The 63,534-nt window shown below is 40.9% G+C and overlaps 1 protein-coding gene across 1 annotated transcript; it reads left to right on the top strand.

Annotated features, from left to right (window-relative positions):
- Window positions 1-6,101: 6,101 nt before the first annotated feature.
- Window positions 6,102-40,669, top strand: LOC128702905 (tuberin-like; the record flags this gene model as incomplete). Its single annotated transcript, XM_070081062.1, is given in 13 exon segments — window positions 6,102-6,138; window positions 6,141-6,191; window positions 10,340-10,531; window positions 11,549-11,712; window positions 12,111-12,324; window positions 15,237-15,444; window positions 20,944-21,037; window positions 24,510-24,730; window positions 26,829-27,060; window positions 33,159-33,278; window positions 34,631-34,771; window positions 35,805-35,978; window positions 39,943-40,669. Coding segments are annotated over 13 exon segments (2,067 nt in total), but the record flags the coding sequence as incomplete, so codon positions are not given.
- Between the last annotated feature and the right edge of the window lie 22,865 nt (window positions 40,670-63,534).

The following is a 63,534-nucleotide window of genomic DNA, read 5'->3' as shown; positions in this document are numbered from 1 at the left end:
GAATGATGATGAAAGCATTTTCTTTTTGGGGATTTTCTTTCTTTTTTGGGTCACCCTGCCTCGGGTGGGGAGACTGTTTAATGGGTTATTTCATAAGCTGTAGCGAGTTCAAATGATAAACTTCTTCTTCGGAGGCTTCTTTTGTTTATTGTTAAGTCATGGTGGGTACACAGGCTTGTGTGTTTGAGCCCATGGCCCGGGCAGGGCCATCCCACGAGAGCTAGTAGGCCTTCTGTCTTCCTGCTGCAGCCATTGTGAGAGTGAGAGTGAGGCAAGGGGCAGGCAGGCTGGCTTGCCCACCGAGAGGCCTGGCTGAGGGCAGCATCTGAGTGGACTTGAAATATGAACTAAGCTGGCAGACAGCATGGGCTGTCTGTGCAGACAGTACAGGCTGTCTACAAAAGCGGCCCGACTTGTTGAAAAAAAAAAAAAAAAAAAAAAAAAAAAAAAAAAATCGGGCCGATTCCTACAAAGGCAGGGGTGGCCCGAAAAGAAAAAAAAAAAAACTTTCATCATCATTCACTCCATCACTGTCTTGCCAGAGGGGTGCTTTACACTACAGTTAACCCTTTGAGGGTCTGTGCGTAGATCTCGACTTTACGTTGAGGGTCCAAACCGTAGATCTATGTCATGGAGCTCAAGCTCACTCTGATAAGCTGTGAGCAGTAAATTTTGGTCTAGATATGAGAGAATACATCTATGTGGTATGTGTGCACCACATAAAACAAATCCTGCAGCACATAGTGCATAATGAGAGAAAAAAAACTGAGACCGTAATTTTCTATTAAAACAGCGACTTTGCAGTGTTTTTTCGTATGTTTTTTATAGTTGTATTTGCGATTTCTTGGTCTCATTTGATAAAATGGAAGATATATTACAGAAATAGAGATGAAATGGCTTGTAACTGATCTCAAAATAGCAGAAGTGTTAAATTTTTGCCGATGTTCTAGAGTAAACAAATGGCCTCACACATCTGATACACGCCTGCTGGTAGGTCTAATATACATTTACAAATGTGGTGATATTATTTATACAATTATTACAGTATTGCATAACAGTAATAATATTTGTTTTGGTTTGAATAAAAATTCATTATGTGAATAATAAATCAAAATGGAATTCATTAGGAAAGCCTGGAAACATAACTGATGAACAGAGGGAATGTTAGTTTAGTGCCAGGAATGCCTGCATTGTTTATTCTGGACCCTATTTTGAAATTGGAGTATTTTGAACTCTGCATTAAATTGGCCAAATTACCAATTTCCGATCACTTTATTTTGTAGTTGAAACAATTGACTTGGCGAATTCTTGTGCTTGCTCAATAGAATAGAAGTAATACTAGTGAAAATAGCCAAAATTTGGTGCGACTGGAATATTGTAATTGGCCTAAAATGGGAGTCAGAAAGTTCGGCAAATCTCCGATGTGTAAATATCGCTGACACATCAAAATTGCGAGAGCATAATTTCGTCAATTTTCCATCAAATTTCGTACTTTTTGTTTATTACCTTCAGAAAAAGATTCCTTCCATTTCATAAGAAAAAAATAGCAAAATAATTTTTTGAAAATTCTTGGACACTGGTGTACACTTAGAAATTTGGCCTTTGGACCCTGAATGGGTTAATAATAATAATAATATTAATACACAACCTAACGCACATAAAGAAAGCTTACGACGGCGTTTCGGTCCGACTTGGACCATTGACAAAAGTCACACTGGTCCAAATCGGACCGAAATGTCATCGTAAGCTTCTCTTTCTTTTGTGCGATTATGTATCGTTCAATCGTGGTATTGTGCCTGTTTGTTGTTAATAATATTAATAATAATAATAATACATGTGCAACAGTTAGACAACTTTGATTCAAGCGTTTGCCTACACAGGTAGGCTTCTTCATCGAATACAGAAAGTGGCGGGAGGAACAGTAGAGATGTGAAGGCGATGTAATCAGTCCATCACCCTTGAGTCGTAGAATTGAGGTTGTCACCTCGGCCTGGACCTGGAAGTTCAGTTCCATAGTCAGGAACTATCTGAAGATCAGCGACAGTGCAGGAGACTTAAATACTGTCGGAAGGAGGAGGTGCAGAGTAGTAGTATTAGTAGTAGTGAGAATGCTAGCCACAGAGAGGTCATGTCCTCTCCAGTGGCTACATTCTCACACTACTACTACTGCTACTCCTGCACCTCCTTCTGACAGTATTTAAGTCTGACTGTCGCTTGATCTCATGGAGGTGTTCCTGAACTTGGAACTGAACTCAGGCCGAGGACTGACAACCTCAAATTCACGACTAAGTGATGTGGACTGATTCACTCCTCACATCTCACTGTTCCTGCCTACTCTGATTCGACTGAAGAACCTACTGTGTAGGCACGCATTTGGAATAAAGTTGTCTAACTGTTGCATATGTGAATCTTACCTAACAACCTGTCGGATTTATTGTATACCATTTTGATGTTCAATAATAATACTTTAATTTAATAATAATAATAATAATATATCTAGGTAGTAGGTTGTTGAACAGCAACCACTCAGGGAGGTTTTGCTGTCTTACCAAATGAGTGTAAAATAGAAACCTGTAATTGTTTTACATGAAGATAGGATTACTGATGTCTGTGTGTGTGTGTGTGTGTGTGTGTGTGTGTGTGTGTGTGTGTGTGTGTGTGTGTGTGTGTGTGTGTGTCATAAACGTGTAAGATTTCAGGTACGTCTTGCCACTTCTCCTTACACTTAGGTCACACTACACACACATGTACAGGCATATATATATATCATATACATATACACACCCCTCTGCATTTTCTTCTATTTTCTTACTAGGTCTTGTTTATTTCTTCTTATTTCCATGGGGGACGTGGAACAGAATTCTTCCTCCGTAAGTCATGCATGTCGTAAAAGGCGATCTAAAATGCTGGGAGGGAAAAGAGGGCTAGTAACCCCTGTTCCTGTATACATTACAGCCTCTCCTTACTTAACAACAGTTCCAGTCCTAAGACCACGTCAGTAAATGAATTAGTTGCTAAGTGAGGAGCATACTATAATGGTAGTGGGTTTGTGTCAGCTATCTTTGTGACATTTCTGACATATTTTTGAATGTTCATACAGTATTGTACTGTATATTGTATTAAACAGAATAAGAGGAAATCAGCTCTAATATACATTATTTAGGTATGAATACTGGTCAAAGAGCCTATCGTAAGTCCGAGTTGTCAGTAAAGCGAGAGGCTGTACTAAATTTAAAGAGAGAAGCTTTTGTTTTTCTTTTTTAGGCCACCCTACCTCAGTGGGATGTGGTTGGTTTGTTTAAAAAAAAATGATAATAGAATAATACTGATAGAGTGGGTGAGGTGCTTTCAGCAAATTTTGCTGAGAATAAGAAACCATTTTGGAATGAGATAAATAGGGTAGAAAAGCCTAGGGAACAAATGGACTTGACAGTTAAAAACAGAATAAGGGAGTTAGTAGATGGAGAGGTGGAGGTATTGGGAAGATGAAATATTTAGAGGAACTGTTAAATGTTCATGAAGAGAAGGAGGCAGTGATTTTATTCATTGGCCAGGGAGGTATAAAATCTTTTAGGAGTGAAGAACAGCCAGATATGAGTGTGAGGGAGTGTATGAGGCATTAGGTAGAATGAAAGGGGTGTAAAACAGCTGGAATTAACACGCTCACACAGCAATCATGTGTGAGCGTGTTAGATAGGAAGTGGAGACAAATGGTTTTTGGGACTTGACAAGCTGTTGGAGTGTGAGGACAGTAATATTTTGTGAAAGGATTCAGGAAACGTTAGCAGGACTTGAGTCCTGTAGGTGGGAAAGTACAATACCTACACTTTAACCCTTTGACTGTCAGGCGCTGTATATGCGCTTTGTGAGGTACCGTGTTTGGACGATATATACTCATAAATTCTAAGTGGACTTCAAATCAGGCAGGAGCTAGTAGGCCCACATGTGAGAGAATGGGTCTGTGTGGTCAGTGTGCACCACATAAAAAAAATCCTGGAGCACGTAGTGCATAATGAGAAAAAAAACTCCGACCGTTTTTTTAATTAAAATGCCGACTTTGTGGTCTATTTTCGTATAGTATTTGTGGTTGTATTCTCGTTTTCATGGTCTCATTTGATAGAATGGAAACTATATTATAGAAATGGAGGTGATTTTGATTAATTTTACTATAAAAAGAACCTGGAAATGGAACACAAAGTACAGGAATGTTTGATTTTTGCCGATGTTCAAAAAGTAAACAAATGATGTCATTGTCAATAAATGTCCAAATAGCCATTCTAATACTGCAGTCATGAATGGGAGTTGATGTAATTTTACAATTATTACAGTATTGCAGTAATCTGCATAACAGTAAATCTTCTATTTTTTGTTTGAATAAAATTTCAAAATAAAAAGCAAGAGTAATATCACAGGGACCTGGAGACATGACTGATGAACAAAGAAAATCCTATTTTAGAGCCAGGAATGTCTGCATTGTTCATTCTGGACCTTATTTTGAAATTGTCGTATTTTTTAATTTTCGTGAAATTGGCCAAATTGCAAATTTCTGACCATGTTATTGGGTAGTTGAAATCGGTAAATGGGCAGTTTCTTGTGCTCAATCGATAGAAAAAATAGAGTTCTGAAGAAATAGTTATGAGTTTGGTTGACTGGAATAACGGAATTAGCCGAAAATAGGGCTCAAAGTGGGCGAAATTGCCGATTTTTAAATATCGCGAAGTCGCTAACTTCGCGAGCGTAATTCCGTCAGTTTTCCATCAAATTTCGTTTTTAGTGTCTTTACAATCGGGGAAAGAAAGATTCTCTATCATTTCATAACAAAAAATAATTTTTTTTTTTTTTCGAATATTTTGCGACACCAGGAGCAACTTCAGGATTGGGCCCTTCGACAGTCAAAGGGTTAAAGGAAGGTTTTGGGACATTTGGTGTTTAGAGTGATATCTGAACTGTTGTATCTGCGTACCTCTACAAAGACAGTGATGATGTGTGAATGATGGTGAGAGTTTTTTTTTTTAGGGGGTCACCCTGCCTCGGTAGGAGATGGCCAGCGTGTTGAAGAAAAATAATAATAATAATAATAGTAATAATCTGACAAGTATACACTACAACTATGACAGACCTAGTGGACATCATTGGTACACTACTGTATATAGAAAGCCCCTGGTTATGCAGAGCATTTCTGGCAACTTAGGTTAATCTTATTCTTCAGGATGCAACACACACTAGTAATATCATCGTATTACATAATATGTCTTCAAATTTTTTGAGGTCTTATTTATAAACATAGAGAGAATTACCTCAAAAATACAAGTTGAAAGGCATTATAAATGTTTAGAAACCTGATGTACTGAGTCTGGCTTTAGGTAAACTGGAAAAAATACATTCTAAAACTGGTATCATTCATGGAAGAGACTAAGAGAAATAAGAATTTCATTGAGGCCTGGTCTGGGACTGGGCAGTTAGAGCATTGACCCTCAGAACACACACTGTGTCAGGTCACCCCCACCTGGTAGGGTGGCTGACAGTGAAGAAAACTCTCACTGTCACCCATTCAATCACTGTCTTGCAAGAAGAATGGCGACATCACAGTTCAGATGACCATCCAAATCTCAGCATCTCCACCACCCTCCTTCAGAGACTAAGCACTGTGCTTCCCACCTCCAGGACTTAAGTCCAGTTAACCAGCTTTCCTGAATCCTTCATAAATCATATATATGTATGTAGTGCAGTATCGTGGTTGTTTTTGAATGCTTCACATTTACGGCACATGTGCTTTGGGTCCTGGAATATTTTGTATTGGATACTGAAGACCTGGTATTTATTTTTAGAGACAAACATACAAGCTAAAAAAAAGAAGTAGAGATATGAAGAAATGTTCATAATTTCATTTCAAAATTTGTCTCCCAGGCTAGGTTATTATGTCCCTCTAGTAATCAGTTCATCTTCTAAATCATGTGTAGTATTGTTACAGTAATATACACTCATTTATTACCTTTGTATTGCTTTTCTACAGATCAATGAGAATTTTCATTTGGTGTAGTCTTAGAATGTTATCTATTTTTTTATTGTCATTGAATTAATAATTTAAATTTTTATTCCAGGCCAAATATAAACCCCAGAGTAAAGATGACTTGCACATGCTTCTGTAAAGAGAGACAGCGGTGATGGCTTGACACCATTAATTGACCAAGGCAAGTATTGTATCTGGGGACTCTTCATATTACACAGATAACCCACACATAGGAGAAAGAAACTTATGATGATGTTTTGGTCCAACTTGGATGATTAACTAGTCACACACTTAGTCACAAGTTTCTTTCTCCTATTTAATTATTTTATTAACACATCGGCCATTTCGCACCATGGCAGGGTGGCCAGAAAAAGAAAAGCTTTCATCATCATTCACTCCATCACTGTCTTGCATGTGTGGGTTATTTATTTATTGTTCCAGTTGTGGTATTGTGCTTTTTTTATTCTATATAGGCCCTTCTTATTGTTTCTTTACTTTCATGCAAGGAGGTGTAATGATGTAGAATCTTTTTCCAACCATTGATTATCAGTTGAATTCAGCATCTTCGAAAGCTTGGCACTCACCAGTAACATTCAAAGTTGTTATGGAAGAATTCTGCGGGTTGACTTGTGTGTCCTGTGCAGTATATTAAATGATAACTTATGACTTTTTTCTTTTTTCTTGTTATGAAGTTGATATACAGTGTTGCAGTTTAATGATAGTTTTGAACAGAATGTACTAATAAGGTCAGATATTTTGGAAAAAAAAAAGAATGTGTTTAGAATGAATGTAAAAAAAAAAAAAAAAAATGTGCATCTTAATTTTGATTTATTAAAATAACAGTACTGTATATTAGAATAACGTTAAGCAGATAAGAGGAGAGAGTGAATGGATTGAATGATGTGTCAATGGGAGGCAGCTGCTGTGTTAAAAAAACATTTAAGTTATTGTATTTTTTTTTTTCAACAAGTCAACTGTTTCCCACTGAGGCAGTGTGACCCATAAAGAAAGAAAATCCCCAAAAAGAAAATACTTTCATCATCGTTCAACACTTTCACCTCACTCATACATAATCACTGTCTTTGCAGAGGCACCAGATACAACAGTTTAGAAGCATATACAGTGGACCCCGACTTACGATATTAATTCATTCCAGAAGTCTGTTCGGGTGCCGTTATTGAACGAATTTGTTCCCATAAGGAATATTGTAAATTAGATTAGTCCGTTTCAGACCCCCAAAAATACACGTACAAAAGCACTTACAAAAATACACTTACATAATTGTTAGAGTTGGGAGCTGATCGTAAGGCGGGGGTCTACTGTATAAAGATATATAACATATCCCTCCAAACTGCCAATATCCCAAACCCCTCCTTTAAAGTGCAGGCATTGTACACTACTTTTCCAGTACTCAGGTCTGGCTATATAAAAATAACCGGTTCCCCTGAATCCCATTACTAAATATTACCCTGCTCACACTCCAACAGCTTGTCAGGTCCCAAAAACCATTCGTCTCCATTTACTTGCATCTAACATGCTCATGCATGCTTACTGGAAGTCCAAGCCCCTCGCCCACAAAGCCTCCTTTACCCCCTCCCTCCAACCTTTTCGAGGACGACCCCTACCCCGCTTTCCTTCCCCTACAGATTTATGTGCTCTCCATGCCATTCTACTTTGATCCATTCTCTCTGAATGACGAAACCACCTCATCAGCCCCTCTTCAGCCCTCTGACTAATACTTTTATTAACTCCACACCTTCTCCTAATTTCCACACTCCAAATTCTCTGCATAATATTTCCACCACACGTTGCCCTTAGACAGGACATCTCCACTGCCTCCAACCACCTCCTCACTGCAGCATTTACAACCCAAGGTTCACACCCATATTAGAGTGTTGGTACTGCTATACTTTCATACATTCCCTTCTTTGCCTCTATAGGTAATGTTTTTTGTCTCCACATATACCTCAATGCACCACTCACCTTTTTTCCTTCAATTCTGTGGTTAACCTCATCCTTCACAGACCCATCTGCTGACACGTCAACTCCCAAATATCTGAAAACATTCACTTCTTCCATACTCCCTCTCTCTATTGTGATAATTGATTTTTGTTTATTTAAATAGTTTAATACCCTCATCACCTTACTCTTATCTATGTTCACTTTCAACTTTCTAACTTTACACACCCTCCCAAACTTGTCCACTAACCTTTGCAACTTTTCTTTAGAATCTCCCGTAAGCACAGTATCATCAGCAAAAAGTAACTGTGTCAACTCCCATTTTGTACGTGATTCCCCATAATTTAATCATGAGTTATTCATTAATGTTATTAATGCATAAAAAGTTAAAAAGATGAGAATGTTAAAAGGAGCATATCTGCATGCCTCTGGTAAGCCAGTGATTGCGTGAATAATGATGAAAGTTTTCCTTTTTTTGGGTCACCCTACCTTGATGGTAGATGGCCAGTGTGTTAAAAAAAAGTTTGAATAAGAAAAGAGGGCTTGCTTGATTGGTTGAATTTAGGTGAATGTTGGGGTTAAATGAAGGTTTATGTCACTGGCTATAAATATTTATATCACCTTGGTAATTACTATGTAGATTTCTCTGATAGCATTTTCTGCATTTTTATATTGTTTCTAACAATGAATTGCATTTATACATTCCAAGACTAGTGTTGGAATTTATTGATATTGTACTGTTAAAATACTATCAGGGAATTATATCCAATCAGTGATTGTTTTTTCGTTAATCCAGTTGGAATAATAATTTACGTAGTTGAAAAATGCACTGGAAAATTGGTCTGTTTTATGCTTTTTTGTACCTTTTAGCTTTTAAATTTAATTCTGTGCCTGTCTATCCACATATAATTCTGAAAATTCTTAACAAGGAATCTCATAGGCACAGCTGGCCAACAGCTAGTAAGTCTCCAGTATTGAATGAATTGTGACAAGTAAGTTTTAATTAACCCATTGAGGGTCGGCCAAATTTAAAAAAAAAAAAAATTATTTTCTCTTATGAAAAGATAGAGAATCTTTTCCCGATCATAAGGACACCAAAAGTTTGAAATTTGATGGAAAACTTACGGAATTATGCTCTCGCAAAGTTAGCGATCTCGGCGATGTTTACGCATCGGCCCACTTTGAGCCCCATTTTCGGCCAATTCCACTGTACTAGTCGACAAAAAACATGAATATTTCGCTAGAACTCCATTTTTTCTATCGAATGGGTGCAAGAAACCACCCATTTATGAAATTCAACTATCCAGTACAGTGGTCAGAATTTAGCAATTTTGCCAAATTCACACAAATTTCAAAAGATGCCAATTTCCGAATAGGGTCCAGAATAAACAAGAAAGACATTCCTGGCACTAAAATGACATTTCCTCTGGTCATTAGTCATGTCTCAAGGCCCCTCTTATATTCTTTTGCTTTCCACTTTGAATTTTTATTCTCACAAAAAATATAAGATTTACTGTTATGCAGACTACTGCATTAGTGTAAAAAATGGTATATATATTATTGGTGCACTTGTGAAAGAATATTAGACTCACCAGTTGACGTGTATTGCACGCTTGGCACGATTTGTTTACTTTTGAAATTTGGTAAAAATCGAACATTTCTGCTACTTTGAGCTCAATTTCAAGGTACCTTTCATTGTAAAACCAGTCAAAATCATCTCAATTTCTGTAATATGTCTTCCATTCTATAAAATGAGACCAAGAAAACTAGAATACAACAATAAGTACCATACGAAAATACAATGCAAAGTCGCTGTTTTATTCCAAAAAAATGGTCAAAGTTTTTTTTTTCTCATGCACTGTGTGCTGCAGGATTTTTTTTAGACTGTGCACACTGACCACATAGACCCATTCTTTCATATGAAGGCCTACCAGCTTTCTCCCACTAGATTTGAGGGCGCTAGAATTTAGGCGTACTAGTACGTCAAAAACCCTGGGTCGTAAGCCGTACTAGTACGTCCGAAACCCTCAAAGGGTTAAAAGTGGAATATATGGAAAACTTTGCAAGTTTTTATCTTTGTAGTATTATGAGTAGCAGTAAAAAAATTTTTTGGAGCTCTTTTTATTCAGAATTCTTGTAAATTTGGACTTTAAAATTATTAATTGGTCTCTGAAAATGAGAGTTTTACATATAATGGACAAAGTCCTTTGGTTGCAGAATTGTCTTATTGATACAGTACACTGACAAAATAACCTCATCTCTAACTACCACACTCACCATTACCAATCACCTACTGCTCCCTACTACTCTGTTAAATTGAGGTTGTACTGTATTTTAATGGTTGATCATGAATTTTTGTGATACCAACAGATACTGATGTGGGATGGACAGGTGGAGGATTAAATGAACCGACTGATGGGGAAGCCTCTGTTGATCATCTGGTTTTTGGCAGTAGTGTTGGACCTGGTGCTACTCCGAGCAGTGACAACAAGAAAAAGGAGCCTCATTTGTGTGCCTGTTGGTGCCCAGGATGGGCAGAAATATATGTTAGGCAACCCACTGGTTAGTTATCTTCCTTGTTGAATGTTGGTTTAAAGCTATTATTTTTAAATGGTTTTATGTTGATTAAAAATCAAATAAATTACCCAAACTAGCTTCCTTGCAGGTGGCAAAGTAGTTCCTTGCCTGCCACATTGTGTATTTGCAAATGACAAAGGTATGCAGACATCTGAGTATTTTTTGAATACCTTATGGAACTAAAAGTAAAGGGAAGAATGGCAGGTGGAGAGTGTGAGAAGCCAGATTTTCAAAGAGGGAACTTTATAGGGATGAGGGATTTCCTGGTAGGAAAGCAATCTGGAAGGCAAGTGAGTGGATGAGATGGATTACCTAGTTGAAAATGGCTCGGAAACAAAGAACTTCTTACACATCACGGTGCTCCCAGTATATACCCATGTACTTTTTGCTCAGGTAGATCTGTTTTGCCACTGTGTGGGCAAAACTTAATCAATATAAGATTGCATTTATGTCCATTTTTCCATCTTGTTTTTATTTTATACCATTTATCTCCAAGGGGAAATAGCATCTCTGGTTCAACCAGAGATGCAGAGAGGCAAACAAAGAAGCAAAAGTGCATGAAAACACTGTAGAAAGTAAAGGACAGATGAGAAGTGAAATGAATATGCAGGGGTGAGGAGAGAGAGGCTAAGTGACAATTTGAGAATGATACCAAATGTGAATCAAAGCTGCTTCACAGCCACATCAGAAAAAAGATGATACAAGAAAGTCTGCAAAGTACTGAACAAATGTTTTAAAGAGGTTTGAAAGAAAGAAGGGTACACTGGCAGAAATTGGAGACCTGACCTTACACACAACAGGAAAAAGAGGCAAGATATGGTATAAAATGTCAACAGATGTACATTAATACACATGCACAGTACCTGGCTATTTTATTAATATCCTAATACTGAATATTGACTAATTGCAGTTTTTATTTGCATTATCTCCTGTTAAATTTTTGTCTTGTTATTTTTTTTTATAATTTGCCTTGATGTTATTCAGCATCATTTCTTTTTTTAGGGAATGTGACCTGGATGATGAGACTTATGAACAATGTGACAGTAGAAACAGGAGAGGAGCTTCCTTTAAATATCTTGAGTAATCTTATTGTACCTCTAACTTCAATTGAGTCTAGCGAGCTTGCCATGTCAGTCTTCTCTCACCAGGAAGATGAGAAAAATGAGGTAAAATATTGAAATTAATGTGAGAAAAATGAGGTAAAATATTGTAATTAATGTGGGAAAATGAGGTGAAATATTGTAATGTGAGAAAAATGAGGTAAAATATTGTAATTAATGTGGGAAAAATGAGATAAAATATTTTAATTAATGTGGGAATAATGAGGTAAAGTATTGTAATAATGTGAGAAAAATGAGGTAAAATATTGCCACCACTTGACCAGACCATCTCATCACCCCTTCTGCTGTTTGAATTATACACTTCATACCACACTGTTTTTTAATTTCCCAATTTTTCATTCTCTACATTTTAAATGCAAATTATGGCTATACATTTCATCCAGTTTTTTATCATGAACATTTGAAATGCTTTTTTGCTCTATTCAACATTAATATTTTCACAGGAACTCTTAGGCCAACACTTTGAAGACTCCAGACCACGGGCATTTTCTGGTGCCTCAGACAAGACACAAGACTCGGATCTTGGCTCTCAGAGAGATTCTAGTGGTTGTAGCAGCGGTGCGCCATCTCATGCATCATCTGACCTTCGGATCAATGCTGCTGATCCAGGGGATGACACCAGAGGCAGTTCACCTCTGACTAATACAAGCACATCTGGTGAGTTATAAGAATGTCATATATTGGTGTTAGAGGAATATATTAATATACAAAGCCTTTTTTTTTTTTCACTATTTTTAATTGTACTGATTTTGCCAAATGACATGCAAGTTGTATCATTTGGCAAACTTTAAAACATTCTTCAATAATCTACAGTATAACAGAAGCGCATAATGAGGCTATGTGAAAAGTACTCATTGAACCAACAGATAATTGATCTCACTAGAAATGAAAATACCCTGGATTTGATATTCACAAACAACAAGGAACTAATCAGAGACATAACAGTCACAAAAAAATATACTCTGATCACATCATCATAGAAGTTCAAACGAGTATTAACTCGGGGTTAGGGAACTGCATCACTAATGTTAGAGATGGGATGTTCAGCAAGTTTAATTTTAACAACCATAGAATTGACTGGGAAAAAATAAACCACTAGCTATCAAACATATCCTAGGAATCAGACATGAGCACCCTAAATCCCCACCAAACCTAGAGAAGCTGAATGTAGAAGCATACAAGGTATGTATGATGCACGTACCATTGAGAAAACCCAGAAGAAGATCAGATATAGAGAGAGAGAGTGTAGGAGATAGTACAGAAGACAAAAATGGGTTACTGAATTGCTTAAAAACACAGATCTGCTGCAACAGAGGAAAGATAGTCTTAGCCGAGAGATCACCAAATTAGAGCAAAAACTTAGGATGTCGTACCTAACAGGAGTACAAAGGGAACAAAGGGCCATACAGGATATTGCAGGAAACCCAAAATATTTCTATTGCTATGCAAAATCCAAGCTAAGGCCTACCTGTAGAATTGGACCATTATTGAGAGGAGATTTGTATACTGACGATGAACAGGAAATGAATGAAATTCTAAAAGAACAGTATGAGTTGGTGTTCAGCAACCCACTAAATGACAGTAAGGTAGCAAATGCAGAAACATTTTTTGCTCCAGCAGAAGGCCACACAGACCAACTGACTGACATTAGTACAAATCTCATAGATTTAAAAAAAGAAATGGATAACATGCCCACTCATCAGCACCTGGACCAGATTCATGAAATGCCCTATTTATAAAGAAGTGCAAAGTACCACTAGCACGAGCCCTCAGTATTCTTTGGAGAAAGAGCTTAGATTTAGGTGAAGTACCTGAGGCCTTAAAGAGTACAGACATAGAACCTTTGCATAAGGGAGGTAGTAGAGCATTAGCTAAAAATTACAGACCAGTAGCCCTAACTTATTACATCATAAAAATCTTTGAAAGAGTGATGAGACAACAGATTACAAATTTCCTGGACCAGCATGATTTTAGAGCAGGACAATCATGCCTGTCACAGATGCTGAATCATTAGGACAGAATTACGGAGACATTGGAAGACGACTAAAACCCAGATGTGATATACACAGGTTTTGCAAAGGTGTTTGAGATGTGAGATCATGGAGTGATAGAGTACAAAGTGAGGGCCCGGGCATTACGGGAAAGGTAGGCAGATGGATTTTTGGGTTCCTAACACACAGAACACAAAAAGTAGTTGTAAACATAACAAGATCCAGCATCAGCAAGGTAAAAAGCTCAGTGCCCCAAGGCACTGTCCTGGCACCTCTGCTGTTTCTCATCCTCATAGCAGACATAGATAAAAACACTCGTCACACTTTTGTAACATCATTTGCAGATGACACTAAAATAAGCATCAAAGTCACTATGGTAGAAGACACTGAAAAATTGCAGGAAGACAAGCAGGGTTTTTCAGTGGGAAGTGGAGAACAACATGATGTTCACTGGTGATAAGTTCCAGCTGCTTTGGTATGGAAAGAATAAAGAACTCAAAAGGAACACTATATCCAAAATTGAAGAGAGTCACCAAATAGAATGAATGGAACAAGTAAAAGACCTGGGAATAATTATGTCAGCTGACCATTCTTTTAAAGAAAAGAACAAGGCAAAGATCATGACAGCCAGGAAGATGACGGGGTGGGTGTTGAGATCTTTCAAAACAAGGGAAATAATGCCAGTGGTGACACTCTTCAAATCTCTAGTGCTCCCTCATTTAGAATATTACTCAGTGCTGATGGCCTCATTTAAAGCAGGAGAAATATCAGAGCTGGAACAAATACAGAGATCATTTATGGCTCACATTGAGCTAGTAAAGCACCTAAATTACTGGGAACACCTTCGTCTTGAATATGTACTCATTCGAGCGGAGGAGAGAGAGATGCACGATAATATATACCTGGAAAGTACTCGAGGATCTGCTCCCAAATCTGCACACTGCCATAACAACATACTGGAGTGAGAGATATGGGAGGAAGTGCAAAATAAACCCAGTGAGGAGCAGGGGTGCAGTAGGGACAATAAGGGAACACTGTATCAACATCTCGGGTCCCAGACTATAAATCATCTTGCCAGAAGATATCAGAAACCTGGCTAGAAGAAGTGTAGAAGCCTTCAAGAGGAAACTGAACAAGTATCTTCACCAGATGCCAGATCAACCAGGCTGTGATAGATATGTTGGGCAGTGGGCCTCCAGCAGCAACAGCCTGGTTGACCAGGCAAGCACCAGACGAGTCTGGTCTATGGCTGGGATCCAAAGAGTAGTGAAACTCTCGAAACTTCAAAGGTATATCAAAGGTAGCAGTACCCCCCTCAATATATAAATTAATATTTATACACTTTATCTAATTTGTTTTTAACACTGGCTGTCTCCCACTTGGGCAGGGTGACCTGAAAAAGGAGAATTTATATAGGAGAAGGGGTTACTCGCCCCTTGCTCTGGCATTTTAGTCATCTCTTACAACACGAATGGGTTACTGAGGAAGAATGCTTCACTTCCCCATGGAGACTATCTAATTATACATTCTTCTTTTTGAGATATGTATCGTATATTACTTAGACAAATACACACACAGGTGAGACTCCTGATGACCCTCGTGTTCCTGTTCAGCGTTGCCATTCAAGTCCAGAAATGAGTGAGGGTGTAGTAGCTGGAGGAGAATCTAGTCAGCAACCTTTTCTTGACACAGTGACTAAAGTTCCTACTTCTCCAAGTATATCACCAGGACTCTCAGAAACTGCACCAGTTACATCTACAACAAGACAGGCAAAATCAAAGCCCAGGTTTGTTCCGAAGTCAAGTGTTCTTTTTTTTTACTAAGTTGTCTGTCATTTTTATTTGCAGTACCTAATTCACATTTTTATATTTATATATTTATATAAACTTTATAAAACTTTATAAAACTGGGTTGCTTAAATGTGCGTGGATGTAGTGCGGATGACAAGAAACAGATGATTGCTGATGTTATGAATGAAAAGAAGTTGGATGTCCTGGCCCTAAGCGAAACAAAGCTGAAGGGGGTAGGAGAGTTTCAGTGGGGGGAAATAAATGGGATTAAATCTGGAGTATCTGAGAGAGTTAGAGCAAAGGAAGGGGTAGCAGTAATGTTAAATGATCAGTTATGGAAGGAGAAAAGAGAATATGAATGTGTAAATTCAAGAATTATGTGGATTAAAGTAAAGGTTGGATGCGAGAAGTGGGTCATAATAAGCGTGTATGCACCTGGAGAAGAGAGGAATGCAGAGGAGAGAGAGAGATTTTGGGAGATGTTAAGTGAATGTATAGGAGCCTTTGAACCAAGTGAGAGAGTAATTGTGGTAGGGGACTTGAATGCTAAAGTAGGAGAAACCTTTAGAGAGGGTGTGGTAGGTAAGTTTGGGGTGCCAGGTGTAAATGATAATGGGAGCCCTTTGATTGAACTTTGTATAGAAAGGGGTTTAGTTATAGGTAATACATATTTTAAGAAAAAGAGGATAAATAAGTATACACGATATGATGTAGGGCGAAATGACAGTAGTTTGTTGGATTATGTATTGGTAGATAAAAGACTGTTGAGTAGACTTCAGGATGTACATGTTTATAGAGGGGCCACAGATATATCAGATCACTTTCTAGTTGTAGCTACACTGAGAGTAAAAGGTAGATGGGATACAAGGAGAATAGAAGCATCAGGGAAGAGAGAGGTGAAGGTTTATAAACTAAAAGAGGAGGCAGTTAGGGTAAGATATAAACAGCTATTGGAGGATAGATGGGCTAATGAGAGCATAGGCAATGGGGTCGAAGAGGTATGGGGTAGGTTTAAAAATGTAGTGTTAGAGTGTTCAGCAGAAGTTTGTGGTTACAGGAAAGTGGGTGCAGGAGGGAAGAGGAGCGATTGGTGGAATGATGATGTAAAGAGAGTAGTAAGGGAGAAAAAGTTAGCATATGAGAAGTTTTTACAAAGTAGAAGTGATGCAAGGAGGGAAGAGTATATGGAGAAAAAGAGAGAGGTTAAGAGAGTGGTGAAGCAATGTAAAAAGAGAGCAAATGAGAGAGTGGGTGAGATGTTATCAACAAATTTTGTTGAAAATAAGAAAAAGTTTTGGAGTGAGATTAACAAGTTAAGAAAGCCTAGAGAACAAATGGATTTGTCAGTTAAAAATAGGAGAGGAGAGTTATTAAATGGAGAGTTAGAGGTATTGGGAAGATGGAAGGAATATTGTTGAGGAATTGTTAAATGTTGATGAAGATAGGGAAGCTGTGATTTCGTGTATAGGGCAAGGAGGAATAACATCTTGTAGGAGTGAGGAAGAGCCAGTTGTGAGTGTGGGGGAAGTTCGTGAGGCAGTAGGTAAAATGAAAGGGGGTAAGGCAGCCGGGATTGATGGGATAAAGATAGAAATGTTAAAAGCAGGTGGGGATATAGTTTTGGAGTGGTTGGTGCAATTGTTTAATAAATGTATGGAAGAGGGTAAGGTACCTAGGGATTGGCAGAGAGCATGCATAGTTCCTTTGTATAAAGGCAAAGGGGATAAAAGAGAGTGCAAAAATTATAGGGGGATAAGTCTGTTGAGTGTACCTGGTAAAGTGTATGGTAGAGTTATAATTGAAAGAATTAAGAGTAAGACGGAGAATAGGATAGCAGATGAACAAGGAGGCTTTAGGAAAGGTAGGGGGTGTGTGGACCAGGTGTTTACAGTGAAACATATAAGTGAACAGTATTTAGATAAGGCTAAAGAGGTCTTTGTGGCATTTATGGATTTGGAAAAGGCGTATGACAGGGTGGATAGGGGGGCAATGTGGCAGATGTTGCAAGTGTATGGTGTAGGAGGTAGGTTACTGAAAGCAGTGAAGAGTTTTTACGAGGATAGTGAGGCTCAAGTTAGAGTATGTAGGAAAGAGGGAAATTTTTTTCCCAGTAAAAGTAGGCCTTAGACAAGGATGTGTGATGTCACCGTGGTTGTTTAATATATTTATAGATGGGGTTGTAAGAGAAGTAAATGCGAGGGTCTTGGCAAGAGGCGTGGAGTTAAAAGATAAAGAATCACACACAAAGTGGGAGTTGTCACAGCTGCTCTTTGCTGATGACACTGTGCTCTTGGGAGATTCTGAAGAGAAGTTGCAGAGATTGGTGGATGAATTTGGTAGGGTGTGCAAAAGAAGAAAATTAAAGGTGAATACAGGAAAGAGTAAGGTTATGAGGATAACAAAAAGATTAGGTGATGAAAGATTGAATATCAGATTGGAGGGAGAGAGTATGGAGGAGGTGAACGTATTCAGATATTTGGGAGTGGACGTGTCAGCGGATGGGTCTATGAAAGATGAGGTGAATCATAGAATTGATGAGGGAAAAAGAGTGAGTGGTGCACTTAGGAGTCTGTGGAGACAAAGAACTTTGTCCTTGGAGGCAAAGAGGGGAATGTATGAGAGTATAGTTTTACCAACGCTCTTATATGGGTGTGAAGCGTGGGTGATGAATGTTGCAGCGAGGAGAAGGCTGGAGGCAGTGGAGATGTCATGTCTGAGGGCAATGTGTGGTGTGAATATAATGCAGAGAATTCGTAGTTTGGAAGTTAGGAGGAGGTGCGGGATTACCAAAACTGTTGTCCAGAGGGCTGAGGAAGGGTTGTTGAGGTGGTTCGGACATGTAGAGAGAATGGAGCGAAACAGAATGACTTCAAGAGTGTATCAGTCTGTAGTGGAAGGAAGGCGGGGTAGGGGTCGGCCTAGGAAGGGTTGGAGGGAGGGGGTAAAGGAGGTTTTGTGTGCGAGGGGCTTGGACTTCCAGCAGGCATGCTTGAGCGTGTTTGATAGGAGTGAATGGAGACAAATGGTTTTTAATACTTGACGTGCTGTTGGAGTGTGAGCAAAGTAACATTTATGAAGGGATTCAGGGAAACCGGCAGGCCGGACTTGAGTCCTGGAGATGGGAAGTACAGTGCCTGCACTCTGAAGGAGGGGTGTTAATGTTGCAGTTTAAAAACTGTAGTGTAAAGCACCCTTCTGGCAAGACAGTGATGGAGTGAATGATGGTGAAAGTTTTTCTTTTTCGGGCCACCCTGCCTTGGTGGGAATCGGCCGGTGTGATAATAAAAAAAAAAAAAAAAAATATTTATATTTTTATATAGCCGGACTTGAGTCCTGGAAATGGGAAGTACAGTGCCTGCACTCTAAAGGAGGGGTTTTGGGATATTAGCAGTTTGGAGGGGTATGTTGTGTATCTTTATACGTATATGCTTCTAAACTGTTATGTTCTGAGCACCTCTGCAAAAACAGTGATTATGTGTGAGTGAGGTGAAAGTGTTGAATGATGATGAAAGTATTTTCTTTTTGGGGATTTTCTTTCTTTTTGGGTCACCCTGCCTCGGTGGGAGACGGCCGACTTGTTGAAAAAAAAAAAATTCACATCATTGTAGCTTCTTCTTTCAACAAACCAGCCGCATCCCATCGAAATTATTGTAACTATGATAATATATTTCAAGGCTGAATTGAAAATGTTTATTGATTCCATTCAGTTGCACCCCTCACAGAACAGTATTATATCCATTAATTTTTTCTTTCATGACGCTAATTTTTCTTTCTTGGGTCAAGAATATTTTTCTTATACGTATATTCTTATTCGTCACGTACTGATCTTTAAATCCATCACAGTATGGCAGATCTTAAAACCAATTTCAACTGAAAAATTATATTTTTTCTCATCTGTTTCACCTATTTTAATAATTAATCTTTCTTTACTATAAATGTTTTGTACACATGTAGTTACCTTTTAAAAATTTTTATTTTTACTTGTCAAGGTGATCCAAATAAGAAAACATTCACCATCGTTCATTCAATAGCTGTATTTTCAGAAGTGCACAGACATTACAGTTCATATGATCCTTGAAAGATTTCATAATTTGTAAACAAATACAGTAAACCTACAGTTTAACAGACCTTGATTTAATGGACTTCAGAAATACAAGACAAAATCCACTGGATCATTTGATTTGGAGACAGTGGACAAAGTGTGTTGGTTACAGAATTGGCAGTTATTTTTATGATTACAGCAAAATACTTTCATTTTGATCTACCACAATCACCATTACTGGCCACATGCTCCAATTTATTAAACCATTAAATCAAGAATTTACTGGAGTCAGAATTTATAATTGAAATTCACAGTTTTGGTTAATTAGTGATAGTACAGTACTGTACACATCCTTGTTGCAGACTTTTTCATCTTGTTAAGATCGAGGTTTGCATGTGTTTATACAGCAGGTGTGGAATAACACGGTGAAAACTTACGCTGTTGCTCTGCATAACTGCTGTGCCTAAACCCATATATGTAGAATAAAGTTATTTGTTTAATTAACTCAAATTGTGTGTTATGGAATTTTAATGCTTCTAGCACTTGGTACACATTATGCAGGTAGAATTTGCAAATGATTCATAAGATGCTGTAATTACAAATTAATGGTCTATTATAATACAGCCTCTCTTCACTTAACAACGGGGTTCTGTTTCTAAGACCATGTCAGTAGATGAATTCGTTGGTAAGCAAGGAGCATACTATAATGGTAGTGGGTTTGTCTCAACCTTTGCACCATTTATAATACTTTTAGTATATTTTTAAATGTTTGTACAGTAATGTACTGTATATTGTAATAAACAGAGTAGAGGAAATCAGCTCTAATATGCATTATTTAGGTATGCATACTGGTCAGAGAGCCCATCGTAAGTCTGAGTCGTCCGTAAAGATTATGACGCCAAGTGAGGAGAGGCTGTATTGGTAAGCATTAGATTTTTTTTTCAACATGTTGGCCATCTCCCACCAAGGCAGGGTGACCCAAAAAGAAACACTTTCACCGTTAAATACTTTCACCATTATTCAACATTTTCACCATCATTCACACACAATCACTGTCTTTTCAGAGGCACCAAGATATGACAGTTCACATGTCATGCCAAACAGCTGATATCTCAAACCCCTCGTCAAAGGTGCAGGCATTGTACTTCCCACCTCCAGGACTCAAGTTCGGCTAACCGGTTTCCCTGAATCCCTTCACAAAATATTACCCTACTCACACTCCAACAGCTCGTCAAGTCCCAAAAACCATTTGTCTCCATTCACTTGTATCAAACACCATCACACACTCCTGCTGTATGTCCAAGCCCTTTGCACACAAAACCTCTTTTACTTTCTCCCTCCATCCTTTTCTAGGATGACCCCTACCCCTCCTTCCCTCCACTACAGATTTATACACCCTCCATATACTGTGGAATGGCAGCAAGTTTAAAAAAAAATGAATTCTTTTTGGCAGGTTTGAATTCGTGACTGGAGGAAGCAGTATTGGGTCAACGTCTCCACCACCTGTCCAGTCTGCCCGAGTGCGCCACACCTCTGCCTACCAAACAGTACAGTCTTCTTGTGTTTAACTTAATTATTGGTACTGGATAGCAAAGACATATTCTTAAATGAGGCATTTATTTTGTGTATTGTGTTTCAGAATAAAAGATCTAAGAGATTGATTAGGGCAGGATAAATTGAACTATTGGCAATAGATTTTTTAAACAAACCAGCTATCTCCCACCGAGGTATGGTGACCCAGAAAAGAGGAAACACATTCACCATCATTCATTCAGTTGCTGTCAGGGAACTGGTTAGCCACACTTGAGTCCTGGTAGTGCAAAATACAGTACCTGGATTCTGAAGGAGTGATGGAGAATGTTGAGGTTTGAAGGGTCATCTGAACTGTGATGTGAGCACCCTTCTGGCAAGACGGTAATTGAATGAGTAACAGTGGAAAAGTTTTCTTTTTATCGGGCCACCGTGCCTCAGTATTATATAGGTATGTATTTTTATATTACCAAACCATTATTTGCGAGTATTATACAGTCAAAAGTTATGAATAGTTCAAATTCATTAGATGAAGTTTACATAGGTTGTTATACATAGTACAGTAATATTTTATTAGTGGTAGGGTTTGGAAAGGAAGAATTCATCTTTCCTAGGAAGGTGGCCACTCCTTTTCCTGGGGTTAACTTAACTAAGAGCTCAGCAGCAGCTTTTTTTCACAAATAGTAGGAAGATTGTCTTTATGTCAGAAATTGTAATTGGCAATGCAGCTGAAGATTGAAACTGTGAGCCATGTAAGTCTAAGTTCTGAAATGCCATGGACAATGAGGTCTGCTCTCCTATAGTAAGGCCATGAGTCTGCTTCATGAAGAATAAAAGTCACAGTACTGTGGCTGGATCAATTCACAAATAACCTACACTTAGAGAGGCAATGTTAGAAGAGATTTAGGTCCTTCTTGAACCATTATCAAGTCACAACTGAGCAAGGAAAAGCAGAGAATATAGAATACAGTTCAAGAAGAGGAAGGGAAAAGAAGGAAGTGGTAGTAGTAGTAGTAGCAATAGCCATTGTAATAGTAAGAGTAGTGGTAGAATAGTCAAACCATATCACGGGCGGGGATAGAACCCGTGATCAGAGAGTCTCAAAACTCCAGACCCTCGCGTTAGCCAGCTAGCCACAATAAGATTCATCCAACTGGCTAGCTGGCCCAGTGGCTAACGCGATGGTCTGGAGTTTTGAGACACAATGATCACGGGTTCTATCCCCGCCTGTGGTATGGTTTGTTTGCAATCATGTCATTACGATTTCGTGAGTCTAGTAGAATAGTAACAGTAGTACAAGTAGTGGTAATGGAATTAGTAAGAATTGTAGTAGTAATGGTTAATTACATCACAAGGGGATAGAGAAGCAGGTAACTCCATCCTCTAGCACACATCCCCAAGGGACTCACAGAGAAACAAAGAAAAGAGGATCCCTGCTTCATGATTAGCCTGACCGTCTTTCTCTCATTTATTAATTAATAACTGTGCCAAGAAAAAGATTACTTAAAAAGGTTTGCTCTTGTTGGATTATATTAGTACTGTATTTAAATTCTTTTGAAGAACTTTGCACTATGTATTCAGCCATTGTATCAGTGCAGTGTAGCTACATATAAGGTTTATTGAATTTGAGATAACTCATAATAGATGACTGTCAATGAATGAACGGAAGAATGGATGGAAATTTGAACCGTGGTCCTAAATGGTAGCGGTGTTGGATCTACTACCATCCAGGACATGGTCTGAATTCCTGTTCATTCTTCTATTTATTCATAAGGCATACCATTTACAAAAAAAAAATTCTTCAACTCACCAGGTAAAGTAAGACTGAAGATAAATCAACAATAAAGGAATTTTGGCAGGGCTGCATTATTAATGTCATTGGCAATACTACTGGTACTTATTTTTGGAATGACTCCCACTGAACAGCATGTGTAGAAAGCTGGCTTGGTGAATCATTGACTTGTATGGTTTCAAGGAAACAAATGTGGACATTTGCAAGAGTGTAGCCTCTCCTCACTTAACGACAGAGCTCTGTTCCTATGACCTCGTTGGTGAATGAATTCATCACTAAGTGAGGAGTATACTATATGGTAGTGGGTTTGTGTCAATCATCACTGATATTGTTTTAGTGTCACCTTTGCACCATTTATAACATTTCTGGTATATTTTTACATGTTTATACAGTAGTGTACTGTATATTGTGATAAACATAACAGAGGAAATCAGCTCTAATATAGATTATTTTGGTATGCATACTGGTCAGAGAGCCTGTCGTAAGTCTGAGTTGTCGGTAAACAAGTACATACGTTGCTAAGTGAGGAGAGGCTGTACTCTTCTAAATTTCTTGACTTCCATTATGTTGACATTTGAGTTCCCACACTTATTATATGTTCTTTTCTGTATCGCTAACTACTGATTTATTTAACACTCCATCCCAACGAGATGAGTGTATACAATTTTTAACTCTGCTTTATTGGTGAATGAAAAATTCTTCTGGTTATAATTTTTTTTTTTTTTAAACAAGTCGGCCGTCTCCCACCGAAGCAGGGTGACCCAAAAAGAAAGAAAATCCCCAAAAAGAAAATACTTTCATCATCATTCAACACTTTCACCTTACTCACACATAATCACTGTTTTTGCAGAGGTGCTCAGAATACAACAGTTTAGAAGCATATACGTATAAAGATACACAACATATCCCCTCCAAACTGCTAATATCCCAAACCCCTCCTTTAAAGTGCAGGCATTGTACTTCCCATTTCCAGGACTCAAGTCTGGCTATATAAAAATAACCAGTTTCCCTGAATCCCTTCACTAAATATTACCCTGCTCATACTCCAACAGCTTGTCAGGTCCCAAATACCATTTGTCTCCATTCACTCCTATTTAACACGCTCATGCACGCTTGCCGGAAGTCCAAGCCCCTCGCCCACAAAACCTCCTTTACCCCCTCCAACCTTTTCGAGGACGACTCCTACCCCTCTTTCCTTCCACTACAGATTTATACACTCTCCAGGTTATTCTACTTTGATCCATTCTCTCTAAATGACCAAACCACCTCAACAACCCCTCTTCAGCCCTCTGACTAATACTTTTATTAACTCCACACCTTCTCCTAATTTCCACACTCCGAATTTTCTGCATAATATTTATACCACACATTGCCCTTAGACAGGACATCTCTACTGCCTCCACTGTCTCCTTGCTACAGCATTTACAACCCAAGCTTCACACCCATATAAGAGTGTTGGTACCACTATACTTTCATACATTCCCTTCTTTGCCTCCATAGATAACATTTTTTTGTTTTCACATATACCTCAATGCACCACTCAACTTTTTTCCTTCATCAATTCTTTGATTAACCTTGTCCTTCATAAATCCATCCGCTGACACGTCAACTCCCAAATGTCTGGAAACATTCACTTCTTCCATACTCCTCCACTCCAATTTGGTTATAATTATGAAAAGTATTTCCCTTATTTTCAGAAAAATAGTGGAAGCAGTAGCAACATCTCCTCAAACACTGGCATTGTGGGTACATCAAATACTGATGGGGTAGATGACAGCTCCCCCCGACCCATGCGAAGAGACAGAGGGCATACTATCTCTGACATGAATCCTGCCTCTCGTAAAATGCATGGAAGAGCACCAGCTTCGTCTAGAAAAAGGAATGCAAGTAAAGAAGCTAAAGGAGGTGTCACACCAAGGTATATAGATATTAGGGTAATATTTTGTGAAGGTACAGTGGACCCCCGCTTTACGATCAGCTCCCAATGCGACCAATTATGTAAGTGTATTTATGTAAGTGCGTTTGTATGTGTATGTTTGGGGGTCTGAAATGGACTAATCTAATTCACAATATTCCTTATGGGAACAAATTCATTCAGTAATGGCACCTGAACATACTTCTGGAATGAAATAATATCGTAAACCGGGGGTCCACTGTATTTAGGAAACTGGTTAGCCGCACTTGAGTCCTGGGGGTGGGAAGTACAGTGTCTGCACTCTAAAGGAAGAGGTGGGGATATCTGCTGTTTAGAGTGACATTTGTGCTATTGTATTTGTGCCTCTGGAAATAGTGATAATGTGAATGATGGCGATTTTTTTTTTTTTTTGGGGGGGGGGGGTGTCAACCTGCCTCAGTGGGAAACGGCCATTGTGTTAAAAAAAAGTCCACTATAAAATGCACAAATAACCCGCACATAGAAGAGAGAAGCATGTGATGATGTTTCAATCAAACTTTGACCACTGACAAGTTGGACCGAAACATCGTCATAAGACTCTTTCTCCTCTGTGCTGGTTATTTGTATATTGTTCCAGTCACAGTATTGTGTCTTTTTGTTCTTTCCACTATAAAATATTGGCTCTTTACTTAATACTATTTTTTTGAACCAGGGTGCCTCACACAGCTTCTGCTCTGTTTTGGCAATTTCACCATGAAAATCATCTTGTTATTTCTCTCATTTCATTAGTTCACCTTACAGTGCAGTAAACCTTCAATTTAACCTTTAAACTAGTATGTACAATTTTTTGTACCTTCAAATCTGCCACCTGCCAATATTTTTGACCTCATCACAACTCTTTGGGTCTTCAACACTCTCCCTCTGTCTATCTCTTTCTCTCCCATTCTCATTCTTTCCCCTTCTCTTTCTCTTTTCTTTTTTTTTTTTTACTTTTAATTTTTTTCATGCAATCTGTACTCTTTGTATGCCTTATTACTGCCTTTTCCAATTTCCATTGCATATTACTGTAGTACTTGAAAACTCTTATTTACATCATTCATTTGTTGTTCCATTTATTCATTTATTAAAGTCTTTGTTGTCAGGATTTAATATTACCTTGCCCCATCTGCAAATACGTTGATATAGTTTTTATTCCTTCTGGCACAGGTCATTTATATGAACTTGATTCATTGTGTGATTGTGTTAAGAGTGAGCAGAGACAAATGGTTTTTGGCACCATAAGCTGTTGTAGTGTGAGCAAGTTAATATTTTGTGAAGGGATTCAGGGAATCTGGTTAGCTGGACTTGAGTCCTAGGAGGGGTGGGAAGTACAATGAGGTGGGGATATTTGCTATTTGGAGTGACATTTGAACCGCTGTATCTGTGCTCCTCTGGCAAGACAGGGATAATGTGAACGATGGTGAATGTGTTTCTTTTTTGGGTCACCTTGCCCCAGTGGGAGACGGCCAACATGTTAATTCTTTAACTGTCAAACTGTTGATCTATGTTTTACTGCTAGCACTCATAACATAGATCAGTGTTTTAAAGGGTTAAAAGAAAAAAAAGGGAAAAACTTTTTTACATATTCCAATTATAATGAGCTTGATCAAGTTAATGGTAGATGCTGTATGCAAAAATGCAAGTGTATATATATTGCTACAGTCAGAGGGAGGAGGAAGATGATGGCAGTTCTTAATATATGAGCAGTTAGTGTTGTAAGGCATCTCCACTCCCATGATACACTGCAATATCTACACTCCAGTGCTTTTTTTTTTTATCCACAGCGCCACAAGGACGCACAAAAGATATTGAAGTGAAAGGAAGTTGAAACATATAGTACTGGAGAATGTTTTCATATGAACACTTAGTATGCTGTATCTATGCATGTTCACAATTACTCAAAGCCTCCATCAATAATATAATTTTCAAATACTTTTGTATGTCAGAACTTCTTTTCTAAAGTAGATAGTGCTTTATTGTATATCATAAGGCAACTTAATGATGAACACGTGAAGTATTTTGAATATAGTATCTTGATTGAGTATTGCTTCATATGTAAATTAATATTTTTTTTTCTTGGCAGCTTTGTGTTCCTTCAGCTCTACTATGAAGGAACTTTTGTAGTAGACAAGTCCTCGCCACTCTTACTTCCAACTTATCAACCTGAGATACAGCGGGCAATGAGAGTACTTGACCTTATGAGACCTCAAGAAACTCACAAAATAGGGGTATTGTATGTGGGTCAAAACCAGACTACAGAGAAGGAAATCTTAAGGAATTCCTTTGGTTCTCTCCGTTATGCACTTTTTCTTCAGGTAATGTCCATGAAAAAAAAAAAATGTATGCAAGTGGTTTTATATATGCCTTTTCCCTTATCCCATCCCATTAATTAAGGACAGTGTAAATAGCAAAAAGGCACAATACCGTGACTGGAACAATACACAAATAACCCGCGCATAGGAGAGAGGAGCTTATGACGATGTTTCAGTCTGACTTGAACCATTTGCAAAATCACAGGGAGCACGAAAGTAGTGTAAGACTTGCCGACACCAACAATGCTCTTTTTCTGTCATGTCAGAGATCACAGTCATCCTATTTACTGGTCTGCTAAAACTGTCTACCCTACTTCTAATTTTCACAGGCACTACCTGGTTGAATTCTCCCTTATACACAGCTTTCCTTGCATGAATCTTAGTCCTTGCTTTGTGTCTGTAAATGCTTTCTTTTCCCATTACATTGTAAAATGCTCTAAACTTCAGACCTGTGACTTAACCTGATTCATTTTTCTCCTCCCTCTTTCCCTTTCCTTTTTCTCCTTTGGGTTTTCTTTCTTCTGCCTTGGGTGTTTGGTCAATTATTATTTGCTCCCTTCTCTGTGTTTTTGTTCCTACCTTAGCTCCCTTGCAGTGCTCCTCTTTCTTAATCTTTGACTGACTCCACTACGATTACTACTACTACTACCACCTCTACCACTGCCTCTCTTCTTCCTTTCCTGCTACCTCTCTCGTCCCATCCCTGTCTGCTGGCTTATATATGCCCCCTCATTCTCTCCTTTCTGTTATTGTGACTGTAATTGGCCCAAGTTGGACTGAAACATCATCATAAGCTCCTCTCACCTATGTGTAGGTTATTTGTGTAAGGACCATGTATTGATGCTGAAGGGCTCTTGATCTCGGGAATAAGGACTGCCTTCTCATTCTATGGATCAAACATGATTACCTCTAATTTCCTAGGTGTTGAATGACCCATAAGGGTTTAGCACTACCAAGAAGTATTTCATATCTTTTCACTAACATTTTCAGGCAAGCAGGAAGAGCTTTGTATCTTCTCACTAGTAATTATAATAATGTAATGATCTGTGATCTGAAAATAAGTGACACTATTTCAGGTTGCCAAAGATTTTGAGTGACTTCATGGCTCATACCTTTATGGAGAAATAGGAAAGATAAGAGTATGCTAGGCTAGATTTAGAGGGTGATATTCCCATGATGGAACAGATTGGAAGGTAGAACACTTGTATAATTTTCGTTGTGAATGCAAGAGTTGAATTAGTCAAGTGTAAGAGGTATCTTTAAAGTTGCAGTATGTAAGAGTCATACATTTGAAGAAATGAAAAGTATCCATATGCTTGTTTTATTGGTTAAAGGTTTGAAGCTCTGCAAACTGCAAGCACTACACCTCCCAGTTTCCAGAATTCATCCCATTGGGTACTAGTCAGAGCTCTGTAGGTTCTTTTCTGAATCTCCTAATAACACTGTCATCTATGAACAGCAACTGTAACAATTCTCAATACAAATCTAATTTGTAAAATTTAGGATTTCACCTTTCTCAAACACTTGAGCATTCACCTCTCTTACCCCATTTACTTAAACATAAAATAATCAAGATAACATTGCATGGTAAAATCTCAAGTCATTCTAAAAACCTTTCTCCTGCGAAAGATATTATAGCTTTCATCAGCTTAGCACACACTCCATACATTTCCAGAATGTGGCATAATAATAATAAGAAGAATGATGATGATGATGATATATTAAATTCTGTTATTTTTGAGAACCTGCTCTTTTAAGAATTAGGAGGTGTGGAGTTACTAAAAGCATTATTCAAAGGGCTGAAGAGGGGTTGTTGAGGTGGTTTGGTCATTTAGAGAGGATGGAGCAAAATAGGATGATTTGGAGGGTGTATAAATCTATAGTGGAGGGGAGGAGGGGTAGGGGGTCATCCTAGGAACAGATGGAGGGAGGGGGTAAAGGAGGTTTCGTGTGCAAGGGGCCTGGACATGCAGCAGGCATGTGTGAGCGTGTTAGATAGGAGTGAATGAAGCCGAATGGTCTTTGGGACTTGACAAGCTGTTGGAGTGTGAGCAGAGTAATAGTTTGTGCAATGATTCAGGGAACCCGGTTACCTGGACTTGAGTCCTGGAAGTGGGAAGTACAGTGTCTGCACTTTAAAGGAGGTGTTTGGTATATTGGCTGTTTGGAGTGACATCTAAACTGTCATATCTGGGCACCTCTGCAAAGCCGGTGATTATGTGTGAATGATGGTGAAAGTGTTTCTTTCTTTTTTGGGTCACCCTGCGTCAGTGGGAGATGGCTGGCATGTTAAAAAAAAAATTTTAGATAAAGGTAAAGAAGTTATCATTGCCTTTATCTACTTGGAAAAGGCATTTGATATGGTGAATAGGGGAGCAATGTGGCAGGTATTGCAAGAGTATGGAGTAGGTGGTAGGCTACTTAAGCAATTAAGAGTTTTTATGAGGTTACTGTGGCACAGGTTAAGGTATGTAGGAAAGGGAAATTATCTTCCAGCAAGAGTAGGCCTTAAATAGGGATGTATGATGATACCATGGTTGTTTAACTTATTTATAGATGGAGCTGTGAAAGAAATGAATGTTAAGGTGTTAGGGAGAGGTGTAGGATTAAATGAAAAAGAACTAATACAAAGTGGGAGTTGTTACAGTTGCATTTTGCTGATGACACTGTGTTGTGTTTTTGGGAGATTATGAAGAGAAGTTGCAGTTGTGAGTGGACAAATTTGGGAAACATGTAAAAGAAGGAAATTAAAAGTGAACGTAGGAGAGAGCAAGGTAACAGAAAATTTAGGTAATGAAAAATTAGATATCAGATTGGAAGAAGGGAGTATGGAGAAAGTAGTTTTTTTTTTAACACATTGGCCGTCTCCCGCCGAGGCAGGGTGACCCAAAATGAAAGAAAAATCCAAAAAGAAAGAAAAATACTTTCATCATCATTTAACACTCACCATCACTCGTACATAATCACTGTCTTTGCAGAAGCGCTCAGATATGACAGTTTAGAAGTCCCTCCAAACTGCCAATATCCCAAACCCCTCCTTTAACGTTAACCTTTGAGGGTCAAGAGGTCAAAATATTTTTGAAAAAAAAAAAAAAAAAATCTTATGAATTGATAGAGAATCTTTTTCCAATCATAATGGCACCAAAAGTATGAAAATTGATGGAAAACCTACGGGCTTATGGTCTTGCGAAGTCAGTGGTCTCGACGATATTTATGCATTGGCGATTTCACCCATTTTGAGCCCTATTTTTGGCCAATTCCAATGTTCCAGTCAACTAAAATCATAGCTATTTTGCTAGAACTCCATTTGTTCTATCGATCGAGCACAGAAACCGCCCATTTACCGATTTCAGTTACCCAATAAAGTGGTCAGAATTTGGCAATTTGGCCAATTTCACACAAATTTCAAAATAGGGTCCAGAATAAACAAGACAGACATTCCTGGCACTAAAATAACATATCTGTTCAATAGTCACGTCTCCAGGTCCCTCTTACATTACTTTTCCTTTCCATTTTGAATTTTTATTCTCACAAATAATAGATTTACTTCTATGTATACTACTGCATCATTGCAAAATGGTATAAATAATATCAGTGCACTTGTGAAAGAATATTAAACTCACCAGTTGGCGTGTATTGGACTTGTGGCATGATTTGTTTTCTTGTGAACATCGGCAAAAATTTAACATTTCTGCTACTTTGAGCTCAATTTTAAGGTACTTGTCTGTATGAAACCAATCAAAATCATCTCTATTTCTGTAATATACATGTATCTTCCATTCTATCAGATGAGACCAAGAAAATGAGAATACAACCATAAATACCATACGTAAATACACTCAAAAGTCGCTGTTTTAAACCAAAAACATGGTTGGAGTTTTTTTTCTCATAATGCACTGTGTGCTTCAGGATTTTTTTTATACTGCGCACACTGACCATGCAGACCCATTCTTTCATATGTAGGGCTGGCAGCTTCCACCAGATTTGAAGGCGCTAGAATTTACACGTACAAGTACGTGACCGACCCTCAAAGGGTTAAAGTGCAAGCATTGTACTTCCCATTTCAAGGACTCAAGTCTGGCTAGCCGGTTTCCCTGAATCCCTTCGCAAAATATTACCCTGCTCACACTCCAACAGTTCATCAGGTCCCTAAAATCATTTGTCTCCATTCACTCCTATCTAACATGCTCATGCATGCTTGCTGGAAGTCCAAGCCCCTTGCCCACAAAACCTCCTTTATCCCCTTCCTCCAACCTTTTTGAGGATGACCCCTACCCTGCCTTCCTTACCCTACAGATTTATTCGCTCTCCAAGTCATTCTACTTTGTTCCATTCTTTCTAAATGACCAAACCACCTCGACAACCCCTCTTCAGCCCTCTGACTAATACTTTTAGTAACTCCACACTACCTCCTAATTTCAGATATTTGGGAGTGGACTTGTCGGTAGATGGGTCTATGAAAGATGAAGTGAACCATAGAACTGACGAGGGCAAACACGTGGGTGGTGCATTGAGGCATCTTTGGAGATAGAGTATTATTCATGGAGGCAATATGGGGAATGTATGAGTGTATAGTGGTACCAAAATTCTTGTATGGGTGTGAAGCATCAGTTATGAATGTTGCACTGAGGAGTAGGCTAGAGGCAGCAGAGATGTGTCGAAGGGCAATATGTGGTGTGAGTTTTAAGCATAGAATTCATAGTTTGGAGATAAGAATGAGAGGGCATGGTTACTAAAAGTATTTTCCAGAGGGCAGAGGAGGGGTTGTTGAGGGGGTTTGGACATTCAAGAAAGGATGGTGCAAAACTGTATAAATCTTTAGTGGGTGGGAGGAAGGTGGTGTATGGGTCACCCTAAGAAAGGTTGGAGGACAGGGGTGGGGGGCAAAAAGAGGTTTTGTTTGTAAGAGGCTTGGTGTGTGTGTGAATGTGTTAGATAGGAATGAGTGGAGGAAAATGGTTTTTATGACTGGACAAGTGGTTGGAGTGTGAGCACGGTAGCATTTATGAAAGGATTCACGGGAAACCAGTTAGCCGGATTTAGTCCTGGAAGTGGCAAGTACAATGCCTGTGCTCTGAAGTAGGGGTGGGGATATTGTGGTTTGGAGTGTCACCTGAGCTGTAATGTTGGTGCACCTATGGTAAGATGGTGGAATGAGTGAGTGATGGTAAAATTGTTTCTTCTTTTTCGGGTCATACTACCTTGGTGGAAGACCCCCAGTGTGTTAATAATAAAAAAAAAATAGTAATAATAATAATATTATTATTATTATTGATGTTGGTTATTATTAATAATAATATTTAAAAATTTTGGGGTTTTTCTTTATTTCTGGGTCACCCTGCCTCGGTGGGAAACGGCCGACATGTTAAAAATAATTAATATTATTTTTTATCACTGGCAATTTTCCCACTAAAGTAGGGTGACCTGGAAGAGAAACACTTTCACCATCACTGCCTTGCCAGAGGTGCATATATACTGCGGTTCAGATGCCCGTCAAAACTTCAAATATCCCCACCCCATCTTTAGAGTGCAGGCACTCTAATGTGTATTTCCATGTCTGTGTTTTTTAGAGATCAAGTTACAGGTAGTGAGCAGCTTTGTCACACTCTTGAACTTCTGCCTGAGTTTCCTTTTTCTACCTCTTCCCTTGAAGTATTCCACCTGCTCACTACCCTTCTCATGATAAATGTCTTTTTAAACCTATGTTAGAGCATTGCACCCGCTCATCACCTACCTGGTTATAAGTTTCTTCTTAGTGCATTCCATCTGCTCACCATTCCTCTATTTTCTTATATCTCTTAGTGCATTCATTCCACTTGCTTGCCACCCTCCTGTTAAGTTTTTCCATATACATCTCTTATTTTGTTTCCATACATCTCTCTATTTTATTTTGTTTCCATTTGTGCCCTCTTGTCCTGGTCATACAATTTTCTTTTCATGTGTGTACATTATAATGAGTTATGGTAATATAATAACATTAAATATTAGTCTTTTTTTAATAACATATTTGTTATTAATAATATTGATTCATGGTGTATGCATATTTGTGTATGTGTGTATATATATTAGAATAAGGGTACTAATAGCATTTATAATTACAGGGTTTAGGTTCAGTACTTGAGTTGAGTTCTGTATCACAAGAGGAAGTGTTCCTTGGTGGTCTAGACACCAAGGGTAATGATGGCCAGCTGGTTCATGTATGGCATGATGATGTTATGCAGGTTTGTTTCTCATAGTCTTCTTTTGCGGTATTATAATGTTTGTCTTCTGAGATGTATTCAGTGAATGGTGGTAAATGAGTTTATTTTTTTCTTTAGTCATCCCTACCTTGGTGGGGAATGGCCATTAACCCCTTCACTGTCCGGACAGATCCCTGAAATTAATATTGCTCTCAGTGTCCACTTTTTTAAAAAATAAATTTCCTTTGAAACGGTAGATAATATTCTCTCTGCAAGAATTAACACCAAAAGGACAAAATTTGATGGAAAACTTACAAAATTACACAGGCACAAAGCTAGTGGTCTAGGCGCAATTTACGCAGCAACAATTTTGCCCACTTTGAGTCCTGTTTTATGCCACTATCATTACTCCATTTGACCAGATTCTTAGCTATTAAATTATTATGCATTTCATTCTATTGATTGAGCACAAGAAACCACTCATTCAGCCATTACAACTGCCCTATAAAGTGCACAAAAGTCAGTTCTACGTGATGATCACTGAAAGGGTTAAGAGGACAAAATAGCAAAGAATAGTTGTCATACAATAGAATAAAATTTAAATAGTCAAATATACTACAGTTTATACAGTTGGGCATAAGGGGTTGTAATTAATGTGTGTTTACCAGTCATTTTCTAACCTTCTTACTTTGTGTTTAAGACCTAATTATTAATGTGGGGGCTCGGAATGTATATTGTCACTCAACCCCCAACTCGACAGTGATTAAAGTTTTTCAACTCTATATTTCCCTTCAACTTAAGGAAATTCAGGGAAACCATTAGCCAGACTTGAGTCCTGGAGGTGGGAAGTGCATTGCCTGCACTTTAAAGGAGGGGTTTGGAATATTGGTTGTTTGGAGTGACATCTAAACTGCCATGTCTGGGCACCTTTGCAAAGACAGCGATTATGTGTGAGTGATAGTGAAAGTGTTTCTTTCTTTTTTAGGTTACCCTGCCTCAGTGGGAGATGGCTGGTGTGTTAAAAAAAAAAATTCTTCAAGGAAGGGTTGCTTTGATTCTCGTAAATTGCTCTTGATGCAAAGAATTCAGTATAGTTTTCTTTGGATCAATTCTGATTACACTACATTTTATTTCTGTATGATCCTTCAGGTATGTTGTATGATCATTATGGGTTATACATCATTTCTGTGAAACACAATCTGCATAGTATGCAGAAACGAATTTGTGTTAAAAGAACTTGTGTTGCCTGTTGGCTGATTGTGCTTTATTTATTTTTCTATATTTTTACACTATAGAATTAAACAGCTAATAGTCTATTGAAGGATATGTTCTGAATAATTTTTCTTAGCCTGAAATAGTTTAAAATATTATCTTATGCCAATTATTTTGTACAGGTTGTTTTTCATGTTGCAACACTAATGCCAACTAAGGAATCAGACCCTAACTGTAATGGAAAGAAACGTCACATTGGCAATAATTATGTTACAATTGTTTATAACGAGAGTGGTCATCCTTACAATATTAACACCATAAAGGTAAGCACTTTATTATATTGTATTAGAGTATCCAAACAAAAATAGGGATATTGTAGATGTTATTGAGACTAGGCTTGTGTGAGTGTGTTAGAATGGAGGCGAATGGTTTTTGGGGGTCTGTGAGCTGAAGAGGGGTTGTTGAGGTGGTTTATACATTCAGAGAAGATGGGACAAAATTGGATGACTTGGAGGGCATACAAATCTGTAATGAAGGGAAAGTGGGGTAAGCGTAGTCCTAGAAAATGTTGGAGGGAGAGGTTAAAGAGGTTTTGTGTGCAAGGAGCTTAGACACCCAGCAAGCATGTGTGAGCATGTTCGACAGGAGTGAGTGAAGGTATGTGGTTTTTATGACTTGAGGTGCTGTTGGAGTGTGAGCATGGTAACGTATAAAGGGATTTAGGGAAATCGGTTAGCTGGACTGTAGTACTGGAGGTGGGAAGTACAGTGCCTGTACTCTAAAGGAGGGATGAGGATATTTGCATTTCCTATATAAAATTTACAACAGTTGTTAATTTTAAACACAATTTGCCATTATCTCCACTCTCTTCCTTATTAATACACACGTTACACTTGTTAATTCCTCCGAGGATCAATGTCCCTGCAGCCTGGATTGGACCAGGCTTCCTAAATTAGAAACAAACTGCTGCATGAAGGAGAACTACAGGGTGTTCACAACAGAAATGCAACCCATGAAGAAAATTGCATCCCCTTAAAATACATATTTAAATACATTAACTTCATACTTTTAATCAGAATAAGGTTTTTTCTCAAGCTGAATGAAGGAAAGATCAAGGTATAGTAACTTTACCTCTGTCTTTTTTTTATTCACTCTTGGTTGCTATGTTTTATACACTCTTTCACACATTTAGCTAATTGCACCTACTACACTTGCATATATATTGTCGACTACTAAAGTGTTAAGATCCTATATCAAGAATGTGGATGGGAAAGATACATGCAGACTTATAATGTAGCATGGAGAACAGTATTACAAGCAAATCCTGTTTGTTATATAGTTCTTTTTCTTTAACAGGGTCAGTTCAACCACACAGTTGTAGAAATAGTTCCTGCAGATCACTCCACTAATAGTGTTGGCCTTTTGTGCCGACCAGAGCTGATGGAGTTTGTTGGAGGAGGGGGTAATCCCAGGCTAGTTTCAGATACTAATCTTCCTATCCTGGTGAGACAGCTGGCTCTTCATGCTGATGTAAGTAAAAATATTAGTATAACTATTTAAGTATTAAACAAGTTATAGTATACCATAGTTTTACTTCAAGAAATAGAAAGAAATGTTAATTATTTACAAATTCATTGTATGAGAATTGAATGAGTCATTTGTTTGAAGCAGATTTGAGAGGTATGAAAGATTTTTAGAGGAAGTAGAACACTTCGACTCGTGGATCTAAGAAACTTTTGACAGGCTGGTGTGATTGACCCATACTATACAGTGGAACCTCTGCTTACGAACTTAATCCGTTCTGTGACCTTAATCGTATCCTGATTTGTTTGTATGCTGAGTTAATTTTACTCATTTAAATTAATTGAAAAGTCATTAATCCATTCTGGTGGAATTCCTGCTCTCAGAGGCAGGAAAAATGCTCTTCAATATAATGCTAATATCAACTCTACGGCTTATTTATCTATCACAGTTGATCTAATATGGCATAAAAAATATATAAATAACATAGAAACATGATATATACTCTAGAATGAATAAAATAGGCCATAATATGGCGAGTGGAGGCGGCCATAACCACTCCCGCATTGTTGTGGTATTCGCTGCCATCTAGTGACGGCCTTTTGAAGCCGTCTATTATTGTAATTATTATTATAGTACATTATTATTATTATATTAATTTTTTTTTTTAACAAGTCAGCCGTCTCCCACCGAGGCAGGGTGACCCAAAAAGAAAGAAAATCCCCAAAAAGAAAATACTTTCATCATCATCATTCAACACTTTCACCTCTCTCATACATAATCACTGTCTTTGCAGAGGCACCTACATACAACAGTTTAGAAGCATATATAAAGATATAACATATCCCTCCACACTGCCAATATCCCAAACCCCTCCTTTATAGTGCAAGCATTGTACTTCCCATTTCCAGTACTCAAGTCCAGCTATATAAAAATAGCCGGTTTCCCTGAATCCCTTCACTAAATATTACCCTGCTCACACCCCGACAGCTTGTCAGGTCCCAAAAATCATTTGTCTCCATTCACTTCTGTCTAACACGCTCACACACGGTTGCTGGAAGTCCAAGCCCCTCGCCCACAAAACCTCCTTTACCCCTTCCCTCCAACCTTTTCAAGGACAACCCTTACCCTATTTTTCTTTATCTAAATCATTTGATACTCCTTACTCTTATCTATGTTCTCTTGCAACTTTCTACCTTTACACACCCTCTCAAACTCGTCCACTAACCTTTGCAACTTTTCTTTAGGATCTCCCATAAGCACAGTATCATCAGCAAAAAGTAAGTGTGTCAACTCCCATTTTGTATTTGATTCCCCATAATTTAATCCCACCCCTCTCCCCAACACCCTAGGATTTACTTCTTTTACAACCCTATCTATAAATATATTAAACAACCACGGTGACATTACACATCTCTGTCTAAGACTTACTTTTACCAGGAAGTAATCTCCCTCTCTTCTACACACCCTAACCTAAGCCTCACTATCCTCATAAAACCTCTTTACAGCATTTAGTAACTTACTACCTATTCCATATACTTGCAACATCTGCCACATTGCTCCCCTATCCACTCTATCATATGCCTTTTCTAAATCCATAAATGCTTTGAAAACTTCCCTACCTGTATCTAAATATTGTTCACGTATATGCTTCAGTTGATCAACACATCCCCTTCCCACTCTAAACCCTCCTTGTGGTATACTCAGTAAACTTATTCTCCTATAATTTTTGCAGTCCCTTTTGTCCCCCTTTCCTTTATATAAAGGAACTATATATGCTCTCTGCCAATCCCTAAGTACCTTCCCCTCTTTCATACATTTATTAAACAAAAATGCCAGCCACTCCAACACTGTGTCCCCCCCTGCTTTTAACATTTCTGCCACAATCCTGTCAGTTCCAGCTGCTTTACCCCCTTTCATTCTACGTAATGCCTCATGCACCTCCCCCACACTCACATCCTGCTCTTCTTCACTCCTAAAAGATGTTATACCTCCCTGGCCAGTGCATGAAATTACCATCTCCCTTTCTTCATTGACATTTAAAAGTTCCTCAAAATATTCCCACCATCTACCTAATACAGTGGTCCCTCGATTATCGACGGTAATCCGTTCCTGGAAGCCGGTCGATTATCGAAATGGTCGATTTACGAATCAATTTTCCCCATAAGAAATAATGTAAATTCAATTAATCCGTTCCTGACACCCAGAAGTATTAAAACAAAAAAATTTTTTACATGAAATATTCATGTAGTACATAAACAATACAATGGGAAATGACGAATGAAACATTAACAGCATAACACTTACCTTTATTGGAGATTCTTCTTAGTGTATGGGAGACTGGAGGAGGAGGAGAGAGTGGATTGTTTATAGTTTGGAAGGGGAATCCCCTTCCAGCAACACCTCAGGTACCATTTGCTTTTCTGGGGTTGCTTCTTTTCTCTGTTTCTTAATGCCACTAGGACCAGCTTGAGAGTCACTGGAGCCCTGTCTCGCAAAATAACTGTGCAGAGAGCTCTGTTTCTGGTGTCTCTTTAAAACTTCCCTAAAATGGGCCAAGACTCTGTCACTGTACAAGTTGCCGATATGGCTTGCAACATCCTTCTCTGGGTGATGTTTCTCCATAAATCTTTCCATCTTACCCCACATAGTAAAAATCTCCTTAATTTCTGAAGGTTTGGCACTAGGAGCTTTCTTTGGAGCCATGGTAGCTTATTTAGCACTTAAATAACTTGCAAGCACTAAAATAAATGAAATATTATGAAATATTTCACTGGAGCACGTGAGAGGACCGCCGCTAACTGGTAAACAATGGCACACTGGCTGGGAAGGAAGGCTGAGGCGGGTCGAGGCCCGCTTACCTCGTGCATACGCGTCTGGGACGACGGGTCGAGACGGGTCGATATACGAATTTCGGTCAATTTCCGAGTCAATATTTTGTCGAAAAAACCGGTTGATTTCCGAAATGGTCGACTTTCAGGCCGGTCGATTATTGAGGGAGCACTGTACCTCCAGCTCCCCATCTACTAACTCCCCTACTCTTTTTTTGACTGACAAATCCATTCGTTCCTTAGGCTTTCTTAACTTGCTTATCTCCAAAATTTTTTCTTATTTTCAGCAAAATTTCTTGATAGTGCCTCTCCCACTCTATCATCTGCTCTCCTCTTGCATTCTCTCACCACTCTCTCCACCTTTCTTTTGCTCTCCATATACTCTGCTCTTCTTATAACACTTCTGCTTTGTAAAAACCTCTCATAAGCTACCTTTTTCTCTTTTATAACACCCTTTACTTCATCATTCCACCAATCACTCCTCTTTCCTCCTGCACCCACCCTCCTATAACCACAAACTTCTTCCCCACATTCTAGTACTGTGTAGTTATTATTTTGAAGATGAAACTAAAATAGATATTTACTGTGATGATAATGAAAGTGGATGGTTAGATGAGAGATTAGAAATCCCAAAAGTGGGCTTACTAGAGTAGTAATCAAGGGATGTGCAGTGAGGTTGTTAAAGGGGGTGTGTGTTCACAGTACCACCTCTCATCAGTAGCATACATTGTATCATTATACAGTAGATTATCAGTTATTCAACCCTCCTTGGGGAAGGTGGAAGGAGATATGTTGGATTTTCATCCATGGCAGAATATCACATTATATATTTTTATGGTACATTCCTTTATAGCAGTCTCTCTTCAGGTGCTGGATAAAACAAATAAGACCCTAATAACACAATAATTGATGATCTACTGTAATAATTCTGTAGTGCTAAACTGGTATGTATCATTCAGAGCTACAAAATATGTATGACATGGATGGAAGAGGATAAGTGATATGTTTTTAGTTGAAATGATGTTCAAGCTTTTATGATGCATTTCAAATAAAAAGTTTTAGAGGTAAATTAAATTATTGTTTTTATTGTGGAGAAAAGTTACTGAATATTTTCATTATAACTAATTGCTTTCTACTTACAGCTTGCATCAACAATTTGGGAGTCATTGAATCGTCCACCTTACAAACCATATGCTAGCAATTGGCTGGAGAGATTGAGGAAGATCAGAAAAATCCGCCAGATGGTGCTTGAAGAAAATGAAGGACACCAAAACTCGTACACTATGGATTTCACTGACTTGACAGACCCAGATAGGGTAAAGAGTGGAGGTGATGGATATTGGCATCATATCTTAAGTTGAGGGTAGAGAGATTTCTGAAGTAAATACTAGTGCTCAAATAGTGGCTCTGTTAGTAAAGGTTTGCATAATTTATGCAAGCTAGAATGGAGATTCATTCATGAAATGAATGTAAGCACTGGGTTGTAAATAAAAACGTATGTGGCCAGTAAGTGGTTGCACAAATCTGTTGAAACAAGCATTTTAGTTGTGTGATTTACAAAATTATTTTTTTAATTTTGTTTATTTTTTTGTTTCAATAGCTTGTAAATTTTAATTTGGTATTTGTCTGTCTGGAAGACAAACTTGTAAGTCATTTAGTACATTTTAATATTGTTCAGTATTACATAACTAATGACTTTATGTAAGCCTTGTTTTATCAAAGAAATTCTTACATTTTGTGCCACTTGCAGCTTGACTGCCACCACTACGAAATATGAATTTTGGACTGAAGTTACCATTAATATAAAGTGTGATTATGGCTTAATTTTAATTTGTTAAACATTTTTTGCAAAGTAAAAAGCTACCTACATTCAAGTTTTATTGTCCTGTAATTTGCCAAGCCAATTCAGCAAAATTATACATCATAAACTGATGTTTAAGTTGAGTATTTTGTAATCTTTGGTGAAGGTAACAAGTGCAAAACAAATCTATAACATAAGTAGAGCTTTATATTATACAGTGAAATGTAATCTGTAAGTAAAGGTTTGTTCTGTACATAGTGTCTTGATACCACATTTGTCCCTGTCTAGGAGGTTCCTTGCTGTGTTAAAGGTGCTCTTTGATCTGAGGAATTGGGCCATTATACCTCTTCCTCAGAGCAAATCTAAATACCCTACCTCAACTCTTCCCTTTTATTTGGCTTCATTAGTGGGAAAATTTCCCTCCTATTTGTGGAATCCAGCTTCTAGATAGGAAATAATGACTATTTTGGTCTCAGGACTGAAACATATCCGCAATCACCCTGTTTTAGCACAGCGTCTGTTGGGAGCTGCAGTGGTCATGTTGCTCCACCTCATGGAAATTAGATGATTTTTGGGCAGGTGACACATTGGGAGGCCATCTTGTAGATCCTCCAGTGACCATAATATTACAGGAGATTGCCTGCAGGTCCAGAAGGGTCAACTGTAGGTGTATGTCTCCTGGTGTTCTTTCTGGTTCACCCACCTTTATTATTATATGAAAAGATGATTGCAGGCTGTTTCACTGTGCCTAGTTAGGTTAATTCTGGAGGTGCCATCCTGGTGGTGGGCACTGAAGGCAGTTTTCAGGGAACAGCAGCATTACCCATCACAGTGGAGGTAATTGTGGTTCAGGATGATTTCATAGTTGACTCAGTTGCTTCTTAACTGCCCCTACTTTTTTTTTTTTCCACCTTATTAAAAATAAGAGCACTCACACTCCTGTAACCCCAGTGACTGCAACACGTTTTATCGACCTCAGCACAGAACCTGAGTGACCACATAATAACACAAGAACTAGGACTCATGCTAGCTAAGGCATCTACTTCCACCCTCTGCAGAGCCTAAAACTGAGTGTGGTGTCCACTGACACCACACTCAGCTCATGCAGTGGAACTGATGTCATCCCTCACATGGGAGTCCAGCAAAACTTCACAGAAGGGAACGGCACTATTCGTTCTCAAACATGTAACGCAGACTTCAAGGTATCTGGGGATAATTTAATCACAAATTTTGTAGTAAACCCATATGAAAAGAAGGGGAAAAAGGTGATTAGAGAAAATGGGATCTTTTTAAGGGTCCAGCTGTATAGCCCTTGTGGTTCAGCGCTTCTTTTTGATTATTATTATAATAATAATTTTAAGGGTCCATTCGTCTGAAGACAGGTCACTACTATCCTGACAAAGAATTGGAATACCTCCCAACCACCAGAATCAAAACATATCTGCCCAGCTCACAGATGGAGAAAATACTTGAGAAATATTGTTTCTGTATAAAAATTAAGTTAATTATTAATTTTGCAATGAAATATAAAAGAATATAGGGGGGGGGAGGGGTGAAGCACCAAATGTTAGCTTCCCTGTTTTCAAGAATCTAAATACTGAATACAGTTTTTTTCTCTGTTTTTATACATAAAAGAGAGGCAGGGGAGATGCTGTGTTTGAGTGTAATGTGTGGTGTGAATATGCAGAAAATTTGAAGTTTGGAAATTAAAAGGTGTGGAGTTACCAGAAGTATTATTCAGAGGGCAAAGGAGGGGTTATTGAGGGGGATTTGGACATTTAGGGAGGATGGAGAAAAATAGACTAACTAGGAGGGTGTGTAAATCTGGGAAGAGGGAAGGAAGGGCAGGGTTTGTCCCAGGAAAGGTTGGAATGTTGGGGTAAAGGAGGTTTTGAGAGTTTGTTAGGAGTGAATGGAAGAAAATGGTTTTTATAATTTGACATGCTGTTTGAGTGTGAGCAAGGTAACATTTATGGAGGGATTCAGGTTAGCTGAACTTGAGTCCTGGAGGTGAGAAGTACAGTGCCTGCGCTCTGAAGGAGGGGGTGGGGATGTTGCAGTTTGGAAGGTCATCTGAACTGTGATATTGGTGCTCCTCTGGAAAATCACCTTGCCTCAAATGGAAGACAGGTGGAGTATTAAAAAAAAAAGCATTACCTGAACCCATTTTTCCAATGAACCTTCTTGTGTGCATCAGTGTCCAGTATTTCCAAATATATATTCATACCCTAATTCACTATACTCTCGCTGTTGTGTATTTGGACAAATGTTATATAGTTTGCTCTTTGTATCTCTTCCCTTTACACACCTTGTCCTTAACTAATATGGAATCTTTGATTTCAGCCATACCTATGTCACTCCTATCAGGTAATGTTTAGCTCTCATCATTGGCTCTAGGGAGAGTCACATTGTCACTCAAGGAAACTGGTTAGTTTTTTCTCATCCCTCTCCATATCTTAAGCACTGATGTTCCTACACATCTTGCTCCATGAACGAGTATGTTATTGTATATAACTCTATCTGCTCAGTAGCCCTAAAATTCGAATGGACAGTAATAACTGATCTATATGACAGTGATCATTCCCCTTTTCTTATTACTTCTTGCTTCTCAGGGGAAGTGCCATGATACCAGTGAGGGCTCTTGATCCATGGCCCCTTCAAGGAAGGTTCCTTGATGCTGGTGAGGGGATTTTGATCTAGGGAATTGGATCTGTGCTTCAGTTCCCTGAATTAAGCCTAAATACTTTCCACATCTCCCCCCACAGGTGCTGTATAATCCTACGGGTTTAGCGCTCCCCCTTGATTATAATAATCTTGATCCATGGACTTGGCCCTATTTTTTACCCATTCCCCAGGTGCTGTATGAATTACCTGGGTTTAGCTATTCATAATGATTATTATAATTACTACTATTCATTGATTCACGAAATTGTAATGATACGATTGCAAGCAAACCATACTGCGGGTTCTATCCCCGCCCGTGGTATGGTTTACTTTTCATTCTTAACCCACCCGCTTTGCTAACTTGAGCATGTGAAATGGACACTCTATGTACCATTCTGGAACCTCCTGATGTACGTACAGGTAAGCTATTATGTCTTCGTCTCTTTGGTATATTCACCAGCCCTTGAACCAGAGGTACTCAAGGGAGATAGATGCCTTAGTGCCAGCGAGGGGCTCTTGAACCGTAGAGCTGGAATTATCCTTCCCTTCCTTGGATCAAACATATATGCCTCACATCACCCAGGCACTTGTGGCCACTATAAGTTTAGTGCTTTCCACTGAATAAAATAAATGGTAAACATTTTTTAGAAATGTCCCCTGCTGGTCTTCCAACTGTGCTTATGTAGTTAAAAAGCTTGCTGCACTGGGCTGCTACCATTACAACCATACCATAAACTGTTTCCTAACTTGGAAACCAGCAAGAGTGCACTCATGTTGCATTATATTGACACCTTAACCAGCTTGCATGCTTATGCTATATGACCCTAGTGGGTTTAGCACTTGGTTTTGATGATGATGATGATAATTTGCATGCTTATATGCCCACTATAAATGACCCTTCTATCATGTGAGACGTCTGGGAAAAAATGTGTGAAAGTTAGGCAGTGTATGCACCTGACTTTGGTCCTGCTCTTGTCATTGTAAGTGAAGAAGTAGGAGACCCGAATGAAGTTGCTGAAGCAATTGGGCAAACATTAATTTGCATTTCGCAAGGCCTATATCTACCTCTTTAACTTTTATATTTTTCCCTTAGTATGGCTGAATGCGAGAATAGCACTCCTGTCTCATGAGTAGTGGACAAGATCAAGCCTCTGCTGTTCCTTGATCTCAATGACTTACACAAGTTTAGCTTAGCATTTCACATAGTATATACAATTATCTTAACTTTCTTTAAGCCAAACCAGGGTGGGAGACCACCCTAGTAAACTTTACCTCACATTCTGGCTTCTGATGTACAGAAGCCAGGCCTGGTGATAGACATGTTCACGTGTGATAAATGGTTTTGAAAACTGACAAGTTGAAGATTAAGACACTTATACAACATATGGAAATCTTTATTATGGAAACGTTTCACTACATAGTGGCTTCATCAGTCCATTACAGAGCAGGAATAGGTAAGGAGAGGAGTTTGAGGTAATCAGTCCCTCAGCCTGGAATCGATGTCGTGAAACGTTTACTTAATAAGGATTCCCATATGTTGCATAAGTGTCTCAGTCTTCCACATGTTCACAAGTTGCAATACTTACATCACAGCACTTTCTTTAACACTTTTTCAACCCACTGTGATTCAAAGGTATTTTACCTCTAACAGCAGTGCTGTATGACTCTTAAGAGTTTAGCACTTGGTTATGATTAAAATAATTATCTCTTACAAGGGATCCCTCATGGAAGGTTCTCTGATGTTGGTGAGGGGTTCTTGATCCAAAAAATTGGATCTACTTTCCCCTTTCCTGGATCAAACCTGAATATCTCATTTCCCCTGGTGCTGTATGATTCATACAGGTTTAGTGCTTTCTAATTAAACTAATAATCCCTGCAGTGGAAAACTGCAGTAGTCCTACTATTCCATAAACCAGGTACTGCACGCTACTAATATTGTAGACCCATAGCTCTTATCAGCACTGAAAACTGTTACTATGCTTAGTCAGTGGTTATGTTCGTTTACGTTCATTAGATCCTGCTTCTTGACGAATCTTGCATGGAAAGTATCTTGTAAAATGTTAAGTGGAATTGATAAAACAGATAAGGATAGGTGGTTTGAATTAGGAGGACCAGGGTCAGGGTTACATAGGTGGACAGTAGAGACACAGGAGTTATAGGGATATAAAAAAGTATTTATTTTCATGGTGGTTGAAAAACAGAATGCCTTGGATGAGGCAGTGGTGGAGACAAATTCAGTACACAGCTTTAAGAGCAGATAAGGCCCAAGATGACAGAAATCAAATATGCTGATTAAAGTAGCCCCTCAAGGGAGGTTCCTTGACGTTGGTGAGGGGCTCTTGATCTGTGCTCCGGTTCCCTGAATAGAGCCTGAATACCTTACACCCCCCCAATCCGCTGTATAATCATATGGGTTTAGCGCTCTGCCATGATTATAATAATAATAATAATTATAATGATTAAAATAGTCTAGTAGATATAGTGAGGAGCTGAGTCTTAACTCTCCCTAATAAACACAACACCGAGTACAGTCATTTGCCCCCACTGAAGGTAAAAAGAGAGCAGGAGCACCTGTGAACAGGTGGCTATGGGTGAGATTTATGCCATTCCTCAACCAACAAAGATTTGTCCCAGTGACGATTCCAGTTGATAATGATAATTGTGTTCGCCAGGAACGAAGTCCTGACACAGGGTTTTGGCAGATGGTGACCCATTACTTTCGTCCTGAAAGATTGTCGGAGTTTCTACAAGTGATGTACCGTTTACAGCCCTATCACACGGGCATGGTGAGTCTTTGGGTCAGGTGGAATACCATTTACAAGGCACAGTGGTGAAGAAGTTGGCTGTAAACGTCACAGACATCCTGTAGCTAGGGTACATGTCTTTAGTCTGGCGTGTACGATGGTGTGAGTCATCTCTGACTCTAGACTCGTCTGCTACCCTCCTCACTCACAGAGATCATAGGGAGTATCAGAGATGCTGGTGCAGAGGAGTCAAGGTTAAATCTCTGGTATCTCAGAACCAGTGTTCTTGCTCGTATGAACCTCTCAACTCTCAGAAACTCTGCGTCACTTGAGCCATTCCTGGCTCAAATGGAGGGCCAGGAATAGGTGCTTTTTGGAAGGGAGTGGAAAAGGAAGTCATTTAGTGGGTGTTATGGAAGGAGGGGAGAAAGGAAGTCATTTGGAGAGTCCTATGGGAGGGGGTAAGGAACATATATGGAGGGTGAGAGAGAAGGATGGTGAGAGAAGGAAATCACATGAAAGGTGGGAAGGGAAAAGGATGTCATATGGAAGATGAGTGGGAAGGGGGAACAGAAAGCAAATGGAGGGTGGGAGGGGAGGGGAAAGAGTGTTCCTCAGAAGATTAGAATGGGTGGGAAAGATGTGGCCCGCAGGTCAAATATGGCCCTTCAAATTATTCCACTGTATATATATAAATAAGGAAAAAAATGTTTATTCATTATTATGTGGGAGATGGGCTTGACCCAAAACAGCAAGGCTGGCGAATCACCTGTTGACCTGACGTTGGGAATACCCCAAGAATGGTAATATGCAAGATTAGGATGAAGCGAAAAGAGGTCAATAAATTCCTACCTGAGAAACCCATTCTCGACCTTACAAGAGCGACGGCCACGCCCACACTTCAGTATTATTTCAACTGACGTGGGAATCCAGCACCAACACTGAAGAAGCTGTCTTCTCTATGACTTTCACTGTAGCAGATAATGCTAAGTGATGTATTTATTTACAAAAAAAATTATGTATGTTAATTTATTATGTTCTTATATTCCGTATCTATAGACACAAGGCTTGCTTGCATCAATACTAAGTGTGTGTGGCTCACGAAATGTACCACCATTCATGAGGATGGATTATTATTATTATTATAATAATCAAGGGGGAAGCGCTAAACCCGTAGGACTATACAGCGCCCAGGGGGGGGGGGGATGTGGAAGGCATTCAGGCTTAATTCGGGGAACTGGAGCACAGATCCAATTCCCTGAGGATGGAGGGAAGTCTTGAGTCTGGGTCGCATCTTTTTGATAATAATAATAATAATAATAATTGAGTCTGGGTAAGGCTGCGAAGGCAGAGCTGCAGCTTTGTGAACACAGGAGCAGAACAAACAAAACACTCGTTGAATGCTTTATTTGGCGACCGGACAGGGAAACAAATCATTTAAAGCTGCCTTCGAAATCCACAACATCCACGATAATACATACTGTCATCGCATATACACCGAGAGGTGTGTATCTCTCATATACAGGGTATAATCTATATATCAAGGCTTAAATTATTCTTGATTGTTAATGTACAGGCGAAATGAACCTGTAATGACGCGGGTATAGTCAATAGAGAATAAAGTCACAGTACCATGACCGGAACAATTCACCAACCTCCGCACTTATGTAGAAGACCAACCAACCTTACGTTGACGTTTTTGTCCCTCCCGGACCATTGCAATTTGACTGTGATCCAGGACGGAGTGAAACATCTTTCTAAGTTTCCTCTCCTAAGTGCGTTTTTTTTTTTTTGTGAAGTGCAGTCCTTAGGCTTTAAACCTATAGTTTTGTCCGCGTTTGTTTGATTTAAATGCCTGTGAGGGATCTTGAAGTAAAGAATTGAGCCTATCCTTCCTTTCCTTGTATCGGACCAGAATGCATCTCAGTCTCCCAGGTCCTGCATGACTCCTACGGGTTTAGTACTTACCCTAAAAATAAATAAATAAATAAATAATAATAATAATAAAAATAAACTATTGGTTAGACTCAAACACCAAGAATACTTTTATCTTTAAAATAGATTATTGCAAACTTTAAGTGTTTATGCATACGTCTCGGAATATATAATCACTATCTTGGACTTGCAGGATATATTTTGTAAATCCGAGATACTTTCCTTCAAAATTTAAAATTCATTTATTGAGCGTAGGTCATTTAAGTCTCAATTCAAGCTATCATAAAAAAAATCCCTGAAAATGAGCTTATATTAAAAAAATGCGCGAGTTCTGACAAGGATCTGACTTCATTATTAGCCAAAGTAAATTTTTATTGTATATGGACAGAGGCATATACCTCAGTGAGTATATATTCCGTCTTGATAAATATATATACCTATCTATTTATCTCTTCCAGTGTTACAGAGCAAACTGTGTTGTGATACCACATTGTGATAGACGTACAGAAGTGTCTTGTAATTTTACGACAATGTTTAAAATTCAACTAAGTTAAAAACTTTCATTTTATATATAAAGCTAAAATGGTCTATTAGGTTTGTATTTTTTTAAATCCGTTTCCTACATTTCCGGTAAAGCCGGAATCTACTTCCACTTATAGTATATTTATTTAATCTTGTGTAAGTTTATTGATAATGAAATGGTGTTTAGTCGTCAGAGCTTCCAAGTGAGTTTCAAGTTTAAAGAACCTGGAAAGAACATTGAACGGTGAAGTACAGAATCATAGTGCCTTTCTATGAACATAAAAAAATGAAACATCGAAACTGCTTCACTCACAGTTTGAGTGAAACAGAGAACTCAGGGGCTTGTTAATAGAGCTGGGAGCTTGGTCAAGGCAGCACCCATACATTCGTACAGCTAATATCTCTTGTTGAACACCAAATAGTAAGTTTTATTTGTTTTTTTTTATCGAAATGTTGCAGCTACATTTATGAAGGAAGCGTATATATTTAGTATTTATCTTGTAATTCTGGCTGATAACACCATAATGTTCTGATGAGGACTTAGCTAACAACCGTTTGATGGAATTGACATGGGCTGTGTGCGCTCTGGCAGTGAAAACTGCTACCAAACCTTATTGTCTCGAGTATTCTGCAAGGGGAGGAACGTCTTGGTGGCTCCAGTATTAAAGCGTGTAAATACTGTGAGATTGGAATAAGTAAAAAAAATGTGATAACGTAGTCTCGTGTATGGTGCGACTAACGCTATGATATTAGTCATCGTGAATTTGAGCCAACTTGCAAACTTCAGCTCTGAGGTGGATTGTGAATTGGTTGATTGATTTCGAGATAAAGTACTACGCGTCAACAAGGAGGTAAATAGTAAGGCTTGTGAATGTCAAAGAAATGTACGTATGTCCTGTTAAAATCTCCTGTATAAAGTCTAGGAGGTTTTTCTCGGAAATTACCGAGACGTGTGGAATAGTGTGGCACACGGAGGTCAATGGTTAGAATGAGGGTACACTGATTTTGATGGCTCATATTTGTTGTCCATGCCATGAAATGAAAACTCGGTACACATAACTTAGATCGTAACACAGAAAAAAGTGTTACGTGCGTTACGCAGAACCAGAGACGAAAAAACAGTAATACATAAGCTTACGGAAGCCAGTACAAATCATTTCTATAATTCACACTCTTGGAGATTTTATTTGAAACATGCATGTATCTTGGATGTACTATGTTAAAACCATAAAACAAGACATAATGCCGTACAGTGACATATACCGGCCCTTCCCACGTCTCTAATCATTTTACAAACACTTACAGAATAACTTAACATGATCCCCCCTCCCACTCGCTACACCCAAACACCACGTGTGTGTCGACACATCAGAGACATCATATATTCCCCAATATATCTAAAACGCCAGTCTCACACAACAAGGAATACAAGCACATACACTCCCCCCCCCCTGTCTGTGTCTGTCTGTGTGTGTGTGTGTCTGTCTGTCTGTCTGTGTCTGTCTGTCTGTGTACTCACCTATTTGTACTCACCTATTTGTGGTTGCAGGGGTAGAGTCCTAGCTCCTGGCCCCGCCTCTTCACCGGTTGCTACTGGGCCCTCCCTCTCCCCGCTCCATGAGCTTTATCAAACCTCGTCTTAAAACTGTGTATGGTTCCTGCCTCCACTACGTCATTTTCTAGGCTATTCCACTGCCTTACAACTCTGACTGAAGAAATACTTCCTACTATCTCTGACTCATTTGTGTCTTCAACTTCCAATTGTGGCCTCTTGTTTCTGTGTCCCCTCCCTGGAACATCCTGTCTTTGTCCACCTTGTCTATTCCACGCAGTATTTTATATGTCGTTATCATGTCTCCCCTGACCCTCCTGTCCTCCAGTGTCGTCAGGCCGATTTCCCTTAATCTTTCTAAATAGGACATTCCCCTTAGCTCTGGAACTAACCTTGTCGCAAACCTTTGTACTTTCTCTAGTTTCTTGACGTGCTTTATCAAGTGCGGGTTCCAAACAGGTGCTGCATACTCCAGTATGGGCCTGACATACACGGTGTACAGTGTCTTGAATGATTCCTTACTAAGGTATCGGAATGCTGTTCTCAGGTTTGCCAGGCGCCCATATGCTGCAGCAGTTATCTGATTGATGTGTGCTTCCGGAGACATGCTCGGTGTTATACTCACCCCAAGATCTTTCTCCTTGAGTGAGGTTTGCAGTCTTTGGCCACCTAGCCTATACTCTGTCTGTGGTCTTCTGTGCCCTTCCCCTATCTTCATGACTTTGCATTTGGCAGGATTAAATTCGAGAAGCCATTTGCTGGACCAGGTGTCCAGTCTGTCCAGGTCTCTTTGAAGTCCTGCCTGGTCTTCATCAGATTTAATTCTCCTCATTAACTTCACATCATCTGCAAACAGGGACACTTCTGAATCCAACCCTTCCGTCATGTCGTTCACATATACCAAAAATAGCACTGGTCCTAGGACCGACCCCTGTGGGACCCCGCTCGTCACAGGTGCCCACTGTGATACATCATTACGTACCATGACTCGTTGTTGCCTCCCTGTCAGGTATTCTCTGATCCATTGCAGTGCCCTTCCTGTTATATGCGCCTGATGCTCTAGCTTCTGCACTAATCTCTTGTGAGGAACTGTGTCAAAGGCCTTCTTGCAGTCCAAGAAGATGCAATCAACCCACCCCTCTCTCTCTTGTCTTACTTCTGTTATTTTATCATAAAACTCCAGAAGGTTTGTGACACAGGATTTGCCTTCCGTGAATCCGTGCTGGTTGGCATTTATACTCCTGTTCCGTTCCAGGTGCTCCACCACTCTCCTCCTGACAATCTTCTCCATAATTTTGCATACTATACACGTCAATGACACAGGTCTATAGTTTAGTGCCTCTTTTCTGTCTCCTTTTTTAAAAATGGGAACTACATTTGCCGTCTTCCATACCTCAGGTAGTTGCCCAGTTTCCAGGCATGTGTTGAAGATTGTGGCAAGTGGCACGCACAACATATCTGCTCCCTCTCTAAGGACCCACGGGGAGATGTTGTCCGGTCCCATTGCCTTTGAGGTATCGATGTCCCTTAGCAGTTTCTTCACCTCCTCCTCATCTGTATGTATGTCGTCCAACACTTGTTGGTGTATTCCTTGCTGGTGTCCCCATCTGGTCTGTCCCCCCAGAGTCCTTCCTGTCTCTACTGTAAATACTTCCTTAAATCTCGTGTTGAGCTCCTCACATACCTCTTGATCGTTTCTTGTGAGTTCTCCACCTTCTTTCCTCAGCCTTATCACCTGGTCCTTGACTGTTGTCTTCCCCCTAATGTGGCTATACAACAGTTTCGGGTCAGATTTGACTTTCGATGCTATGTCGTTTTCATACTGTCGCTGGGCCTCCCTCCTTATCTGTGCATACTCGTTTCTGGCTCTTCTACTAATCTCCTTGTTTTCCTGGGTCCTATGCCTCCTGTACCTTTTCCATTCTCTGTTGCACTTAGTTTTTGCCTCCCTACACCTTCGGGTAAACCAAGGACTCGTTTTGGTCTTCCTATTATTTCTGTTTCCCTTGGGAACAAAACTTTCCTCTGCCTCCTTGCACTTTGTTGCCACATATTCCATCATCTCGTTTACTGATTTTCCTACCATTTCTCTGTCCCACTGAACCTCCTGCAGGAAGTTTCTCATACCTGTGTAGTCCCCCCTTTTATAGTTTGGCCTGTCCCCTTCAGTTCCTGTTACCTTCTCCACTTGTAACTCTACTATATAGTCAAAACTCAGCACCACATGATCGCTAGCTCCAAGGGGCCTCTCGTAAGTGATGTCCTCAATGTCCGAACTGCTCAGGGTGAACACAAGATCCAGTCTTGCTGGCTCAACCTCCCCTCTCTCTCTGGTTGTGTCCCTGACATGTTGATGCATGAGGTTTTCAAGTACCACATCCATCATCTTGGCTCTCCATGTTTCGGGACCCCCATGTGGCTCCAGGTTTTCCCAGTCGATCTCCCTGTGGTTGAAATCGCCCATTACCAGTAACTTTGCTCTGCTCGAGTGAGCTCTTCTTGCCACCTCAGCCAGTGTGTCCACCATCACCCTGTTGTTTTCTTCGTACTCCTCTCTTGGCCTCCTGCAGTTCTGTGGTGGGTTATACATCACTCCAATGACTACTTTATGTTCTCCGGACTGAATTGTACCTACAATGTAGTCTCTTTCTCCAATCATGTCCATGCCTTCCATTTCCTCAAATCCCCATCGGTGTTTTATGAGCAGTGCAACCCCTCCTCCCCCTCTACTCCTCCTATCTTTCCTCAGGATCTGATATCCTGTTGGGAAGATTGTGTCTGTTATTGTCTCAGCGAGTTTTGTTTCTGTGACTGCTATGATGTCTGGGGATTTTTCACTGATTCTTTCATTCCACTCCTCATGTTTATTCGTTATTCCATCCGCGTTTGTGTACCAAACCTTTAGTTTCTTTTCTATCATTGTGGTCATGCAAGAATATTGGGGTTGGGGGAGGGAGAGCCTTGGTGGGGGCCTATATGGGGCTGTGGTGTAGGTGGGGATTGTGTTGATGGGGGTGGGGTCAGAATGCCCATAAGGGACAGCTGTTGGGGTGAGGTTTGTGATATGGGGGTTGGTGGTAGAGGGAACAGTGAGTGGGTTGTAGTATAGGTTGCTCAGTTGCGTTGGGAATGTCGCGGGTGGAGTCTTTTGGTGGGAGATTCTGTGGGGTGTGTTTGCCCTTCCTCCTGTGTCTGGGTCCTGCTCATGTGTGTGTCTGTCTGTGTGTCTGTCTGTGTGTCTGTCTGTGTGTCTGTCTGTGTGTCTGTCTGTGTGTCTGTCTGTGTGTCTGTGTGTGTGTCTGTCTGTGTGTCTGTCTGTCTGTGTGTGTCTGTCTGTGTGTGTGTCTGTCTGTGTGTGTGTCTGTCTGTGTGTGTGTCTGTCTGTGTGTCTCTGTGTGTGTGTGTGTGTCTGTGTGTGTGTCTGTGTGTGTGTGTGTGTGTCTGTGTGTGTGTCTGTGTGTGTGTCTGTGTGTGTGTGTCTGTGTGTGTGTGTGTCTGTCTGTGTGTGTGTGTCTGTCTGTGTGTGTGTCTGTCTGTGTGTGTGTCTGTCTGTGTGTGTGTCTGTCTGTGTGTGTGTCTGTGTGTGTGTGTCTGTCTGTGTGTGTGTGTCTGTCTGTGTGTGTGTCTGTCTGTCTGTCTGTGTGTGTGTCTGTCTGTGTGTGTGTGTCTGTCTGTGTGTGTGTCTCTGTGTGTGTGTCTGTCTGTGTGTGTGTCTGTCTGTGTGTGTCTGTGTGTGTGTCTGTCTGTGTCTGTGTGTGTGTGTCTGTCTGTGTGTGTGTGTCTGTCTGTGTGTGTGTGTCTGTCTGTGTGTGTGTCTGTCTGTGTGTGTCTGTCTGTGTCTGTGTGTGTCTGTCTGTGTGTGTGTGTCTGTGTGTGTGTGTGTCTGTCTGTCTGTCTGTCTGTGTGTGTGTCTGTCTGTGTGTGTGTGTCTGTGTGTGTGTGTCTGTGTGTGTGTGTGTCTGTGTGTGTGTGTGTGTGTGTGTGTGTGTGTGTGTGTGTCTGTGTGTGTGTGTGTCTGTGTGTGTGTGTGTCTGTCTGTGTGTGTGTCTGTCTGTGTGTGTGTCTGTCTGTGTGTGTGTCTGTCTGTGTGTGTCTGTCTGTGTGTGTGTCTGTCTGTGTGTGTGTCTGTCTGTGTGTGTGTCTGTCTGTGTGTGTGTGTGTCTGTCTGTGTGTGTCTCTGTGTGTGTGTGTCTGTGTGTGTGTCTGTCTGTGTGTGTCTGTCTGTGTGTGTGTGTCTGTGTGTACTCACCTAGTTGTACTCACCTAGTTGAGGTTGCGGGGGTCGAGTCCGAGCTCCTGGCCCCGCCTCTTCACTGATCGCTACTAGGTCACTCTCCCCGAGCCGTGAGCTTTATCATACCTCTGCTTAAAGCTATGTATGGATCCTGCCTCCACTACATCGCTTCCCAAACTATTCCACTTACTGACTACTCTGTGGCTGAAGAAATACTTCCTAACATCCCTGTGATTCATCTGTGTCTTTAGCTTCCAACTGTGTCCCCTTGTTACTGTGTCCAATCTCTGGAACATCCTGTCTTTGTCCACCTTGTCAATTCCCCTCAGTATTTTGTATGTCGTTATCATGTCCCCCCTATCTCTCCTGTCCTCCAGTGTCGTCAGGTTGATTTCCCTTAACCTCTCCTCGTAGGACATACCTCTTAGCTCTGGGACTAGTCTTGTTGCAAACCTTTGCACTTTCTCTAGTTTCTTTACGTGCTTGGCTAGGTGTGGGTTCCAAACTGGTGCCGCATACTCCAATATGGGCCTAACGTATACGGTGTACAGGGTCCTGAACGATTCCTTATTAAGATGTCGGAATGCTGTTCTGAGGTTTGCTAGGCGCCCATATGCTGCAGCAGTTATTTGGTTGATGTGCGCTTCAGGAGATGTGCCTGGTGTTATACTCACCCCAAGATCTTTTTCCTTGAGTGAGGTTTGTAGTCTCTGACCCCCTAGACTGTACTCCGTCTGCGGCCTTCTTTGCCCTTCCCCAATCTTCATGACTTTGCACTTGGTGGGATTGAACTCCAGGAGCCAATTGCTGGACCAGGTCTGCAGCCTGTCCAGATCCCTTTGTAGTTCTGCCTGGTCTTCGATCGAGTGTATTCTTCTCATCAACTTCACGTCATCTGCAAACAGGGACACCTCAGAGTCTATTCCTTCCGTCATGTCGTTCACAAATACCAGAAACAGCACTGGTCCTAGGACTGACCCCTGCGGGACCCCGCTGGTCACAGGTGCCCACTCTGACACCTCGCCACGTACCATGACTCGCTGCTGTCTTCCTGACAAGTATTCCCTGATCCATTGTAGTGCCTTCCCTGTTATCCCTGCTTGGTCCTCCAGTTTTTGCACCAATCTCTTGTGTGGAACTGTGTCAAACGCCTTCTTGCAGTCCAAGAAAATGCAATCCACCCACCCCTCTCTCTCTTGTCTTACTGCTGTCACCATGTCATAGAACTCCAGTAGGTTTGTGACACAGGATTTCCCGTCCCTGAAACCATGTTGGCTGCTGTTGATGAGATCATTCCTTTCTAGGTGTTCCACCACTCTTCTCCTGATAATCTTCTCCATGATTTTGCATACTATACATGTCAGTGACACTGGTCTGTAGTTTAATGCTTCATGTCTGTCTCCTTTTTTAAAGATTGGGACTACATTTGCTGTCTTCCATGCCTCAGGCAATCTCCCTGTTTCGATAGATGTATTGAATATTGTTGTTAGGGGTACACATAGCGCCTCTGCTCCCTCTCTCAATACCCATGGGGAGATGTTATCTGGCCCCATTGCCTTTGAGGTATCTAGCTCACTCAGAAGCCTCTTCACTTCTTCCTCGGTTGTGTGCACTGTGTCCAGCACTTGGTGGTGTGCCCCACCTCTCCGTCTTTCTGGAGTCCCTTCTGTCTCCTCTGTGAACACTTCTTTGAATCTCTTGTTGAGTTCTTCACATACTTCACGGTCATTTCCTGTTGTCTCTCCTCCTTCCTTCCTTAGCCTGATTACCTGGTCCTTGACTGTTTTTTCCTCCTGATGTGGCTGTACAACAGTTTCGGGTCAGATTTGGCTTTCGCTGCTATGTCATTTTCATATTGTCTTTGGGCCTCCCTTATCTGTGCATATTCGTTTCTGGCTCTACGACTGTTCTCCTTATTCTCCTGGGTCCTTTGCCTTCTATATTTCTTCCATTCCCTAGCACACTTGGTTTTTGCCTCCCTGCACCTTTGGGTAAACCATGGGCTCATCCTGGCTTTTTCATTACTCCTGTTACCCTTGGGTACAAACCTCTCCTCAGCCTCCTTGCATTTTGTTGCTACATATTCCATCATCTCGTTAACTGGCTTCCCTGCCAGTTCTGTCCCACTGAACCCCGTTCAGGTAGTTCCTCATTCCTGTGTAGTCCCCTTTCTTGTAGTTTGGCTTCATTCGTCCTGGCCTTCCTGCTTCTCCCTCCACTTGTAGCTCTACTGTGTATTCGAAGCTTAAAACCACATGGTCACTGGCCCCAAGGGGTCTTTCATATGTGATGTCCTCGATATCTGCACTACTGAAGGTGAATACTAAGTCCAGCCTTGCTGGTTCATCCTCTCCTCTCTCTTGTAGTGTCCCTTACGTGTTGGTACATGAAGTTCTCCAGTACCACCTCCATCATCTTAGCCCTCCATGTATCTTGGCCCCCATGTGGGTCCAAGTTCTCCCAATCGATCTCCTTGTGGTTAAAGTCACCCATGATCAGGAGCTTTGCCCTGCATGCATGAGCTCTTCTGGCCACTCTAGCCAGTGTGTCAACCATCGCTCTATTGCTCTCGTCGTACTCTTGCCTTGGCCTCCTGCTGTTCTGTGGTGGGTTATACATCACTGCTATTACCACCTTGGGACCTCCAGAGTGAAGTGTTCCCACTATGTAATCACTTTCTTCTCCGCTATCTCCTCACTCCAGCTCATCAAAATTCCAGCGATTTTTGATCAGCAACGCCACTCCTCCACCCCCCCTGTTCCCTCTGTCTTTCCTCAGGATTTGGTATCCCGTTGGAAAGATGGCATCTGTTATCATACCTGTAAGCTTGGTTTCTGTGAGAGCTATGATGTCCGGTGATGCTTCTTTGACTCTTTCGTGCCACTCCTCCCACTTATTTGTTATTCCATCAGCGTTTGTGTACCATACCTTCAGTTTCCTTTCCAACACTGTGGTTTGGGGGGCCTGTGGGGGTGGGAGACCTGGTGGCATACTGTGGGATTCTATAGCTCGATGTTGGGTGGAGGCTGTGGGTATGGATTGTAGTGTGTGTTGGGATGGTGTGATAGGTTGTATGGTTCTGAGAGTAGTTGTGTGTGTGCTTGCCCTTGCTGTTCTGTCCTGCTCTGACTGACCTCTGCTGATTCCCTCCTTGTCTCTTTTCCTAGCTCCTTTCGTTTTTTTGTCCTCTCCCTCAGCTGCTGTCGTTCTGATTTTGTTCTGTCTCTGTCTAGGAACACCCTCTTGTACTCTTCCGAGTATTTCAATCGTGGTTTCTCTTGGAGGATCCTGTTCCGCACTGTTTCCGTCCTGAGAATCAGCTTGATTGGTCGGTTTCTCCCCTTCGAGTACCCCCCTATTCTCTGAAAATTTACAATCTCGTCCATCTCTTCACCTATTTCCGTGATGATTTTCTCAATCTCCTTTCCTTCTTCCTGCTTCCTTTCAGTGTGTGTCCTTTCCTCTCTCTCCTGAAGCCCATGGATAAACACTGATTTTGCCCTTTCTTCCTCCCATTGCCTCACCCTCTGTGACTCTGGATCCTGCCTGTATGTGGTCAGTTTCTCCCTTGATTTTTCCAGTGGCTCTTGATAGCCTTGTTGTGCCTCAGCATTCGACCTATCACCCTCTCCATCTGCAACCAGCTGATCTTCCCTTTCACTCCTTGGTCCTCCTTGGCAGATTGATGTGACCTTAGCATAATTCATAATTCCTTCCTTCCTGTTCAGCCTCGCAGCTTCATATGCTGTGTCTTCTCTGGTCACTGCCCCTGTAACTCACTCCAGCCTATTTATCTCAACTTCTAGGACCCTTATCTTGGCTACTGCAGTTTCGACTTGTGCCTCCCAATTCTTTGTTTCCTGCTCCAACCTCCTTTCCAATTTCACAGAGAGCTCTTTCTCCATTTTTTCAGAAAGCTCTCCTAATTTTCTCTCCCACTCTTGTTCCATCCTTTTCCACTGCTCCTCCATCCACTCCTCCCTACCCGAACCATTCTCATCTGATCCTTGGTTCCTGCGAGTCCCCACCATTTTTTTTTTTTTTTATTTTTTTTTTTTAAGTGTAGGAGAGGGGAGAGTCTGTGTGTGTGTGTCTGTCTGTGTGTGTGTGTCTGTCTGTGTGTGTGTGTCTGTCTGTGTGTGTGTGTCTGTCTGTGTGTGTGTGTCTGTCTGTGTGTGTGTGTCTGTCTGTGTGTGTGTGTCTGTCTGTGTGTGTGTGTGTCTGTCTGTGTGTGTGTGTGTCTGTCTGTGTGTGTGTGTCTGTCTGTGTGTGTGTGTGTCTGTCTGTGTGTGTGTGTGTCTGTCTGTGTGTGTGTGTGTCTGTCTGTGTGTGTGTGTGTCTGTCTGTGTGTGTGTGTGTCTGTCTGTGTGTGTGTGTGTCTGTCTGTGTGTCTGTGTGTCTGTCTGTGTGTGTGTGTGTCTGTCTGTGTCTGTCTGTGTGTGTGTGTGTCTGTCTGTGTGTGTCTGTCTGTGTGTGTGTGTGTCTGTCTGTGTGTGTGTGTCTGTGTGTGTGTGTGTCTGTCTGTGTGTGTGTGTCTGTCTGTGTGTGTGTGTGTCTGTCTGTGTGTGTGTGTGTCTGTCTGTGTGTGTCTGTCTGTGTGTGTGTGTCTGTCTGTGTGTGTGTGTCTGTGTGTGTGTGTCTGTGTGTGTGTGTCTGTGTGTGTGTGTGTGTGTGTGTGTCTGTGTGTGTGTGTCTGTGTGTGTGTGTCTGTGTGTGTGTGTCTGTGTGTGTGTGTCTGTGTGTGTGTCTGTGTGTGTGTCTGTGTGTGTGTGTCTGTGTGTGTGTGTCTGTGTGTGTGTGTGTCTGTGTGTGTGTGTGTCTGTGTGTGTGTGTGTCTGTGTGTGTGTGTCTGTGTGTGTGTGTCTGTGTGTGTGTGTCTGTGTGTGTCTGTGTGTGTGTGTCTGTGTGTGTGTGTCTGTGTGTGTGTGTCTGTGTGTGTGTGTCTGTGTGTGTGTGTCTGTGTGTGTGTGTCTGTGTGTGTGTGTCTGTGTGTGTGTGTCTGTGTGTGTGTGTCTGTGTGTGTGTGTGTGTGTGTGTGTGTGTGTGTGTGTGTGTGTGTGTGTGTCTGTGTGTGTGTGTGTCTGTGTGTGTGTGTGTCTGTGTGTGTGTCTGTGTGTGTGTGTGTCTGTGTGTGTGTGTGTCTGTGTGTGTGTGTGTCTGTGTGTGTGTGTCTGTGTGTGTGTGTCTGTGTGTGTGTGTGTCTGTGTGTGTGTGTGTCTGTGTGTGTGTGTGTCTGTCTGTGTGTGTGTCTGTCTGTGTGTCTGTGTGTGTGTACTCACCTATTTGTACTCACCTATTTGTGGTTGCAGGGGTCGAGTCCTAGCTCCTGGCCCCGCCTCTTCACCGGTTGCTACTAGACCCTCTCTCTCCCCGCTCCATGAGCTTTATCAAACCTCGTCTTAAAACTGTGTATGGTTCCTGCCTCCACTACGTCATTTTCTAGGCTATTCCACTGCCTTACAACTCTATGACTGAAGAAATACTACCTACTATCTCTGACTCATTTGTGTCTTCAACTTCCAATTGTGGCCTCTTGTTTCTGTGTCCCCTCCCTGGAACATCCTGTCCTTGTCCACCTTGTCTATTCCACGCAGTATTTTATATGTCGTTATCATGTCCCCCCTATCTCTCCTGTCCTCCAGTGTCGTCAGGTTGATTTCCCTTAACCTCTCCTCGTAGGACATACCTCTTAGCTCTGGAACTAGTCTTGTTGCAAACCTTTGCACTTTCTCTAGTTTCTTCACGTGCTTGGCTAGGTGTGGGTTCCAAACTGGTGCCGCATACTCCAATATGGGCCTAACGTACACGGTGTACAGGGTCCTGAATGATTCCTTATTAAGATGTCGGAATGCTGTTCTGAGGTTTGCTAGGCGCCCATATGCTGCAGCAGTTATTTGGTTGATGTGCGCTTCAGGAGATGTGCCTGGTGTTATACTCGCCCCAAGATCTTTTTCCTTGAGTGAGGTTTGTAGTCTCTGACCCCCTAGACTGTACTCCGTCTGCGGCCTTCTTTGCCCTTCCCCAATCTTCATGACTTTGCAATTGGTGGGATTGAACTCCAGGAGCCAATTGCTGGACCAGGTCTGCAGCCTGTCCAGATCACTTTGTAGTTCTGCCTGGTCTTCGATCGAGTGAATTCTTCTCATCAACTTCACGTCATCTGCAAACAGGGACCTCAGAGTCTATTCCTTCCGTCATGTCGTTCACAAATACCAGAAACAGCACTGGTCCTAGGACTGACCCCTGCGGGACCCCGCTGGTCACAGGTGCCCACTCTGACACCTCGCCACGTACCATGACTCGCTGCTGTCTTCCTGACAAGTATTCCCTGATCCATTGTAGTGCCTTCCCTGTTATCCCTGCTTGGTCCTCCAGTTTTTGCACCAATCTCTTGTGTGGAACTGTGTCAAACGCCTTCTTGCAGTCCAAGAAAATGCAATCCACCCACCCCTCTCTCTCTTGTCTTACTGCTGTCACCATGTCATAGAACTCCAGTAGGTTTGTGACACAGGATTTCCCGTCCCTGAAACCATGTTGGCTGCTGTTGATGAGATCGTTCCTTTCTAGGTGTTCCACCACTCTACTCCTGATAATCTTCTCCATGATTTTGCATACTATACATGTCAGTGACACTGGTCTGTAGTTTAATGCTTCATGTCTGTCTCCTTTTTTAAAGATTGGGACTACATTTGCTGTCTTCCATGCCTCAGGCAATCTCCCTGTTTCGATAGATGTATTGAATATTGTTGTTAGGGGTACACATAGCGCCTCTGCTCCCTCTCTCAATACCCATGGGGAGATGTTATCTGGCCCCATTGCCTTTGAGGCATCTAGCTCACTCAGAAGCCTCTTCACTTCTTCCTCGGTTGTGTGCACTGTGTCCAGCACTTGGTGGTGTGCCCCACCTCTCCGTCTTTCTGGAGTCCCTTCTGTCTCCTCTGTGAACACTTCTTTGAATCTCTTGTTGAGTTCTTCACATACTTCACGGTCATTTCTTGTCTGTCTGTCTGCCTGCCTGCCTGCCTGTGTCTGCCTGCCTGCCTGCCTGTGTCTGTCTGCCTGCCTGCCTGTGTCTGTCTGCCTGCCTGCCTGTGTCTGTCTACCTGCCTGCCTGTGTCTGTCTGCCTGCCTGCCTGCCTGTGTCTGCCTGCCTGCCTGCCTGTGTCTGTCTGCCTGCCTGCCTGCCTGCCTGTGTCTGTCTACCTGCCTGCCTGTGTCTGCCTGCCTGCCTGCCTGTGTCTGTCTGCCTGCCTGCCTGCCTGCCTGTGTCTGTCTGCCTGCCTGCCTGCCTGCCTGCCTGTGTCTGTCTGCCTGCCTGCCTGTGTCTGCCTGCCTGCCTGCCTGCCTGCCTGTGTCTGTCTGCCTGCCTGCCTGCCTGCCTGTGTGTCTGCCTGCCTGCCTGCCTGCCTGCCTGCCTGCCTGCCTGTGTCTGTCTGCCTGCCTGCCTGCCTGTGTCTGTCTGCCTGCCTGCCTGTGTCTGTCTGCCTGCCTGCCTGCCTGTGTCTGTCTGCCTGCCTGCCTGTGTCTGTCTGCCTGCCTGCCTGTGTCTGTCTGCCTGCCTGCCTGCCTGTGTCTGTCTGCCTGCCTGCCTGTGTCTGTCTGCCTGCCTGCCTGTGTCTGTGCCTGCCTGCCTGCCTGTGTCTGTCTGCCTGCCTGCCTGTGTCTGTCTGCCTGCCTGCCTGTGTCTGCCTGCCTGCCTGTGTCTGCCTGCCTGCCTGTGTCTGCCTGCCTGTGTCTGCCTGCCTGCCTGCCTGTGTCTGCCTGCCTGTGTCTGCCTGCCTGTGTCTGCCTGCCTGTGTCTGCCTGCCTGTGTCTGCCTGCCTGTGTCTGCCTGCCTGTGTCTGCCTGCCTGTGTCTGTCTGCCTGTGTCTGTCTGCCTGTGTCTGTCTGCCTGTGTCTGTCTGCCTGTGTCTGTCTGGCTGTGTCTGTCTGGCTGTGTCTGTCTGGCTGTGTCTGTCTGGCTGTGTCTGTCTGGCTGTGTCTGTCTGGCTGTGTCTGTCTGGCTGTGTCTGTCTGACTGTGTCTGTCTGGCTGTGTCTGTCTGACTGTGTCTGTCTGGCTGTGTCTGTCTGGCTGTGTCTGTGTCTGCCTGTGTCTGCCTGTGTCTGTGTCTGTCTGCCTGCCTGTGTCTGTCTGCGCTTGCCTGTCTGTGCCTGCCTGTCTGTGTCTGCCTGTCTGTGTCTGCCTGCCTGTCTGTGTCTGTCTTTCTATTTCTCTTCCCCCTCCATACAAGACTTTATGAATGTCACGAATGCAAACAAACCATACCACGGGCGGGGACAGAACCCGCGATCAGTCTCAAAACGCGACGGTCTTGAGTTTTGACTCTGTTCGCGGGTTCTATCCCCGCCCGTGGTATGGTTTCTTTATGAATAATGATAGAACATAAGATGCAAACACCTCGAATATTCAAACCTACGTTTCCATGCTTTACATACAAGATAGATACATATGACAAATCACAAAACCTGACAAAATGTCAATGGTGGCCTATACCAGCTCTTTCCCCCTGTCGACACAATGTACATAAAACTGCATACGTTTCAACCTCCAGCCTAGCACAGCCTAAACATCTCAATCATTTGCCCAACATGGGGGAAAACCAAATCTTCACCATATATAATACTTAAGTTTGTCGCAACATAAGTATGCTCTCTTCCACCCTCCCTCCTCCCTGCTATGCCTACCTTTCAGGTCATCCCTTTGCCGTTTTATATGCCAAAACCCCAAGAGATGTTGGACCTTTCCATTATATTATAAACAAAACTCTATGCTCCAATTAAAGCATTCATGATTTTATTTGCAATGGAAATCTAACCTAACGTTTTTGCTGTCCCATGAAGCATTCGCTGTCATCTAATATTATACATAGCTACATAAGGCAGTTTTCATATCTGACACACCCTATGATTTCATAAGGCATTCATGTCTCTGCTACCTACGGAGACCTGGGCATTAATTTATAAGATTCAGTAACACCATCGAACCTACAGCATTTCTCCTTCTGTACACCGTATGTTGCCACCCATCTTATGGTGGACCAAACTTTGCACGTGTAAAACTCAACCTGCTCACCACTAGCCAACACACATTCTTCCCTAACCGTATAACATCCACTTGAACACGTTCACACGAAGAATGGATGAACTCTCGTTTAGTGCGTGCAGGCACAGGTAGTTCTATGAAAAGGGTGAAACCCCACACAAACTGCACCTCCTATTCCATATCACTTCTGTTAAACTTCAACCACTTATCCCATTTCACACCATTCTCACACACGCA

This window comes from Cherax quadricarinatus, unplaced genomic scaffold (assembly GCF_038502225.1).
Source record: "Cherax quadricarinatus isolate ZL_2023a unplaced genomic scaffold, ASM3850222v1 Contig1589, whole genome shotgun sequence".
Classification (NCBI taxonomy): domain Eukaryota; kingdom Metazoa; phylum Arthropoda; class Malacostraca; order Decapoda; family Parastacidae; genus Cherax; species Cherax quadricarinatus.
This window is presented reverse-complemented; position numbering and strand designations above follow the sequence as displayed.